At 44.9% G+C, this 72,089-nt stretch overlaps 4 protein-coding genes and 2 pseudogenes across 4 annotated transcripts in view; 2 read left to right on the top strand and 4 right to left on the bottom strand.

Moving 5' to 3' along the window:
• LOC136472677 (2-oxoglutarate-dependent dioxygenase 19-like) overlaps positions 1–5 on the bottom strand; it is a 1,527-nt gene extending 1,522 nt beyond the window's left edge. Inside the window, 1 exon segment of the mRNA XM_066470382.1 lies at positions 1–5. This exon segment is cut by the window's left edge and continues 374 nt beyond it. The gene's annotated coding sequence lies outside the window, so the exon portion shown is untranslated.
• Positions 6–17,434: 17,429 nt separating this feature from the next.
• LOC136469425 (uncharacterized) lies at positions 17,435–18,736 on the bottom strand. Its single transcript, XM_066467625.1, has 3 exons — positions 18,562–18,736; positions 17,859–18,444; positions 17,435–17,744 (listed from the first exon to the last, which is right to left on the bottom strand). The coding sequence occupies exons 1-3, from the start codon at positions 18,734–18,736 to the stop codon at positions 17,435–17,437; spliced, it is 1,071 nt and encodes a 356-aa protein (XP_066323722.1).
• A 4,292-nt stretch (positions 18,737–23,028) lies between these two features.
• Positions 23,029–26,990, top strand: LOC136476764 (heat shock protein 81-1). Its single transcript, XM_066474711.1, has 3 exons — positions 23,029–23,299; positions 24,021–24,443; positions 25,237–26,990. Exons 1-3 carry the CDS (start codon positions 23,174–23,176, stop codon positions 26,782–26,784), a joined length of 2,097 nt encoding a protein of 698 aa, XP_066330808.1. The 5' UTR covers positions 23,029–23,173; the 3' UTR covers positions 26,785–26,990.
• A 1,989-nt stretch (positions 26,991–28,979) lies between these two features.
• LOC136469424 (pentatricopeptide repeat-containing protein At2g44880-like) lies at positions 28,980–47,432 on the bottom strand (annotated as a pseudogene).
• On the top strand, positions 44,909–46,331 carry LOC136475411 (cyanidin 3-O-rutinoside 5-O-glucosyltransferase-like; annotated as a pseudogene).
• Positions 47,433–47,442: 10 nt separating the features above from the next.
• On the bottom strand, positions 47,443–50,830 carry LOC136472676 (uncharacterized). The gene is made up of 2 exons (XM_066470381.1): positions 50,483–50,830; positions 47,443–49,503 (listed from the first exon to the last, which is right to left on the bottom strand). The coding sequence occupies exon 2, from the start codon at positions 49,394–49,396 to the stop codon at positions 47,744–47,746; it is 1,653 nt and encodes a 550-aa protein (XP_066326478.1). The 5' UTR covers positions 49,397–49,503; positions 50,483–50,830; the 3' UTR covers positions 47,443–47,743.
• Positions 50,831–72,089: the final 21,259 nt, after the last annotated feature.

Raw genomic sequence — 72,089 nt, 5'->3', positions numbered from 1 at the left:
GATTAGCCACGCAATGAGTACTTTTCTCAAGATATTTTCGCGGTGTATGTATGTCTTGATGAGTCGTCACAGAAGAAGGGTTTTTTGTCGTTCTGTGCCTTCGTTCAGCTAAAAAACAAGAAAGAAGAAACCGTCCCATGGGCCATGGGGGTGCATCTCCGAGAAGAAAAAAAAAAAGAAGGAAAAGAAGAAGAATATGCTACGATATGTTTGAGAGACCCGCAAATAGATAGTAGAAAGCATAGGAATGTCAATATATTTATTATGAGTTTTAAAAAAAGGTGAAATCCATACCTACATTTTACACTTAATCCATTAATCATAGTTAAGTACTATCTAATATAAGACGTTTTGGTTTTTTCTAGATATTTTTTTACTGTATCTAGACATAGAATATATCTCTCGATAAAAAACTATATATTGAAAAAACCAAAGCATTTTATCAGGGCCAGCCCATAGTTTTCAAGGACGCCGGCGAAACCAAAATCTGGGGTCCTTATATACACATGAACGACGTAATCTCCTACAACTAAAAAGAACAAAAGTAAGACTATTTTTTCGTGCGACTTTTTTTAGGGTCGCTCCTCCCTTCCGGCCGTACGATACCCCACGCGATAGAAAAAGAAACTGCCATCCATGTGATCCCCGTCTGCTTTGAAGGAAATAAATCGATTACCTGAGACCACATGTATGGAAGGAAACAATAATCATGCATGGAAGGAAACAATAATCATGCATGTAAGGAAACAATAATCATGCATGAAACAATAATCATGCATGGAAGGAAACATCAGTGGTGCCAAATAAAAGATGTGCATGTTTTACATGGTGAGACTGGTGAACCTTCTGCAATTTCTTAAACGAATATTCTCACCATTAGTATATAGGTCCATTCCCCTGCATTTCTTCGTACTCCCATTAGCATATAATATGAAAGTATTGTTGTGTTCATCACCACTTCCAGTTGACTACTCCCATTAACATATACTTCCTCTACTCCAAAATATAAGTTGTTATGGGATACGTGCAGGTCAAACTTTCTCAACTTTGAATAGATTTGTAAAAAATACGTGCAATATTTATATCTCCAAATAAGTTTATTATAAAAATATATTCAATGTTCTATGTAATGATACTAATTATGTATTATAAATATTAATATTCTTTTATATATAATTGTTCGAAGTTAAAAAAAGTTAATTTTTCGGGAAGCGAAAATGAATTCTATTTTGGGACAGAGGGAGTATATGAAAGCAGTGTTGAAAATATTTTAACAATCAAGTTCGTCTTTGTCTGATTGGTAAGCTTAGACATCATAATGGCATAAAAAATTTTGACTCTCATTAGCACCCTCATGGATCAGTGCAAAGCATCCCAATCCTACAGCATACACAAATGACAACCTTAAAGTTATGATATTTTCAAATGGTGGATAATAAATATCATCTTAGACGTTCTGGCATTAGAGTATATACGTGTAGACACATAGACATGACGGTGCAAGTGAGCAGCCAGCAGGAGTTGAGAGTTAGGGGTGTTTGATCCCAGGACTAAACTTTAGTCCCTGTCACTGTCGATACGGGACCCACAGGATACCCCACAAAGGAGAGAGAAGATCTAGTTCAACTAGGATTCTTCCCATGTAAATCTTAGTAGTAGAACTATCAAGTAATTCTACTAGGAAATCTCATTGTAAACCGACTAGGACTCATGGCCTCCTGACTATATAAAGGAGGGCAATGCTCCTGTCAAGAGAACAGAATAATTATACAATACAACGCTTCATAATCAATCCAACGCAAAGGCCAAGGCCGACTGGACGTAAGGTTATTACTCGATCTACGATCGAGGGCCTGAACCAGGATAAATCGGCTGTCTCTTGCGTAAACCATCGAGTTCGGCATACGCCAAAGCCCGAACATACTGCCCCGGGTACCCCCGTGGCAGGCTATCAGTGGTAAAACATCGACAGCTGGCGCGCCAGGTAGGGGCTTTCGGCGACTTTGCTTCCGAGAGCTCGATGGACCTCGACAACATGATTTTCCCGACGGGATCAACTTTCATCTTCGGCTCATGGATCTGCGAGGCAGACAACAACGGCAAGCTACAAAGCCATCTCCTCGAAGATCCAGATCATCTAAAAGAAGTTCCTATTTCAACAACTGCAACAGATCAGCTCACCAGAAGATTCGCACAGCTCATAGTATCCGAGTCAAATTGGATTTCACGACCACTCGTATCCGATTCGAATTCAAGCTCCAAGGCGAAGTTTTATCCGAGTACTTTCAAGAAACCGAGTTCTTTTCTGGCAAGATTCCAGAGCACAACCCAAAACAACTCAGATTACCCCCAGAATTCTCTCAAGAAGTCGAGTTCTTTTTCATTTGGGCTCAACAACATGACAAAATCCTATCAGGGACAGGTCGAAAGATTTTTCAATCCAAGATTCGGGATACCACTGACAGGAGCTCAGGAGGGTCTCGTGCTAACGATAACATCGCAGGACTGTATCATCCACTGGCCGGATTCCGTTCCTGAGGGTAGCGGAACCCAACTAGTCGGCACAACAACAACAGCTATTTTACCTTACTAAGAAGGAGACTCGATCTACGACACCGAGACATCCACTAAAGTTATCAGCGACTCCGACAGCATGAAAACTAACGCCAATAACAGAACGACTCATGCACGAGAAGTGCTCATGGTTCGACGACCGCGGTCACCATTAAATCCCCCGGAAGCACCCGATGTCAGATCATCAGATGAATCAGAATCCAACATATCACCCTTTGCCCAGGGCTACGACGGAGAAACAGATAGTCAGAAACAAGCTAGAGAAAGAAAAAACAAGTTGAAGCAAGGGCGCCAACACCGTGCTAGGCAGCGCAGGGAAGCTTGGATCAGATACGAGTTAGAATTGGCTGAGTACGACAAAAGAAAATCGCAACGAGAAGTCGAAGGAAGACGCACGGCGAATACGCCTTACGATAAGATTCGAGAAGCATTAGAAGAACTCGGAGCAACTTCGCATCCTGGTGAGAAGTATGAACAGCTTCAGGACTTGCTCCGATCGACAATCCCGAGAACGCATGAAGAGAAAGCTCGATCAAAACTACCCGCCAGATCAACAACCCACCAGCAAGAAGATAAAAATCAAAGAAAATCCGCTTTCGAAAGACTTGGGTCGGGTGGAAGCCATGACGGAGGAAGTAGGAAGGAACATAATCAAGGCCACCGATTTGAACAACTAAGGAAGACTAGGAGCAGGGTACCTACCCAGACAACCTCGCAAGATTGTTCCCATCAGAACAACAGTTGGCCAGAGGAAGGCGCCAAATCTGAATTCAAAGAAACCAAGGCACACGACAGGTTTCCCTGCTTCGCGAACAGGCTCGCATTGGTGCGATTACCTCACAAATTCAAACCGTCTAATCACTCCAAGTATGATGGCAAAACTGAACCAAAGCAATGGCTCAGAATATATTCACAATCAATTGAACTAGCCGGAGGAGACGACGATACCAAAACCCTTTTCTTCCCCATGGCACTGGAGGCCATGCCCCTCCAATGGTTCGATAAACTAAATCCAGGATCTATCAGAAATTGGGAGGATTTGCAAAGAGCTTTTTGTGAGAATTTTGCAGGAATCATTACACACCCAATCACTCATGCAGAACTAAAAGGACTCAAGCAAAAGGGAGGTGAAAGTCTTAGAAACTACTATCGACAATTCGGCGAACTACGAGCTCAAGTGCATGACATAACCGAACGAGAAGTAATTGAAGCTTTCTCTCACAGAATCATGGCTAGATGGCAATTTCAAGACTTCTGCAAAGAAAATCTGAGAAACAATGAAGAATTTAGACGTACAGTAGAAAAGATGATTACTGCAGAAGAAAAAACACGAGAGAGGTTCCCGGACAGAAGCAACCAAGACAACCCGGACAAGCAAAATCACCAAAATAGCAGACATCAAGAAAGAAAACGTAGACCAGACAATACTGTGGCAATGGCCGACAAATCAAAGAAGTTTCCCAAACCCAAAAGATATGATGACATTGAAAACATACATTGCCCATTGCACCCTAGTGGGAGGCACACCATCGGAAATTACTACACTTTCAATGATCGATACACAAGAAAAGATAGTAAGGAAAACACCAAAGAGGACAATCAGAAAAGAGAAGAAGACAACCACGAGGACAAAGGATTCCAAAAACCCAGGGAAACGGTAGCAGTGATTTTCTCAGGGGCTCCGGATTGCAGAAGCAAACATCAAGAAAAACTAGCACTGTGGACCATTATGACAGTCGAACCGGCTACACCAAGATACCTCAATTGGTCACAGTATCCTATCCAATTTACCAGAGAAGACCAATGGACTAGCGTGGGAAACGTAGGCCATTATCCACTGGTTCTAGATCCGACTATTGCTGGTATGACCATCACCAAAGTACTAATCGATGGAGGAGCTGGACTTAACATCATCTTTTCAGAAACTCTAAGGAAAATGGGACTACAACTCACCGGGATGATTACGCCAACAAGCACACCTTTTTACAGAATAGTACCCGGCAAAGCAGCCATGCCACTCGGACAAATTACTTTACCTATTACCTTTGGAACTCCTTCAAACTACCGAACAGAGTTTATCAAATTTGAAGTCGCCGACTTCGATTCATCATATCATGCAATCCTCGGACGTCCAACACTGGCCAAATTCATGGCAATACCACATTATCCGTACTTACTGCTTAAGATGCCAGGACCCAACGGTATCCTTTCTCTTCGAAGCGATTTAAAGCGCGCTTTTGACTGCGACGTTCAGGCGATCCAAATTGCGGCTAAAGCGCAAGCCGACAAGGGAAGAAAAGAAATAGCCGCAATCGCTGCAGAAACAAGCCAAGAAGAATTAGAAATACCGGCTAAAAAGCCCAGCATCATCACACCACCAAAAGAAGCCGACATCAAGCAAATCGACTTAGGCACAGGCGATACCTCCAAGACAGCAACTATCAGTGCTCACCTCTCGGCAAAATAGGAACTTGCGCTCACCAACTTTCTTCGGGACAACAAAGATATCTTCGCTTGGAAGCCAGCCGACATGCCAGAAGTCCTAAGGGAGTTGGCTGAGCACAGAATTGATGTTAACAAAAGCTCCAAACCTGTAAAACAACGGCTATGATGATTCTCACCCGACAAGAAGGCAGCAATTAAAAAGGAAATAACAAAACTGATGGCAGCCAGATTCATCAAGGAGATCCTTCATCCAGATTGGCTAGCAAACCCGGTCCTTGTACAGAAGAAAAACACGGACGAGTGGCATATGTGCGTCGATTACACAGATCTCAACAAACATTGCCCAAAAGATCCGTTCGGGTTACCACGCATTGACCAGATAGTTGACTCGACAGCAGGATCTGCACTATTATCTTTTCTCAATTGCTATTCAGGATATCACCATATCGCACTAAAAGAAGAAGACCAGAGCAAGACATCTTTCATCACCCCGTTTGGTGCCTACTGCTACAAGACCATGTCGTTTGGACTAAAGAACGTTGGCGCCACGTACCAAAGAGCTATCCAGACTTGCCTTGGGAATCAAATCGGTGAAAATGTGGAGGCATACGTGGACGATGTGGTGGTGAAAACAAAGAACCCAAACACTCTAATTGAAGATTTAAAGCAAACCTTCGAAAACTTGAAGAAATGGAGATGGAAATTGAACCCAAATAAATGTGTATTTGGAGTTCCCTTAGGACAACTACTTAGATTTTTGGTCAGTCAGCGCGGGATCGAAGCCAGCACCAAGCAAATTTGAGCTATAATAGAAATGGGCCCACCTAGAAGTGTCAAAGATGTGCAGAAACTAACAGGATGCATGGCGGCCCTCAACCGTTTCATATCAAGACTCGGCAAAAAGGGGTTACCTTTCTTTAAACTACTAAAGAAGACAGACAAGTTCGAGTGGACAATAGAGGCCGACGAAGCTTTCAAAAAACTTAAAGAATACCTCACTTCATCGCCTATCCTGACACCTCCAAAGAAAGATGAAGATATGATGCTATATATTGCGGCAACTCCTATCGTAATCAGCACAGCAATAGTCATAGAAAGAGAAGAACAAGGGCGCGTGTATAAAGTGCAACGTCCCGTATACTACATCAACGAAGTACTATCAGAATCCAAAATCCGGTACCCGCATGTACAAAAACTACTCTACGCTCTACTCATTACCTCACGGAAGCTTCGCCACTATTTCGAAAGCCACAAGATTACCATGGTGATAGATTTTCCACTCGGAGACATCCTACACAATAAAGATGCCACGGGGCGCATATCCAAGTGGGCAGTTGAAATTGGAGCTCTTGACATCAATTTCACCCCATAGAAAGCAATCAAATCTCAAGCCCTCGCCGATTTCGTGGCCGAATGGACAGAGATTCAACAGCCTTTATCAGATACAATCCTTGACCACTGGAAGATGTACTTTGATGGATCACTCAAACTAGGCGGGGCCGGTGCAGGCGTTCTCCTCATTTCTCCAGAAGGAAAACAACTCAAGTACGTCCTTCAGATATTATGGCAAGCTACAAATAACGAAGCAGAATATGAAGCCCTCATCCACGGGCTACGAGTGGCGATTACCCTCGGAATAAAAAGATTACTCGTATACGGCGATTCAGCAGTGGTCATCAACCAAGTCAACAAAGATTGGGATTGCACCAAAGAAAACATGGGTGCTTATTGTGCTGAAATACGGAAACTTGAAAAACATTTCCAAGGATTAGAAATTTTACACGTCCTACGCGATTCCAACATTGCAGCAGATGTCCTTGCCAAGCTCGGATCAGACAGAGCAAAAGTTCCACCCGGCGTATTCATAGAAGAGCTATCAATTCCCTCTATCAAACAACCCGGTGAAACAACACATGAAATTCAGGCTAAAGGCGTTCAGATCTTGATAATCAACACTTCATGGACCCAAGTTTTCATTGACTATATCAAAGAAAATAAACTGCCAGCAGATAAAGCAGAGGCCACACAAGTTGTTCGCAGAAGCAAAAACTACGTTCTAGTAGGGGATAAACTCTACAGAAGAGCAGCATCATCAGGAGTACTACTAAAATGTGTCTCATTTGAAGAAGGCAAAGAAATCCTAGATGAAATACACTCAGGTTGCTGTGGAAATCATGCCGCTTCAAGGACACTAGTTGGCAAAGCATTTTGCACCGGATTCTACTGGCCAACTGCTTTGAAAGACACAGAAGAGCTTGTTAAAAAATGCAAAGGTTGCCAAATGTTTGCAAGACAAGCCCACGTAGCAGCTCACAATCTTATCTGCATCCCACCCGCTTGGCCTTTTTCCTGCTGGGGGCTAGATCAAGTAGGACCCCTGAAAAAAACAAAAGGCGGCTTCGAGTACATCTTCGTAGCAATCGACAAATTCACCAAGTGGATTGAATACAAACCACTCGCGAAGTACAGCGCAACCAAAGTAGTCGAGTTCATCCAAGACATTATGCACCGCTTCGGCATGCCCAATCGAATCATCACAGATCTAGGCTCCCCTTTCACAGCTACAGAATTCAAGGGCTGGGCACAAGACTGTGGTTTTAGTATAGACTATGCGTCTGTTGCACATCTAGAGGCCAACGGACAAGTAGAAAGGGCTAATGGACTCATACTAGCCAAATTAAAGCCAAGATTATACGAAGAACTAGTGGACTATGGGTCCAAATGGATTGAAGAATTACCGAAAGTAGTATGGGGACTACGAACTCAAATAAGCAGAGCAACAGGCCACTCACCTTTCTTCCTAGTTTACGGATCAGAGGCCATACTACCCGCCGACTTGATCTGGACATCCCCAAAGATAGAGCAATACGATGAAGGAGAAGCGGAATACACAAGAAGATTAGAACTCGACAGCTCAGAAGAAATCAGAGTAAACGCTACCCTCCAATCAGCCAGATACCTACAAGGTTTAAGACGGCATTACAACAAGAGTACCCAACCTCGATCACTACAAGTCGGAGACTTAGTACTAAGAAGGATATAGAAGACTGATGGATGACATAAGCTACTCAGTCCATGGGAAGGTCCCTTCATTGTCACAAAAGTCACCGGACCAGGCACATACAAGTTAATAACCAAAGATGGAAAAGAAGTCAGCAATACATGGCACATCAGCCAGCTAAGAAGATTCTACGCATAGAAACCACTCAAGAAAAAATAGATATGCAAGCCACAAGGGACCAACGTTCACAATCGACGAAAGGCAATACTCTTCAACAACATATGTAGTAGTTTATACTCATGATCAATAAAGATGGCATTCATCCACAGCATGTCTTGTCATGACCTTCAACGAGTTGTTTTCACGAAACAAAAAGCAAAATGGCTGAAAACATGCCTGAGCATCCCGGCCGAGAGCAAAATAGCTGAAAAAACGCTTGAGCCCGCCGATGAGGGTAGCTAAAAGCTAACACCCGAAACAAAAAAAGCAAAATGGCTGAAAACATGCCTAAGCATCCCGGCCGAGAGCAAAATAGATGAAAAAACGCTTGAGCCCGCCGATGAGGGTAGCTAAAAGCTAACACCCGAAACAAAAAAGCAAAATGGCTGAAAACATGCCTGAGCATCCCGGCTGAGAGCAAAATAGCTGAAAAAACGCTTGAGCCCGCCGATGAGGGTAGCTAAAAGCTAACACCTGAAACAAAAAAGCAAAATGGCTGAAAACATGCCTGAGCATCCCGGCCGAGAGCAAAATAGCTGAAAAAAATGCTTGAGCCCGCCGATGAGGGTAGCTAAAAGCTAACACCCGAAACAAAAAAGCAAAATGGCTGAAAACATGCCTGAGCATCCCGGCCGAGAGCAAAATAGCTGAAAAAAACGCTTCAGCCCGCCGATGAGGGTAGCTAAAAGCTAACACCCGAAACAAAAAAGCAAAATGGCTGAAAACATGCCTGAGCATCCCGGCCGAGAGCAAAATAGCTGAAAAAACGCTTGAGCTCGCCGATGAGGGTAGCTAAAAGCTAACACCCGAAACAAAAAGCAAAATGGCTGAGTCGACCGAAATTTAACTTCAAAAAGACCCTCCAGCACTTCGTTCTGAAAAGCAAGAGGCTCAGGGGCTACATCCAGATAGGAATACTTTTTCCTCAGAAAAGCACAAGCGCCATTCAAGAAAGCACTCGGATGCCGAAGTTTGTCAAGGCAACATTCTATACCGAGTCGTTTTACATAGCGCAGGCGAAAGGTTGTTAACGCAAAGATCTACATCTAACAAGTCATAGCACAGACAAAGCACTCGACGGATCACAAAGGAGGAAGAAAAGAAAAGTACTCGACAAATCGAGGGGTCTCGTCAGAATAACGCACAGAGTTGTTTTGCGGAGCAGAGACAGGAACAGGACAAAGTACTCAGCAAGTCAAGTAACTTCAACCGCACCCAGGCAAAGAATACATCAACAAAAATAAAGAATCTTCATTTAAAAAGGAGTGTAATATTACAAGGGGATGCTCAATTGAGTCAGGCGTTGTCATCAGAAAGGGAAATGTCAATATTTAGACTGTCTACAACCCTACTGGCTAGACCTTCGACCTCAGACTCCATCCTCTCAACGGCGTCAAGATATTCTTGGCTTTCAGCTTCTTCTGCTATCTTGGAGAGAGGCGCCTCTGGAGCAAGGACCCGGACCTGGGCCAGCACATTCTTGGTACATACTTGGGCACACCTCTTCGCGAACTCTTGGAAACGAGTCAGAATCCGGAGAATGAACTGCGCCCAAGATTGCCCGTCATCCGCTAGAGTCCGGAGGACATCGGCTACTGAACGAAAAGATTTCCACAAAACATTCCAATTCTCAGTAGCCGTCGCCAGCTTCCCGGACAAGCCTTCAATAGTTTTTTGGGCCTGCACAAGATCTCTGTTAGCTCCACGCCTAATCAGCTTAGCAAGGGCGAGTTCTTCCTTAGCATGAGTAATTACCTCCTCAGCTCTATTATGACTAGAACGGACAAGGGCCCTCATTTCATCAATACTCTCCGAGAGCTTCTGCTTCTCAACTCAGAGAGCTAGACAGGACACCCAAGAACAAGTCAGCGGAAAAAGAAGTCAAAATACAAGAAGAACCTTTGCATTCATTCTTCGTAGACTCCACCACAGCATCTCTCTGTTTCTCCGTCTCCACTACCCGGGCGCGAAGGGCTTTCTCCTCCTTTTGGTGCATTTGACGCCCCGTCTCCAACTCAGCCCGGAGGAGGTCAAGATCGGCTTTCAGAGCATCCACCTCCGAAGACAACTTCCTCTCATTTTCAGATGAGAAAAAGAAGCCAGAATAATCACGAGAGAAAGACTGAGCAAAAAGAGGCAAAGAGAAACAAGGCGTAAGGATAGAAGAAAAACAAGCATGCAAAAGAGGAGTGGCAGTAAAACCTACCTGGAGCTTTTCACCAAAAGAAGTCGCGAGGGTCGACAAGCTCCCCCAGGCTGTGGTCAGCTCCGATAACCGATGGGTGGTATCGAACTGTTGCACCACGTCACCGGAAAAGGAGGGGCCGCCAGGAGCAAGAGAAGGGGAAGGAGAGGCCGGCTGGGGCGAAGAAGGAACAACCAAAGCAACCTCCAGGGAAGCCGGAGCCAAACCCTCAGAAGGACCCGGTGCGACGGCCACAGTTACCTCCGGAGCGACCAAGTCCGCAACTCCGCCAGGTAGCTCTGAAGCCCCCGCGGCGACTTCATCAACAAAATGTTGTGAGTCTCGAGGCTCGGAACTCATTGGCACGGCGAGAGGCAGAGAAGAAGTCGATGAAGGAATTAGAGAAGATGAAACACTGAAAAGTGATAAAAGGAAGCACCAATAAAAACCAGAGGAAGAAAGATAAAAGCCAAAAAGATAAAGCTAGAATCTACTCACCCGACTACTTTTTTCTTCGCGAAGCCAAGAGAAAGCCTCGCAGGGGGAACCACGACGGCGAAGACGTCCCCGCCACCCGGCGATGGGAGCGGGATAGTCGACAACGGAGCCGCGGAAGAAGTCGGGGCTGGAGCCGTGGAAGAACTCCGCACCAGAGGAGCAGTACAGCTCGGGACAGAGGCAACCAAAGAACTCGACACCAGAGCTTCAGAAGAAGTCGGCGCGGGAGCCTCGGAAGAACTCACACTCGACCTCCGATTACTTCAAAAAGTTCAAGACTAAAATTCAAAACAAAGAGGAGAAATTCAATGCAACAAGAATATGAAAAACAACTCACCGCCGCATGATGAGGGGGACTTCATCATCCTTTTCTTCCTCAGCCAACGAAACCAGAGCACCTGCTGAAAAGGAGATGAGAAGTACTCGGTTCAAGAGAGAAACATGAAAATAAAAGAACAAAGAGTATTAAATGTGCTCACCTAAGAGCATGCTAGCAACAACTGGAGTACCTGAGGGAGTACTTGGTTTGCGAGGCTTCTTGGAGACAGGCAAGCCAGATGAAGACCCGTCCATTCGCCCCCTCTTCGGGACACTGCGAGGACCGCGAGGGACTAGACGAGGAACATATTCTTCATATACATCAATAAATCTGAAAGAAACCCCAGGAAGGGCTGTAAAGGTTTGAGACTTACTAATTGTAGAAGTACCAGCTAGACGATCCCCAGTCTCCGCCACGACAGGGAGAACATCAAGGGGGATCAGATCGACAAAGTTCTGCCCAAGCTCCTGCGAAAAAAGATAAAACACCGAGACAAGGAAAAGCTAAGCAAGAACGGATGCAGCAAGAGTACATAAAGAACTCAAACAAAAAGATAGACAACTCACAGCTGGGGGCGGGTTGATGGCCGAGAACTCAGAGACGGCAGGAGGAATGATGCTCACTCCTTTCAGCATCTTCTGGAGGTGCTCGAGTACCTCCTCACCGGTTAGCTCAAGAGCTGGGACCATGCGTGAAGAATCCTCGGCCCCAGAATACTCAAAGCCGAAATGCTCCCGCTCTTTCAAAGGCTGAACCCGGCGACGAAGGAAGCTTGAAACAATACCAAAGCCGGTCAAACCCTGCTGTTTCAACATGCTAATCCTATCAAGGAGTGGCTAGATCGCTTGAATCTCAGCAGGTGACTCAAGCTTCTTGTCCCATCGGTCATTCACCACAGGACCGGATCCGGAGTGAACGACAAGAGAAGGGATCAAATTGGCAGCGTAGAACCACTCGGCACGCCAATCTTTGACAGAATCAACCAGGTCATAATCAAAAAACTTAATTTTGAGACCCTAGCGAAACTGAATCCTGCAACCGCCGAGGGCGCTGGTTTCTTCACGGCGGGGTTGAGGTTTCAGACGAAAGAAAAAGCGAAAAAGAGATAGAGAAGGAGGGATCCCAAGGAAGGCTTCACAAAGGTGAACAAAAACAGAAAGATGGAGAACGGCATTGGGGGTTAGATGGTTCAGACTAACCCCAAAATAACCAAGAAACTGATGAAGGAAGGCGGAAGTAGGAAGACAAAGTCCAGCGTGGACAAAGGAAACAAAAAGGACAATCTCACCAGGACCCGGGGCCGGAACCCAATGCTCGCCTGGAACTCTCCATTCAGTGATGACTTTGCTTTGGATCAAGCCGTCGCTAATGAGCTCACGCAGCTGGTCTTCGCTTGTTGTTGGTGCCGGCCAAACCTTCTGAGCTGCCCTCATGGCCACAAACTCCTGGTTTTCAATCAAAGATAGGGATGACTCCTCGTCCACGAAGGTCGCCTGAGACTTGCTTGCGGTTTTCTTCTTTCCCATGAACTGGCGGAAGCAAAAAAGGCACTAAGGAAGATGAAGCTAGAATGATGGTGCTCGGGTGATGGCGACAATGACGGCGGCAGATTTCTTAGAGCTAGGGTTTAAAGGCAAGAGCTGGGCGACAAGGGAAAGGAAGATAAAAGGTCTTTAAATAGATTTTCCAGTGATACAAACGGCCCACAAAGCTCGTTAAAACACAATGTGGGAACGCAACGGTCCATTTACCGACGCAGCTAAAATGACGGAGGGCACAAATCCTTACAACGGTACAAACCAACGGGCAGATTTCAGACTTATCCGTCCAACGCCACGGCAGGGTTATCAGATTGATACAAAAACAACCCGTCAAACCAAGAAGAAAGAAAGAAGAAAGAATGGGCTACCTCACGAGGAACAAAAGAACCTGGTTATGTAAGAAAGAACTCGGTAGTCTCACGAACAATAGGGATCACAACAGAAAAGTCAAAGACAACTCAGAAGACAAGATTCGTTACATTACAAGCGACTTCAAAAAGAGAAGATTACAAATCTTACAAGACCCAACGAACTCGGCACCACGAAAAGCAAAGTAGCAAAGAGGAACACGGACATGACTAGGCTCTGGAACGACTACGTGTCCCAAATTGCTACTCGGAAGGACAAACCGCCATCAGTTACACTATTTTCTTCAAAGGACGGACGCAGTGCATCCAAGGCGGAAATCGACAGCACGGCAGGGCAACATGGAGCATAGAAGGCCGGTAGGCATCTGTCTACCCAAGACCGATGTGATGCTGGATATGGTGTTGATCTGCACCGAACGGTCTCAAGACAGGCGACGAGGATCAACCTAGAACTGCCGGATGAAGGAACGAAGCCCACATCACAAGACTTCCTCCAACTACCACCACATACATCCTGACACAATGCTGTCGCAGGATTAGCCTACCCCTAATCCCTATCACAAGACTTCCTTCAGCTACGACAAGACACACAGGACCTACAAAACATGCCCGGGGGCTGCTCTACTTCACAAACTACCATGTTCATGACCACCAAGGTTTCAACAGAATATCCAATGAATGAAAACAAGCACTCCGGGACAGTATTTATAGACCAAAGGATCGGCGCACATGGACTAGGAGTACCAACGAAATAAGCCTAACAAAGGACATAGTGAAAAGACAGGACTCAATAATAGATGACTCAGGCGAGAGGAAACAGTACTCGAAGACGGGCATATTCGGAAGAATATACCAGCACAGTACAACCCGTGAACAAAAGGCATTTACACTCAACCACCACCATACAACTACATCTGACAACAGCAGACCATCAAAGAATACGCCAGGACCTCGCATTCGATTTCTTCCTGAACAAAACAACACGGATATACGCTTGGAGGCTCGACCAGCACCATAGCCTAATCAACACTAAGCTAGGGAACCCGGTTTTCATTTCAACTACTTCCGGAGGCTCGGAACCAAAGACAAAGGACCAAGAACACAAGAAACTCAAGACTACAACGACGACGATACATCAAGATTCTTCATCCGACTTCTTTCCTAAAGAGAAGAACTCAGAGAAAGCGCGGAGCTGCGGGATAAACCCAAAAGCACGAGGCTCGTACACTCAGTGAGTACAATTTCACCAAAAAGGAACCCGGACATAAGCTCGGAGGCTGCATGCCGCAAAACTACTCGAATGATGGTTTAATCCAAGACTAAAAGGCCACTTCGGAAGGATGCCGCGAGACTACTCGGATGATGGTTTAATCCAAGTCTTGGGGACTACTTCAGAACACAAATCTTCAAACAACATAAAGGATCAAGACCCTCCAACTTTTTGTTCCAAATAGCAAGAGGCTCGGGGGCTACACTCAGTGAGTGCACTTTTTCTTCGAAAAAGCGCACATCACCAAAAGACTTCCTCAACACAGACCATTTCAAGACATTATGACAAAAAGAACCCGGAACGAGCCATATTCGAGTTCTTTTTGATAAAACTTCAACGACTTATCGGAACAACTTCAAGACAAGATCCTCTAGCTCCTTGTTCCAAATAGCAAGAGGCTCGGGGGCTACAACCAAATGGATATATTTTTTTCTTCAGAAAAGCACTCACCACTCAAAGATCCTAAGAAGCGCTACAAGGTTTCACTCCAGAAAGCACTCGGATGACATCTTATTCCTACTCAACAAGACTTGAAGGGGCAGAGCGAGACTTTCAGAGCTCAACCATGAAGTGCTCAGGGGCTTGTCGATACGGGACCCATAGGATACCCCGCAAGGGAGAGAGAAGATCTAGTTCAACTAGGATTCTTCCCATGTAAATCTTAGTAGTAGAACTATCAAGTAATTCTACTAAGAAATCTCATTATAAACTGACTAGGACTCTGGCCTCCTAACTATATAAAGGAGGGCAATGCTCCTGTCAAGAGAACAGAACAATTGTACGATACAATGCTTCATAATCAATCCAACGCAAAGGCTAAGGCTGACTGGACGTAAGGTTATTACTCGATCTACGATCGAGGGCCTGAACCAGGATAAATCGGCTGTCTCTTGCGTAAACCATCAAGTTCGGTATACGCCGAAGCCTGAATATACTGCCCCGGGTACCCCCATGGCAGGCTATCGGTGGTAAAACATCGACAGTCACATTGATTTTTTAGATATCAATTAGGAGGACTAAACATGAGCTAATTATAAAACTAATTACATAAGTTGTGGCTAATTCACTTGCCAGTGCCGTGTACAGGATGGTATGGAGATGTGGTGGAACTTATTCGTGGATTTGTTGGCGCACGAAAGAAATGGATATTAGAAATCTCTTCCTGTCGGTATAAAAAAGGGAAATTTTGCTCTCGAACACTAGAAAAACTCTATATATGCTGCTGGACACCGCCAACCGCGTAATCGGCCAAGTACCATTATAAAATTTGCGTTCTTTGCCGATGGACACCGCATCCATTATTTTAATCGTTTCTGTGTTTGGGGTGAGAGAAAGCCACCTAAGCGGACGATCTTGCCCTTGGCACTATAGCTACATATATGATTGGGTCGAACCAATTCACTTTGGACTGACCCAAGCCCATAAACACCTACATCGGTCGTCTTCATCCTCCTGTCTCCACCATTCCCGTCCGCACTGCTCCTCCTCGTTGAACGTAACCTTAGATCTTGTAGTCCTATCCACGGGAGGTCCACCGGAGATGGCTTCGAGCTCGCAATCCACAGCGCGCGTGTCCTCTGTGGCCGCATTAGAGCCATTTAGGGATGTTGGAGGGACGCTGCCCTTGGTTCCATGCCACAAGTGCGACACCCAGTTCATCAGTCGTGTGTCACAGAAGACAGGTAGCAAGGGGAAGAGGTTCTACAAGTGCCCTTTGCTGGAGCATGTAAGTGATTTCATTAGTTGATCTGAGTTTGTTGTTCGTCATCTTGGTTTGTGATTTGTTTCCTGCGGCTCTACATGTTCTTGTGTAGACTGATTTTGCTTGCGCCATCTACATGTTTGAAGATGAATATGTTGAGTACTTGGTCTGCAGAGGCATTCTTCCACCATCTTGCAGTCGGATTAGATCCCCAGACCTTTTGAGATATGAAGTTGTGAAGAACGAACCAGCTGACATGATGAAGGTAGCTGTTGAAGAAGTAGAGAAGTGTACTCGCATGTTGCGGGCTTCAGTGAAAGATGCAGAGGCAAACTTGAAGGATGCAGCTGATTGCAAGGCCGTGATGTGCAACAAAATTGATAAAATTGGAGAGCGCCTCCTCTTTATTGGCCTTGCAAACCTGGTAGTTGTAGTGCTTGTTCTGCTAGTGTTGTCATTCAAGTGATATTGTAAGTAGCTTAGTAGCTAGCATGTATGGCTGGATGTCAGCACTATCTAATTGTATCTGTGAACAAATTCTAGCAGTCAATGTAATGCCGGTATGGTAATATGTGAAGCAAATGTGCACCTTCTGAATTTATGCAAATATGTCACAGATGCATCTTAGCCAACAATAATTCTGGCATTACATAAGAACTAGCCGATACATTAAGTCTGGCATTACATAACAGGTCCAGCACCACAGCATATATTGCTGTTCACATCACAGCAAATAGAAGCCACAATAAATGTGCCAGTTGCACAATAGGAGGTCACTGTCATCACACTACATAACAGGTTTCACCACAAAATAGATCCTTTACATAAGACATGCATCACAGGTCACTTTTGAGCTTCTTGCTGATCCTCTTGCCGGCCTTGCTTGCCTCCTTTTCCCTGGCCTGCATTTCTTCTCCAGTAGCTTTGGTGGTCACCACCTTTTTCTTCTTCTTCTTTTGATGCTGCACTTCTACTATTGGGGAGGAAGTTTCACCACCTAGCTCCAATGCCCTCTTGCGGCTGCAGTCATACCCAACATTAGAAAGATAAATAACAGTATGTTGTCATAGATAACAGGCATCAAATCTTTACACTTGCCTCCTAGTGTTTGTTGCGGGGCTGTTTGTTTGAGCTGGTGGTGCAATGTTTGGTGGGCTGTTTGTCAGAGCAGGACAGACAGTTGTTTCTTGAGCACCTTCAATCTGTGATTGCTGGGTAGAGACAATTGTTGTGGCAGTGCTTTTCTTTTTCTTTGCTCTCTTGGGCTTTGGTGGTGCATCAGAGTCATAAACAGTTTCATTACAGGTCTTTATCATGTGACCAAACCCTCCACACCTCTTGCATTGGCGCTGGCTTTTTGCTTGCCACCTTCTTCAGAACCTTTTATCCTTCTTGATCTGGCCTGACCTGCAGCTCTCTTGAACCTTGGAGGCCAAAGTTTGAAACCCAAGTCCACATTAGGCCACTGGTTCCTATCTGTCATGGAACTTATCACATGTTCATATGCTTTCTTGAACTTATCAACCGAATAATAGTCATCTATGTAGTCTTCCACACTTCTGTTGTGCATGGAATGGATGAAGCAGAGAGCATGAGTACATGGCAATCCAGTAATCTGCCACCTTTGATAGATGCATGATCTATTATCAAGGTCGACAGTATGCCTCTAGGTTTTTAGTTCCTTTGTAGTGCCTTGAATTTCAGCAGCGTTGTTGGGCCCCCTATGTATGGCATACTGTAAATTCCTACTCATGGCATGCAGCTCTTTGGTGACATGAGGCAAGATCTTGTCTCTCAGCTTAAGTGACAGTGACCTCCTAAGGTCTTGTTTCTCCATGATCATTTTCCTGATCCTATCCAACAGAGGAATTAAAGCCAAGGACTTCTCATTCCTAATCCAACTGTTGAAGGTCTCTGCTATGTTGTTAGTAACATAGTCACATTTGCTTGCATGAGAGAACTTCCATCTACTCCATATGTGCTTGTGGTTGTCCTCTATCCAGTTCATTGCCCTTGGTGAAGCTTGCTTCATGATGTTGTAATGGTGATCAAAGTGCCTCTGGTTGTAAGCTCTGCTTGCTGGCCACAAATGTTTCTTGAATACTACTCCTCTATACCTCTTATTAAAATTCTTCACTAGATGCCTCATGCACTCTCTATGCTCTACTCCATTTGGGAAAACATATGTAACTCCCTTATCTATTCCTTTGCCTGCATCTATGCATATAACCAGGCCTGGAGGAGTCCCAAATGCCAATTTAAGTTTCTCAAAAAACCATTTCCAATTTTCAGCAGTTTTAGACTCAAAGACACCATATGCCACTGGAAAAAGCTAGTTGTGTCCATCCACAGCTGAAGCAGAAGCTAACTGCCCTCTCCACCTCCTAGTCAAAACTGTTGAGTCAACACCTAAGAAGGGTCTGCATCCATTCAAAAAACCTTGAACACAGCTCTTAAATGCAACAAACATCCTTGTGAACCTCCTCTTATTACCAGCCAGTATCCACTCAATGTCCACAATGCTACCAGGATTTGTCCTATCCACCTCAGCCTTGAATCTAAAAACATCTTCAAAGCTATCATCCCATTTTCCTTGAATTTGCTCTAGAGCCATTTGCAGTCCATCCCAGACAACATAGTATGAAAGTTGGATGTTGTACTTGTTCTACAAATCCTTCCTCAGTTTACTAGCTTGAATTGTTGGTTCATCCTTCAGGATGGTAATGGCCCTGTTCCTCACCCAGGCATTGGTAGCCATGCAGTTCTTCTCCAGTTGGGATGTGCTGGCACAAGTATGTTTTCCCAACTTCTTTATCTGACAAATAAAAGGAAGGCAAAGCATCAAACACATGTTGGAAAAAATAAGAACCAAAATGTAAGGAAATTTGAAAAAGAAATAAACTGACCTGCCAAGTCTTGCCATCTTGCAATTGAGAAGCATGTATCCTCCACTTGCACCTCTTCTTCTTGCTCTTGAATCCTTTGCAGTGCCCTCTATACCTTTTGGATTCACTGTAAGGAGCTGCAATTTCAAACTCTTTTAGCACAGCATATTGTCTAATAGCCCTCTTAAAGGTGTCCCCATCCTCAAATGTGACACCACATTCTATAGTTGGGTTTTCTAAGTTAGTAACATGCTCATTGATCTCACAACCAGCATCATCATCAACATACAAATCATCATGAAAAAGAGAGTTGGAGTCAGTATTCCCCTCTGATGCTTGTTGATCTTGTTGTTTTGGCATATAATGGCCCTCATCATTGACCCCAACATACTTCTCAACATCTTCTTCCCATGAAACATCATCATCAGCATGCTTCTTCTTGCTTCTTCCTTGAGCAGGTGTGGATTTCTCAGCTGAGTCATCAGAGTTAGAAGAGTGAACACTGTCATCATCACTTTCTCCCCCACTAAGTGACTCCACATCGGCCTCACCTTCACCAGGCCCAACAGTTTCAACAATCTGATTGTTCTGCCCATCATCATGACCAAGCAGAGGGGGCACCAATGGGAGAGCAATAGATGCACTGGCCTCATTATCCAAAGACACACTCTGACTATATGCAATAGGAATCATGTCATAAAAATTCACAAACAAAGGTAGCCACCTTAGGTGCCAATAATTGTTAGTAGCATCCATCAAAGCTATATCTGAGGTCAGATTGGTATAGCATTGGGTGTTCTTGTCGAAATATGTCAAATTGAAGCCCTGATTCTTCCCAATAGACACTTTGGCAGCTACATCCTTACTTAAATCAATCAGATTCAGAGTGTCCCTATCAATAATGAGCTGAAAATCTGCTGCATTGTGAGCCACATTTCTACCGTCATCGCAAGCCTCATAGTAACATGGGACATGCACTGCTATGCGTAATGCAGAACTACTGTCCATCCTAAAACATGGACAAGAACAAGAAATCATGAAAACCCTAGCTTCGGATGCGCAAATCGACCCCCAAGTTCAAACCAACCCCAGATCGAAAAGTGGAAGAGGATAAGAGTGCATACCCCTCAGGAACCCATGACAGATTCACTCCCTTGGACGGTGAATCTATGCTCGGGCGGAGCCGCTTCGATTTCGCCGGCGAAGCCATCTTCATGCATCCATGACACGCCGACTGTGGGGAAGAGACGGCGGTGTGGGCGGCAGGAGACGGCGGCGTGGTTGGCTGGAGACGGCGGCGTTGCGGGAGACTGCAGACGGCGGCGTGGGTGGCTGGAGACGGCGGCGCTGCGGGAGACTGGAGACGCCGGCGCTGCGGGAGACTGGAGACGCCGCCGGCTAGGGTTGGATAGAGCACGGGGGAAGGAAGAAGACGATCGAGGCCGAGCCGAGCTGGTCCAACCGAACCACCTAAATGATAGGACTCAGACCGGCAGGGGTAAAAACGTATCTTTACTGTGCTTTCTCTCTACCGATTGCTGTTTTTCTTTATTTTAATGGAGGCGGTGTCCACTAGCAAACATTCGCGATTTCATAATGGTACTCAGCAAAAGCAAGTGTTGGCGGTGTGTTGCAGCCAATTTGTTGTTTTCGCGATGTCCCACAGCAAAAATTCCCTATAAAAAATGATCTTAGTCGCATCACGAAAAGATCTACACAGTAGAGTTTGTGAGCCGCGACGCTATGTTCTCTGTGACTTTGTAAATTTCACGAATTTAGCTTTTTGGATTAAATGTCACTTTAACGCCGGTCATATACTTTTACAGTATTGTTATCTTATCGTGCAATCCGTGTGTTTTTAGTATAAAAGTTTAGATGTCCCGTAGCAACGTACGGACACGAACCTATTTGCATATATACTCGAACATGTGTGTACATGATTATATGGAGATGCAGCGGAACTTATTCATGGATTTATTGACGCATAAAAGAAATGGATATCGTAGATTTTTTTTTGCCGATATAAAATATTATCTTAGTCGTATCACGAAAAAGTCTATACAGTAGAGTTTGTGAGCCTGCGAAGTCGCGCTCTTCGTGACTGTGTTAATTTAACGAACTTTACTTTTTGAATTAAATGTCACTTTGACGTCGGTATTTAATTTAACAGTATTGTTATCTTATCGTGTGATCCGTATGTTTTTAGTATAAAAGATTTAGTTGTTCCGTAGCAACACAAGAACATGCTACCTAGTATTACTAATACACACTTAAGTACATACACAAAAGCAATATTTATGAAAAACAACTCATACATATTAAATTACTTTAAAATTTTCTTTCGATGGGCGGAGCTAGGCTTGCCGCCCCTCATTGCTAAAAATAGTTGCAAATTTCTTCCGATCAGGGATGAACCGTTTAACCTTTCTAGACACATAGATATCAAATAGTTCTTTTCTCAATGCCGGAAGCATATATTTCCTGATGACATGATACCGTTAAAATTTAAAGAAACAACTAGTTCAAAAAATTAACATGGATCCAATCTAACCAAGTTCAATTTCAAGCACGCCAGCATGGGATTATTATTCGCAGATACGGATACACACCAATGTAAAATCTAATAAAACACAGTACAGAAATAAATTTTACATACGGGGGATAATAATAATGGGGTCGTTTCCCGTTGGGTGTTGGCTGTTCAGCTTTAAGCTGGCCTTCCAAAGGAGAAGGGACACCAGGGTATTGATTCGCTTCCCATACCAAGCAAAGGATCGTCCCCCCATACCAAGCAAACGAGAAGTTCAGCTATCTGATTCTGATTCTGATCTGAAAATCATGAAGCCTCAAGTCTGAAGACTCGCCGTTCTGTTTCTTCGTTGCCGGCCCGGTTTTGTATAGAAAAGCCTCGCTGCAGCACATGCCTGGACGCTGGACAGGACAGTTCCAGAAGGTTCCTTGCAAATTGCACAGGCGGAGGGAGGACCGGGTCTACCGCTGCCAATGTATTTGCGGCCTCGTTCGGCTTGCTGAATTTTAACTGCTAAAAAATACTATTCTAGCTGAATTGTTGTGAAAAAAAAAATACTATTTCGGTTGAAAAAACAAGCCGAACAAGCCAGTTTCTAGGTAAGACGAACGAGGCCTAAAAGAAGAGTACAATTTCCTTATTGGTAACAACACTGCAAAATTTTGATGGTTTTAGTATTTATGAAAAAACACTACAAATTCCTCCAAGATTTCTACTGGGCTCCTTCCCAAATCTAATCAAATCCAAAACAAAAAGAAAGGTACTCGTAGCCAACACAAGAGCTCGTAGATGGACGTGCCACCTCCTGCCCGTTATTTTATATATATATATATATATATATATATATATATATATATATATATATATATATATATATATATATATTCTTCGGTTTATGACACAAATTTGGTTCTCTACAAATAGGAACCGATCGGTTCTTCACAAATCTTAGAACAGAGCAAAATCGGTTTCGGTTAGTTCGGTTCGGTTCGGTTCCGGTTCCGACCGAACTAACCGAGGATTTACACAAGCAGCAAAAAAAAAAGAATAGAAAAAATAGGAAAAAAGATTTTTAAAAAAGCACAATGCCGAGATTTTAAAAAATGTGAGAGTGTGAGACTGTGAGGGGGTGTCATCCACCTTTTATATCTAGAATTAAGTTGGTATTAGGCGTTGTAAGGTATATTAGGCTTGTTTGTGAATTTCGGTTTCTTCGGTTATTTCGGTTAACCGAGTCCAGGAACCGAAATTTGATCAGTTAATTTGATTCCTAAGAACTGAGAACCAAATAGCTAACCAAAATTTTCAGTTTCGGTTCTTTTGGTTTCGATTTCGATTTCGGTTCTTTTGGTTCGATCGTCGGTTCTCGGTTATTTTTGTCCACCCTTGCCCAACGGCAAGTCAGTCAACCCCACCCCCGCTCCCCCGCCTCCCGTCCCTGGTAGAACATTCGAGAACCCCTCGTCTCCCAAATAAATCCCCACCGCTCCGCACCCTCCCAAGTCCCATCTCGTCCCACGCTTGCCTGCCTCCCACAAACCCTCGTCTCGTGCACTTCTCCTCCTCCCTGTAGCCGCCGCCGCCGCCTACTAGTCGCGCTCTCCTCGCGTCCGGGGGAAAGGTCGTCTCGCCAGCCATGGCCTCGGAGACGGAGACGTTCGCCTTCCAGGCGGAGATCAACCAGCTGCTCTCGCTCATCATCAACACCTTCTACTCCAACAAGGAGATCTTCCTCAGGGAGCTCATCTCCAACTCCTCCGATGTGAGTTTGAGCCCCCACCCCGACGACCCGCTCGTCCTCCTCCTACCTTTGCGGTTTGCGGTTTTAGGGTCGAACTAGATCTATGAGCTAAACCCTCGCGCCGTCCGATAGGTAGATCGGAGCCTTTACGGCCTTACGCCGCGTGTTGACTTGATTTGAATCTGGTGGTGATGGGTTATGTAGGGTTTTGCACTGTTGCTGGCGGCGCTTTTAAATCCTCCACTTTGTTGGAGCAGGCGTTGGCCATAAATCTAGTTGGATCTGTTTTGTATCTCGTATCTAGTTATTATCATCTACATGTTCTGTGACTACTTTCTGGGATCTGCTGTCGTTATGTTTTAGTAGTTGAGATCGTTATTATCCATGCTAAGTTTATTCTAAAAGAGGGATGATTTGATCAGTATGGCATCAGTAAATTGTCTGTATAATTGGTGTTTATAATTTGTTAATTCAATACTGTGCTAGTCTAGAATATGCGATGGGTTCTGGGTGGTGACAAAGCAGTATGAAATCATATACTTGCTGATGCTGTGCACGTTTCACTCAATTAATTATTAATTATTCTTAGTCCTAGTGCTACAGTCATACAGTCCTACTGCATGATTAATAAAGTTGTGTTGTGCGACCTTTACACAGCATTACTTTTTGAGTTCTTTCATCCCTCATGGCTTGATGTATGAATCAAGCCACTAAACTGTTGTTTTGATGTGTTTTTAAACAGGCCTTGGACAAGATCAGGTTTGAGAGCTTGACGGACAAGAGCAAGCTGGATGCCCAGCCGGAGCTCTTCATCCACATTGTACCCGACAAGGCCAACAACACGCTGACCATCATTGACAGTGGCATTGGTATGACCAAATCAGACCTCGTGAACAACCTTGGTACCATTGCGCGGTCTGGCACCAAGGAGTTCATGGAGGCGCTAGCTGCTGGTGCCGATGTGTCCATGATTGGCCAGTTTGGTGTCGGTTTCTACTCGGCATACCTTGTCGCTGAGAGGGTCGTTGTGACCACCAAGCACAACGATGATGAGCAGTACGTTTGGGAGTCTCAGGCTGGTGGCTCCTTCACTGTCACACGTGATACCTCTGGGGAGCAGCTTGGCAGGGGTACAAAGATGACCCTCTACCTCAAGGATGATCAGGTATAGCAGAAATTTACTCTGTTTTATGTTTTGGCATGTTGTGTTTTAATTTCTATTGTCATGCAGCAATGGTTGGTTATTTAATGTAATTTACTTGGTTAATGTTTTTGCATGTTAGTGTTAATTTCTATTGTCATGCATCCATGGTTGGTTATTTAATGTTTAACTTATGTAGCACTTTTGGATGACACTGCTAATGCACTTTGGCTATAGTAGTTTTATTGAAATCACATAACTATTATGTGGATAGTGGGTTTAGTTTTTAAGCTGCTATGGAAATTGTGCTGATGTTCTGTTGGGTTTACCAAATATAGAAATTTGTGAATCTAAAATGACTGAATGATCTGATAGTAAATGTGGATGCTAAAAGTGATAAGAGCATACCATTTTGTAGTTATTAAATTAATTCATTGCAGGTTTGATTGGTTCATCCTAGGAATATCAGGAACTAGCTTACAGTCTTTTGTTATTGTTGTTAAATGATATAGTCCCCTTGATTAATAGGGAAAATGTTTGTTTTTGTTTTAAATCTGTTGTGCATGTATTCAGCCATAGCATTGATATTGAATTAAGTTGAATGACTGTACAAAGATGATAATAACTGTTCTGTGTTGAGTTGTTTAACTGAACATTTGATAATTAGGTTCAGCCATTGGTGCACTGATATTAAAATATAGATGTACAGTTTTGCTGTTGCACTGAACATTCAAAGAGTTTGTGCTGCTACTATTTTGTCATTTGGCTAGTTATTAGTCTGTACCTCTTCCTTACGATTTGCTCTTATTATTTACAGTTGGAGTACCTTGAGGAGCGCCGCCTGAAGGATCTGATCAAGAAGCACTCAGAGTTCATCAGCTACCCAATCTCTCTTTGGATTGAGAAGACCACTGAGAAGGAAATTTCTGATGATGAAGATGAGGAAGATAAGAAGGATGAGGAGGGCAAGGTTGAGGATGTTGATGAGGAGAAGGAAGAAAAGGAGAAGAAAAAGAAGAAGATCAAGGAGGTTTCTCATGAGTGGCAGTTGGTCAACAAGCAGAAGCCAATCTGGATGAGGAAGCCTGAGGAGATCACCAAGGAAGAGTATGCTGCTTTCTACAAGAGCTTGACCAACGACTGGGAGGAGCATCTTGCTGTGAAGCACTTCTCTGTTGAGGGTCAGCTTGAGTTCAAGGCCGTCCTCTTTGTGCCAAAGAGGGCCCCCTTCGACCTCTTCGACACCAGGAAGAAGCTGAACAACATCAAGCTCTACGTCCGCCGTGTCTTCATCATGGATAACTGTGAGGAGCTGATCCCAGAGTGGCTGAGCTTTGTCAAGGGCATTGTTGACTCTGAGGATCTTCCCCTCAACATCTCCCGTGAGACCCTCCAGCAGAACAAGATCCTCAAGGTCATCCGCAAGAATCTTGTCAAGAAGTGCATTGAGCTGTTCTTTGAGATTGCTGAGAACAAGGAGGACTACAACAAGTTCTATGAGGCCTTCTCCAAGAACCTGAAGCTTGGCATCCATGAGGACTCCACCAACAGGACCAAGATTGCTGAGCTCCTGAGGTACCACTCCACCAAGAGCGGAGATGAGCTGACCAGCCTGAAGGACTATGTGACCAGGATGAAGGAGGGCCAGAATGACATCTACTACATCACTGGTGAGAGCAAGAAGGCTGTTGAGAACTCCCCCTTCCTTGAGAAGCTGAAGAAGAAGGGCTATGAAGTCCTGTACATGGTGGATGCCATAGATGAGTATGCTATTGGCCAGCTGAAGGAGTTCGAGGGCAAGAAGCTTGTCTCTGCCACCAAGGAGGGCCTGAAGCTTGATGAGAGCGAGGATGAGAAGAAGAAAAAGGAGGAGCTCAAGGAGAAGTTCGAGGGCCTCTGCAAGGTAATCAAGGAGGTGCTGGGTGACAAGGTGGAGAAGGTGGTGGTCTCTGACCGCGTGGTGGACTCCCCCTGCTGTCTTGTCACTGGTGAGTATGGCTGGACTGCTAACATGGAGAGGATCATGAAGGCCCAGGCGCTCAGGGACTCCAGCATGTCTGGGTACATGTCCAGCAAGAAGACGATGGAGATCAACCCCGAGAACGCCATCATGGAGGAGCTTCGCAAGCGTGCTGAGGCCGACAAGAATGACAAGTCTGTCAAGGACCTTGTCATGCTGCTGTTCGAGACGGCGCTGCTCACCTCCGGCTTCAGCCTCGACGACCCCAACACCTTTGGCAACCGCATCCATCGCATGCTCAAGCTGGGCCTGAGCATTGATGAGGACGAGGCCCCGGAGGCTGACACTGACATGCCCCCTCTGGAGGACGACGCCGGCGAGAGCAAGATGGAGGAGGTCGACTAAGCCTTACCCTGAGTCCTGGCGGAAGAGCGAGTTTTAGCTTAGCTATTCTGGTTATCGTGTCTGAACATCTTGAGTTATCGGTTTATTTTGTGTGGTTTACTTTTGCTAGCCTGCAATGTATGGGGCTGGATGCGCGTGTGTTATTGAACTAAGTACGTTAATGTTGGTATAATAGTGCTGCTATTATCCTGCTGTCTTCCAATTAATTTTTGTTGTTTTGCTTGCTCGGTTTTTTATCTGTTAGCTGCTGATCGCAGCAGTGGTAAAAGCTTTCGTAGTACACATTCACATGTGAACTGGAACGAATCGTCAAATTCCCCTGTTCCTGGATCAATGTGATACTTTCAGTTGGCCAAAGTATGTGCGGAGGAAATGCCCCTCAAAAGGATGCAGTAATTTTTAGCAACTTAAACAGAGAGAGCTTCTTAGTAACTGCTCTCAAATACATTAGACAACACACTCAAATATTAGTCAAACCAACCTGTATTTATCTAAATTGCAAGTGTAACGAGTAGTACTTACTATATGTAAAGATGATTTGCTTCGTGATTACCTGAACGAATGTTGCCTTTTGCAGTATCGATTTGTCATTAGACTGTCCATGATGATGGTTTTCAGACAGTTCTGAAACTAGTTAGAAGTGTTCGCCAAAAGGATCTAGTACCAACAGCTCTCCATATTTGCAGGTAAAGAATATGTAATCCAATCTACCATGCTAAAGCCTCTGTAAGAACTCAAAAAGTCAAACCTATCCTATTGCATTGAGCTGGATTCCCCACCTGATATTGTGAGGTAAAAACTTGTATACAGATACTTAGGCGATGTCCAAGGATGTCTAAAATGTAGCAATCTCACAGGAATTTTGTACAACTTTCATGAAATAGTTAAATCACTGGATCCCAGTTACAGACATGGCATAGTTGATGTTCGAGGCATAAAAAGATTGGCAAACTGCTTGCTCAAAATGAACGTTGCCAGAAATTTGGAGGAAAAGTTTGACTCGCAGCATTTAGCCCGCAGGAAAGATGCAGCATATTACTGTGAGGAAGACTGACGTTTTTTTAAAATAAATAAATAAATAAATTTAGCCGTCTTTTCCTCCCCAAATTGAAGGTAACCACAAGTCAACAAAGTCTAATGTTTAGAACAAACCCAGTGTTCTATTCAGAGAAAAGGGGGAGGAACCCAGTGTTCACCAAGATCATAATCTTAGTTAAGATTACGCAAACACATGTGGTCCAATTTCTTGAAACTTCTAAGCACCATCTTAAGAAACACATGATGCTTTAGAGAAGCATCCTGAGCAAGCCATATTTTTTTTTGACGGGTAGCAAGCCATATATTTTGGACTGGAAATGTGCCGGGCTCCTGATTAGACATAATAGATGGTAACATGTGGCCTGTTAGTCAAATCAGGAGAAACTTTGAAAACATCATATCATGACTTAACTGTAATGGACTGTCTTGAGAGATGAGACATTACTTGGAGAAGGTAGGAAGGCCTGAATGAAATGCTGAGATGAAAGCAATCATACTCCCTGAGGAAATCATAAGGACCCTTGCATATAAGGTAGGAAGGCCTGAATGAAATGCTGAGATGAAAGCAATCATATTCCCTGAGGAAATCATAAGGACCCTTGCATATGTACCCTTGCGCAGTGGTATTTGTTATTATTGCCTTATTGGTCCATGGTTTTGTAAGAACTGAAACAGACATTGTTGAGGACAATACAGAAAAATGAATAAAAAACAGTTCTGTGGTAGGAGAGACAAATCTTCTGCTTTTGTAGGATGTAGGATACGATGATTTCAGACAGCTCTGAAACTAGAACTGCTTCGTTAACAACAAATTCTAGTCCCAACAACTTATTGGGGTTTATACTCTTATGTGGTATGCACTACAATTGCTGGTAAAGAATGTGATCGAATAAGATGTCAAAGCCTCTCCAACTGCAAGAACTCAAACTAAATACATTGAGCTGGATGATCCACCTAATTTCCTGATATTATACTTATGCATAAAACCCCTTGCCCTTGGGGCATCAGCCCATTTGCCTGCAGCGGCGTAAATGTCAGATATCGGAACATGGCAGCCAGGCTGCTTTGTATTCTGTAATAGGCGCATATGAGAAATCTGGGCGTGAGGTGGTGTGTGTTTGAAAGAGCCCGCTCTTAACCCCCTTTCTTTATTCTTCTTAATCCAACGACACGCAGCTCTCCCACGTGTTTGAGGAATAAAAGGGTTGCTTTGTATTGAGGTAGAGGATCCTGCTCCGTACTCTTTCGGCTATATCAAGTCTCTTATGCACTCGACCAGCACCTAGTAGCGCAACCAGAATCTTGACATCTGGGGCCATCGGCATGCCAATCAGCTCCTCTGCCTCATCAAGTAACCCTGCTCGGCCAAGTAAGTCAACCATGCAACCATAGTGCTTGAGCTCCGGCTGCACACCACAAGCAGATGACATGCTCTGAAAGCACTGCCGACCCTCATCAACCAGCCCAGCATGGGCAAAGTGTTGGGAGTATGTCCTAGAGATAATCATAGAGATGATTATATTGCCTTATCCATGATATATTATGAGTTCATTAAATTTTCATTAAAGACAACCTATATCAATTAGCAATTATGTGAATTGTTTGTGAAACTCAGAAACTTGTATGGTTATTCTAATGTTGTCCCTGGTCAGAGTTCGTGTGAGGACACACATGAATAATGGATCAGCACATTATTAGTTGATGACTATGTTTCACAAGTCATAGACATGGAGATGTCAAACTAATAATGTGGGCACATGTATGACATGGGGCTGGACTGACCCAACGTGAGATGTTGTTATTATCTCTATTCACATCATGTACGTTATGTCCTTAGACCTAAGATTGTTGTATGTATTCAAGATGTGAAACGACCTACTCAGGGACTATCAAACGGTACTCCGTAACAGGGTAGTTATAAAGGTGGTTTTTGGGTTTGTCGGGAAACATGTTATGAGACATAGACAATCAAGAAAGAATTTGCCCCTCTCTATATGAGAGAGATATCACTGGATCACTCTAATGATTAGATCAAGAAATGCATGGCCGTGCTTGGGTTAAGTGTTAACCTATGAGTTGGACCAAATATCGTGAGGCAAGGGAATAACAAGTATGTGGTTTTGTGGTGGTTCATCTGATATGATCTTTGCGTACGCATAACAGTTGACATACCTTGCTAGAGGCCGCTATCAACTAATGGCCGAGTAGGAGTACTCAGGCCATGTCTATGTGTGCGTGAACCCATAGGGTCGCACGCTTAAGGGGCTGGAAGCCTAATTCGGATTGGATCTGAGTTAGACAAGGCTTAGGGTTACTAATGGGCCTCCAACTCGGGAGCTCATTAGGGACGCCTATAAGTAAGTGGGGTGGGCAACAGGGCTAGGTATCCATGTCATTTTGGCAGCCGCCGCCGCCCATCCTACACCCGCGCCTACTGCTCCTCGCGGACCTAGTAGGTCGGAGGCGCGACGCTTCCTCCCTATACGTATGGATACCTCGGAGTTGCTGCATCTGGAGCACAAGGATGAACCGCACGAAGGGGACGAACGTATGGACGACCTTACAACTGTACGGCACTGCTACGACACGTTCGACTACATCGAGTCGCTTCCGCTGCACCTGCGCGTCTAGTGGTAATCCCGTGATCTATAACTAGCAGTAGATCCTAGTTTATGAGGTCAAATTTTTGTTTTCTGGCTAGCCACTAGTAGAGAACAGACCTTTGATCCAAGGGCCAAACCAGGCTCTAGTCCCGGAAAATATTGCGCCCGGGACTAGAGAGACCTTTAGTCCCGGTTGGTGGCTCCAACCGGGACTAAAGGTCCCTGCCCAATGGCTCTTGCGCCAGGCCGTTGTGGCAGGGGACCTTTAGTCCCGGTTGGAGCCATCAACCGGGACTAAAGGTCGACATTTACTCCCGGTTGGTGGCTCCAACCGGGAGTAAATCTCTTGTCCCGGCTAGTGGCGTGGCCCGGGACTGGAAAGTGACCTTTAGTCCCGGTTGGATCTACCAACCAGGACTAAAGATCTCCCCTATAAATCCTGCTGGCCGTCTTCTTCCTCCCCGAGCCCGTCCGAGAGCTTCAGTTCAAATTTAAGCAGTGTTCTTGCTCTTTCTCCATCCATTCTTCGATTCCTCCATCGATTTCTTTGATTCCTCCGTCGATTCTTCGGTTCTAAAGGTTACCAACTTCATACTCTCATGTTTCACCATTGTTTTATCTTATTTTGTTCACTATATATATGGTTCTTTATTGTGGTTTTTTTCATTTATAAGCAATTTGAGCTCAAAATCACTTCAAGCTTGCATATTTACATGAAGGAAGGTTAAAGTAGCTATTAAAAACTAGTATTCACCGTTCATTTATAGCATGCATAGCACACTTCATTGTTTAGAGATATAGAGAATTTTAGAGTTTTTTTAATTTTATTTGTTTATAAAATGAGAAATTTATAGTGTATTAAAAAATGAGTATAGGGACTAGCGCCTCCGACTGGTATGACAGATGCAATGCAAGGCCGTGCAATATGAAGCAAATCTGTTCTCTTTTGACGATACGCCCGAACAGCCGGACCTAACAGATTTGGTGGTTGAACGGGTCCGTCGGCCATCGCCGTGTAACTGTATAACAAAGAACGGCATCGATCGACCATAGTATTTTATTGTTCGAGGTCCGGTCCGGGGTGCAATGCAATGCAATGACAATTGACAATGCGTTGCTAGGTCAAAATATGGTCATTTCTATGGACTCCACGACTAAACATTTTATTTTAACTTTTTATGAAATGAAAAACTTAGAAAATAGTTAGAAAATTATAGAAAATCCGTACTAGTTGAACTTGCGGACCGTGTTCATTTCAGCGAGCATGTTCTCTGGCGAGCGGTAACGGACATCAAGGAGGAGCTTTGATTCTACGAGGGAGAGCGGCAACGGTCGTGAAAGACCGTGTTCCCTTCCTCGTAGAATCGGAGCTCTTCCTTAACCAAGTACGGTGCCGTCCGGTGGAGAAATACTCGCCGAGATGATCACGTAAGCAAGGTCAACTAGTACGGATGGTTATTTATTGAAACATGTTTTTGAGCTATAAATCTTGCTGGCCGTCTTCTTTCTCTCCGAGCCCGCCCGAGAGCTTAAGTTTAAATTTAAGCAGTGTTCTTGCTCTTTCTCCATCCATTCTTCGATTCATCCATCGATTTCTTTGATTCCTCCGTCGATTCTTCGGTTCTAAAGGTTACCAACTTCATACTCTCATGTTTCACCATTGTCTTATCTCATTTTGTTCACTATATATATATGGTTCTTTATTGTGGTTTTTTTATTTGTAAGCAATTTGAGCTCAAAATCACTTCAAGCTTTCATATTTACATGAAGGAAGGTTAAAGTAGCTATTAAAAACTAGTATTCACCGTTCATTTGTAGCATGCATAGCACACTTCATTGTTTAGAGATATAGAGAATTTTAGAGTTTTTTTAATTTTATTTGTTTATAAAATGAGAAATTTATAGTGTATTAAAAATGAGTATAGAGAGTAGATGGCAACTGCTTCCAGGTCCTCAGCCTCTCATGGGTTTCCAAAGCGATTTAGGCCGGGCCTCCCACTCATTGCATGCGGCAAGTGTTGTGATGAGACGAAGATTGTGATAGAGTACCGAGTGAAAAAGGAGGGTCCCAACAAGGGTCGCATTTTCTACAGGTGTCCGGATCGCAATGTGAGTTATTTTATCGTATTTAATGACTATGGTTAGTTTATACCTATTTTCATGATGGTTCTGATTAAAGTTATAATTTTCTATTTTAATTTCAATGGGATGGCACTGGATGTTCAGGCTTCTACTGGGAGGAAGAGTATGTTGAACTCATGCAAAAATATCTTGCACAACAGGCAGATATGGTGGCTAATGAGGCAGTGATCCAGCCGAAGAAGCCCAAAGATATTGAACAAACGGGGGATCTATCTGTTTTGGTTGGGATTGGTCGTGAAATCCTTATACTGCTAAAGTGCATTTTAGCTTTAGTGTTTTTAGTGGTAGTTGGGATTGTCTACATTGTAGCGAGGCTTTCTTAAATTTATAGCTTTTGTGGTGGTATGCATGTTGTATAATTAACTAATTATGTTCTAGGTTTTAATACGGTATTTATGTTATGTAATGCAGATGAGTCGGTATTGGATGTACAATGCTGATCGTCGCTCCCAAGAGTTCATGGACGGCGTGCATTCTTTGTTACGTGCGGCCGAGGCAAACAAACACGATGGTTTCATGTGCTGCCCATGTGCCGTATGTAAGAATACGACGGAATATGCTAACTCAAAGACTCTTCATTCACACTTGTTCAAGTCGAGTTTCATGCCAAACTATATTTGTTAGACGAAGCACGGAGAAACCGGAGTTATAATGGAAGAAGGTGAAGAAGAACAATGGGGCGATGATGACATTTTTGCTGAATATGGTGTCTTCAATGATACTGCAATGGGGGAAGCTAAAGAAGAGGTGGGGGCAAAGGAGAAACCCACTGAAGAAGAGGTGGGGGCAGAGGAGAAGCCCGCTGAAGAAGAGGTAGGGGCAGAGGAGGAGCCCGCTGATGATCTTGGTCAGGCCATTCGTGACGCACAAAGAGAATGCGAAAGTGAAAAGGAGAAGATCAAGTTCGACCGCATGCTAGAGGATCACAAGAAATTGCTATACCCAACTTGTGATGCGGGGTAGAAAAAGTTAGGTACCACATTGGAATTGCTGCAATGGAAGACAAAGAATGGTGTATCTGACAAGGGATTCGTGGAGTTACTAAAAATCCAAAAGAAGATGCTTCCGAAGGATAACGAATTGCCCAGCACTACGTACGAAGCAAAATAGGTAGTCTACCATTTGGGATTAGAAATCCAGAAGATACATGCATATCCTAATGACTGCATCCTCTATCGTGGCATGGAGTACGAGAAGTTGGATGCATGCCCTGTATGTCATCGCGGTATAAGATCAGGCGAGATGACCCTAGTGATGTTGAGGGCGAACGTCCCAAGAAGAAAATCCCTACCAAGGTTATGTGGTATGATCCTATAATACCACACTTGAAATGTCTTTTTAGAAACAGAGACCATGCAAAGTTGTTGCGATGGCACAAAGAAGATCGTAAGGTAGATAATATGTTGAGACACCCTGCTGATGGGTCCCAGTGGAGAGCAATCGATAGAGAATTCTCCGAGTTTGCAAGTGACGCAAGAAACTTAACGTTTGCTTTAAGTACGGATGGTATGAATCCTTTTGGGGAGCAGAGCAGTAGTCACAGCACTTAGCCTGTTACTCTATGTATCTACAACCTTCCTCCCTGGTTATGCATGAAGCGTAAGTTTATTATGATGCCGGTGCTCATCCAAGGCCCAAAGCAACCTGACAACAACATCGATGTGTACCTGAGGCCACTAGTTGAAGAACTTCTACTTTTGTGGAACAAGCCAGGTGTACGCGTGTGGGATGAGCACAAACAGGAGAACTTTGACCTGCAAGCATTGTTGTTCGTAACAATCAATAATTGGCCAGCTCTAAGTAATCTTTCAGGACAATCAAACAAGGGATATAATGCATGCACGTACTATTTCGGTGACATGAAAGGTATATTCTTGAAAAAGTGTCGCAAGGTCGTGTACCTTGGGCATCAATGATTTCTTCCTGCAAATCACCCCGTAAGAAAGAAAGGCAAGCATTTTAAAGGTAAGGCAGACCACTAGACCAAGCCTCGCAACCAAACTGGTGAGGACATCCTCGATATGGTCAATGATGTAAAAGTAATATTTGGAAAGGGACCTGGCAGCCAACCTATTTCGAAGGACGCCAACGGTCACGCACCCATGTGGAAGAAGTCCATATTTTGAGAGCTACCCTATTGGCAAGTCCTTAAGGTCCGCAGCGCGATCGATGTGATGCACCTAACGAAGAATCTTTGTGTGAACCTGCTAGGCTTCATGGGCATGTATGGGAAGCCTAAGGATACAATTGAAGCACAACAGGACCTACGGTGTTTGAAAGAACGAGACAACCTGTATCCAGAGAAGACAGATGATGGACACCAGTACTTAAGTCCTGCCAGCTACACTCTTAGCAAAGAAGATAAGGACAGCTTGTTTGAATGCGTAGATAGCATTAAGGTATCGTCTGGATTCTCCTCGAATATAAAGGGTATAATAAACGTGCCAGAGAAGAAATTTAGACACTTAAAGTCCCATGACTGCACATGCTCATGACTCAATTGCTTCTAGTTGCATTAAGAGGAATTCTACCGCCAAATGTACGTCTAGCCACCGTGAAGCTATGTGCATTCCTTAATGCAATTTCTCAGAAGGCAATCGATCCAACGGATCTAGCGAAACTATAGAATGATGTGGTTCAATGTCTTGTCAGCTTTGAGTTGGTGTTCCCTCCTTCCTTCTTTGATATCATGACACACCTCCTAGTTCATCTGGTCAAGGAGATTACTATTCTCAGTCTTGTGTTCCTACACAACATGTTCCCCTTTGAGAGGTTTATGAGAATCCTGAAGGAATATGTTCACAACCGTGCTTGGCTAGAAGGAAGCATCGCCAAGGGCTACGGAACAGAGGAGGTCATTAAGTTCTGTGTTGACTCCATTCCCGATATTAATCCGATTGGTGTTCCTGAATCACGACACGAGGGGAGACTAAGTGGAAAGGGGACACTAGGGAAGAAAACATATATTGGTAAGGGTGATGATTATTTCAATAAAGCACACTACACAGTTCTACAGAACTCCTCCTTGGTAGATCTGTATATCGAGACACACAAGAACCTCCTTCGATCTGAGTTCTCAGGGAAGTCTGAAGCATGGATTACGTGTCAGCACATGGAAACTTTCAGCGACTGGTTGCGAAAAGAATGTCAGGGTGATGAGAGTATTGATGAGGAGCTATATTTGTTGGCTAGGCAGCCATCGTGGCATATCCTCATATATAAAGGGTACGAGATAAATGGGAATATATTTTACACAGTAGCATAAGATAAAAGGAGCACCAACCAGAACAATGGTGTCCGCATAGATGCCACCTAGGAACAAGCAAACATACTATGGCCGCATAGAGGAGATATGGGAACTAGACTATGCATCTTATTTTAAGGTACCTTTGTTCAAGTGCTAGTGGGTAAAGACGACTAGAGGCGGCGTAGCAGTCGACAACCAGTATGGAATGACAACAGTGGACCTCAACAATATTGGGTACAAAGGTGAACCGTTTGTCCTTACAAAGGATGTAACTCAGGTGTTCTATGTCAAGGACATGTCTACAAAACTGAAGAGAGGGAAAAACGACAACCACCCAATCAATGATGAGCCAAAGCGTCACATAGTTCTTTCAAGAAAAAGAAACATCGTCGAAATCGAAGACAAGTCAGACATGTCAGAAGATTATGAAAAGGATGACCGAATTTCACCCTTCACAGTGAACAAAGACCCTAGCATCCAGCTAAACGATGAAGACACTCCATGTTTACGGCGCGATCATAACCAAGGGACATACGTCAAGAAGAAGTTCATTACTGTGCCCGCTTGATATATATATTGATGTTCAATAGTGTGTATTGGAGATATTATGTAATAATTGTGAATTTATGTTTGATGTTGAATTATGTCACGTTGAAATGATATGAAAACAAATTTATGTTTGATGTTGGGATTATGTCACGTTGAAATGATGTGAAAACAAATTTATGTCTGATGGTGGGATTATGTCACGTTCAAATGATGTGAAAACAAATTTCCAGTCGAAACATAAGAGTTTTTCTGAATTTAATTAAACACTATATTTTTGCATTATCGAAATAGTAATTTAAACACTATATTGTGTTTTAAAACTTGTTAAAAAAATTAAAACTTTAGGTCACATAATTTTCCTGTGTGCAATAAAGCAAAATAGAATCTATATTTTTTTAAAATATTTTTATGTCTTTTATTTAATTTTCTGTGCAATTAACTATCCTTTTATCATTTGTGTAAAAAGAAATATATTAAAATCCTAATGAATTGGCGGGTAGCGAAACTGCAGTTCGGCTGTCCGCTAAAAACCTTTAGTCCTGGGCGCCACCACCAGCCGGGACTAAAGGTAGTCCCGGGCGTTAACAGGGTCCGGGACTAAAGGGCCTTTAGTCCCGGCTAGTGGTGGCGCCCGGGACTAAAGGTCCTCTCCCTTATATAGCCTCTGCGCTCGCCCCGACCCCTCTTCTTCCTCCTCCCCACTGCCGCGCCAAGCCCTAACAGACCGCCGCCGCTCGTCCGATCCGTCGCCAACGTCGCACCTCGCGAGCGTCCGCACGCGCACCGGTGCCCCACCGCCCCGACGTCGCGCGCTTGCCGACGCGCCGCCCCCCGACCACCCCGGCCCGTCCCCGCTCCACCGCAGGCCATCCCCGCCCCGACCCCTCTCCACCATGGCCAGCCCCGCTCTGCCGTGGCTGTCCCTGCCCCGGCCCCGCTCTGGCCCAGTCGTCCCCGCCTCGGCCCTGCTCCGCCGCGGCCGTCGCCCGCCCTGGCCGTCCCGGCCCCGCTCCGCCATGGCCATCCCCGCCCTAGCCCCGCTCCACCGCAGGGCAGTAGAGGAGAGAATGGAGGTGGAGGAGAGAAGGGAGAAGGAAGAAGGAGAAGGGAGGAGAAGGAGAAGGAAGAAGGGAGAAGGAAGAAGGAGAAGGGAGGGGGAAGGAGAAGGGAGGAGGAGCCTCGACCGCCGGCCACGCCCCTCGTTGCCTCGTCATCACTGCCTCTGGACGCCCATCATCGCTGACCCCTACGTACGTCGGTCGTCACCGTCGACCCCTACGTACGTCGATATGTGTTTGTATGTGATATATGCAGAGGAACACCTCGTTGTGTTGTATGCAGAGCAACGCCGCCTCGTTGTGTTGTATGCGGAGCAACGTCGCCTCGTTGTGTTGTTTGCGGAGCAACGCTGCCTCATTGTGTTGTATGCGGAGCAACACCGCCCCGTTGTTGTATATGTGGAGCAACGCCGCCTTGTTGTGTTGTATGCGGAGCAACACCGTCGTTGTGTTGTATGCGGAGCAACGCCGCTTCATTGTGTTGTATGCGGAGCAATGCCGCCTCGTTGTGTTGTATGCGGAGCAACGCCACCTCATTGTGTTGTATGCGGAGCAACGCCGCCTCGTTGTGTTGTATGCGGAGCAACGCCGCCCCATTGTTGTATATGTGGAGCAACGCCGCCCCGTTGTTGTATACCCTAGCGAGAACAACGATTCACCCTAGCGAGAACGACGATTCGCCCTAGCGAGAATGACGAATTCGCCCTAGCAAGAACGACGATTCGCCCTAGCGAGAACGACGAATTCGCCCTAGCGAGAACGACGATTCGCCCTAGCGAGAACGACGAATTCGCCCTGTCGTTCTCGCTAGAGCGAATCGTCGTTCTCGCTAGGGCGAATTCATCATTCTCGCTAGGGCGAATTCGTCGTTTATATGACTTGTTTACATATATGACTTGTTTATATATATGACTTGTTTATATGACTTGTTTACATATATGACTTGTTGACATATATGATTGTTTACATATATGAATTGTTTATATATATGACTTAGATTTATTTTGTTTATGACTTATTGTACATATATGACTTGTTTACATATATGACTTGTTTATATATATGTGACTTAGATAAATTTGTATATGATTTATTGTATATATATGAGTTGTTTATATATGTGACTTAAATTTTGTTAAATTTGTTAGATATGGCTGCCCCAGGAGACAACATGGAGGAAGAAATGATGAATATTATTGCCAATGCTGGTGAGCAGGATGTTGATGACGGAAGTCAATACCTAGCTCTTGAAAATGAGCAAGAAAATATTTTGCAAGAAAATACAGGCGAGGTATATATACTAAATATATATTATATGTGGATATTGTATATATTTCTGTGTACAAAATATATTTATTTATTATTTTTTATATGTAGCCCTCTAGATCGGCGACCACAACGGCGAAGAGCAAAAATGTTCGAGGACCGAAGAAACCACTGGAGGGCCGGTACATAATATCGGAATTCAACATCGAGATAGGCGAACCACTTGGTCCACATAAAAGGAAATTCATGGAACACTGTGGGTACCTTGTAAGGGACAGAATTCCGATCAGTATCCGTGAATGGAAGAAAAAGATCAACGAGCTTGATGTTAGTTTTGTCTCTGATGTTGACAAGAATTTGCTCTAGAATGATATCCTTGCCCATTTCACGTTGCAAGCGGATGATTTGATGATATCAATGATGATAAATTGAAGGAGCTAGTTCAATCGTGGGCTATGAAGAAGATGGCCACACAATTCTAGACTTGGAAGAAACACCTATACAACACATACATCAAGAAGAACGAAACGCCAAATTTCAATACTGCTACGGGCCCAATCTCGAAACAGAGGCCCTATTGGAATGATTTCGTAGAGTACAAGATATCAGTAGAGGGTGAGGCACGGATGAGAAGGAACCAAGAGAATGCCCAAAAAAAGGTATACCACCATGACATGGGATCAGGTGGCTACGATACTGCCATTCCGAAGTGGCAAAAAATGGAAGCGGACATTATTGCCAAGGGGGTCGAACCAGAATCAGCCAAGTGGCCCCCATGCTCGAAGAATTGGTTTTCGGTCATGGGGGAAGACTCGACCCATAGACCGGTCTGGCAGTGTACGGGCAAAAACTCGAAATAGCAGCATGCCGATTGGCTTTTGCTATAGAAGCTAAAGAGATTGGTGTGTTCAAGCCCAATAGAGAGAAGGATGAGCTGACGTTTGCCATCGGGACTATTGAACACACTGGCCGAACCCAAGGCTTAGGATGCAACACTCCATGGGTTCATGGTTTCCCTAATGACAGGGAAACCTACCAAAGCTGCCAGAGGAGCAAGGAGGAGCAAGCAACGTGGGTGACAATGTTGGAGGAAATGGTGCTTGAAGCAAAGGAGCGAGAAAAAGCAATGAAAGCAAGAATGCAGGAAGAAATCAGAAAGCAAGTGCAGATAGCAATGAGTGCCCAGAGGCAGGCATTAGAGTCAGGAATGAATGTTAATATTAGCCCCCCTGGTCAGTTGAAAAGCAGCTGCGTTTCCACTGAGCTGCCAAAGCAAGATGACACAGCGCTACGCTTCCCCGTGGATGATGTCACTACTCCAATGACATCAATTGAGTTACATGTTCCAAGGGGGAATGACACAATCAAGGTCGCTGTCGGTGTTTTTACTCCTCTAGACCCTACCAAGACACCAAGAATCCATGGGGCACCAATACAACCTGGATATGCTAGGGTCACAGTGGATAAAGTGAGCAAAGGTTATGAGGATCTAGCTCTTGACATTCCTGGAGGTGATGGAGAGAAGACTCTAGGAGAAGTAGAGAAGACATATATACTATGGTGCAAGCGCTACATCATTATCCCTCGGGCGTCTGCTCCACCGCCAGCAGACATTAGGTGCGGACAAAAGTTAACAAAACAATTTTTTGATAATTTTTCTATGGGCATGACTAATAATAAGCATTTACTTATATCTCATTATTTTTTGTACTCACAAAGCAGGGCCTCCGCCAACCAAAGTCCAGTTGTTGCTTCTCTCGACCATCATAGTGCTTAGGGCAATGATGACGCCTTCAAAGGCACTGTTGCATCCCCACCATCTCCAACTCCTCCGCCGCCTCCAAGGAAGTCCACAACTCCTCCGCCAAGGTCTCCAACGCCTCCGCCGCCTCCAAAGTCTGCACTACCTCCAAGGCGGTCTCCAACGCCTCCTCGCCTCCAAGGAAGCCAACCCCTAAGAGGTCCGCCCCGCAAACGAAGCCGTTGCCCTACCCGTCGGCAAAGAAGTAGAAAGCAAATACTCATCCAGTTATTCCCCAAAAACTATGTTATGAGAAAAGTGAACAGGAATGAAAGGATGCAGTACAAAAAGAAGTGACAGATTTCTTTGAAGGTGCAAAACAGGCACGACGAGCGAGGGAGAACCCGGAGCCATCATACTTCTTCCTACCTCCAGATCAGCTAAGAAAGAAGTTGGAACAAAAAAACAGAATTCTCTTAAGAGCGCCGCGAAACAACCGATATCAGACTATGACCGCTCTCTCACCAAGTCATATGAGGCGGCGCAAAACAGAAGAAAGTAGGGAAAGGTGCTGCACAACTCGGACAACAATCGCAACAATCAATCCCCCCCTTGTCGTTCCTAACGAATATGGTTCAAACTTAAATTTAGTGGAGGAGGTAGGCGGCTATGAGTCGTTTCTTCGGTTTTATGAGGACACTGGTTTAAACCTTGCCGAAGTGCTCGCTGAAGGACCATCTGCTCCGGAAGTGGATCCTTACAAGAAATTTGTATCAGGCCAGAGTCTATACAACCCAGAGAAATTGAGACTTTTCCTTGTGTGCTATTATAAAAGATCGTAATCTTCTGTGTGCCCCTGAAAAAATTCAGCGGTCTTCAGCGCCACTACTCCAACTTTTTCATGTCATACATGCCACTTCCGTCAATTTGGGCTCTAACGCCGTCAAACTGCAGGTGTAAAAAGACGAAAATGCCCTTAAGTTCAAATATGTTATTAATTTTTTTGAGCATCTTAACGACTTCAAATGAAAAAACTCAAAACTAGAAAGTTGTAGATCTCGTCAAGATCTATAATTTTTATATAATTTTTTTTCATTTAATTTCCCAAAAAAAATAATATATTTTTTCTAAGATATATTAATCATATCAAATCATATTTTTTTACGAAATTAAATGAAAAAAAAATTATATGAAAATTATAGATCTCGACGAGATCTACAACTTTCTAGTTTTGAGTTTTTTCATTTGAAGTCGTTAAGATGCTCAAAAAAATTAATAACATATTTGAACTTAAGGGCATTTTCGTCTTTTCACACCTGCAGTTTGACGGCGTTAGCGTCCAAACTGACGGAAGTGGCATGGATGACACGAAAAAGTTAGAGTAGTGGCGCTGAAGACCGCTGAATTTTTTCAGAGGCACACAGGGAATTATGATCTTTTATAATGACACACAGGGAAAAGTCTCAGAAAAATTAGGTGAACTGGATACGTAAATGTACCTGCTAAACGGGTGGTATATGTCGGTGTCTGATGTGGGACAAATCTATCTTTCTGTCGGAATTAGAAACCACCATTACTTCCGTGGCAATGACATTATCTATGTCGAGCTTCCAGAATTACACCAACTATGCCACCTGGACTCTCTCGACAAAAGTCTTATTAGCTGCTATTGTCTATAAGTGTGATTATTTTCTACTATATTCACAATTTCTTTATTATATATTCATAATATATATTCATAATTTTTATGTATGCAGATATGAGATGACAGAACTTAGAAAGAGAAAGGATAATGATGTTGGGTTCATTGATCCGTATGTCGTATACAAACACCCTAACCCCCCGAAGAATTATAAGCCTCAACCTGAGAGAAATCTCATGAATTTCTTAGTGAACCAACGCGACAAGAAGGAGATACTCTTCCCCAAGTAATTAATGTCGATCATATATATGGGACATCAATATTTTCTTACTAGCTAGTTACCCCTCTCTCTCTCACACACACACACATATATATATGTTTATGCAGCAATCACTGGATATTGATGGTCATCGATATGGCCAATAGTAGATTGAAAATCTTAGACTCGTTGAGAAAACCGCAAATGGAGTATCAAGACATGATAGATATTATACAGGGTAATTAATTTAGTTTCTCTATAACAACATATATATATATATAATGGCGCCGATCTCTCAACAATTATTAAAGGTTAAATTATTTTTTTTATTTTATTGGGAGCAGGGTTTGGAAAAGGTTCATTGAGGAACAAAAAATGAAACATTACAAAGCACCACTGGTGTAATCGCACACGAAGTAAGTACTATAACTACACATTTATATTCAATTAACACCATATAATGATTTCAATTCACCCTAATTGATTTTTTTGTCGTAAAAGTGGGTTCTAAGGCAGGAGCAGGGTAACAACTACTGCGGATACTATGTTTGCGAGTTCATCATGGCGTACTCAAAGAGAACTCCTGAAGAGCAACTCAAAGTACGTATATAAATACTTTTTCCTTTATATTATTTCGATCGTATATTTACAATTTCTTTATTGCTCTCATTTGTATAAGTAATTACATGAGCAATAATACACATATATATATATATATATTAATACTTTTTCTTTTAACTTTTATTGAAGACTAAATGGTTGAGGAAAAGAGTCATACGACTTGACCAACTAAAAGCAATTCGAGAGACTATAGCAGGATTTCTAAATGACCAGGTCATCAACCCAACGGCGAGTTCTACAATGACCCGAACGAAACGTGGATGCCAAATCTGGAGGAGTGAATTGCTAAGGACATAAACAATTTATATATCAAACCTTTGTATAATATATATATATATATATATATATATATATATATATATATATATATATATATATATATATGTGTGTGTGTGTGTGTGTATGCACATATTATATGTACATAAAATAACGTGTGTATATATATGATCATTCATATATATTTGCATGTACGTGTATATTCGTTTGTTATTTATGTACAAAGTTCGAACGAAAACTTACGCATGCGAAGTACACATATATATTACTATTAGCAGCATATTCGAAAATGTATTTTAATATCAAAACTAATTATTAAATGAAAAAAGAAACCAAAAATAGAAACCAGAAAAAAAAGAGGGACATTTAGTCCCGGTTGGTGTTTTCAACCAGAACTAAAGGTCCTGCCCTGTGGCGGTCCCTGACTAGGCCTAGAGGCCCCCTTTACTCCTGGTTGGTGTTTCCAATCGGGACTAAATGTCCTCTCCTTTAGTTCCGGGCGTCAAGCCAGGACTAAAGAAGGGTACCTTTAGTCCCGGATTGGTGCTCCTGGTTGGGAAACCGGGACTAAAGGGGTTTCCCAACCAGAAGCAAAAAGTCTTGGTGCACCAGTGAGCATAGCATCCTCGTAACCCTACAACAAGCTGTCAGCACACTGACGAATGTTATGTCATCCGGCTTTTCTTCTGACATTCTCATCTGCTCAAACACATCAATGCATCGCCGAGCATCACCGTTTACGGCCAGCCCAGTGATGAGTGCATTCCAGGCGGAGACATTCTTCTGGTCCAAGGAATGGAAAATTTTGGTAGCCATGTCTGTTCTCCCACACTTGGCATACATGTCTATGAGAGCAGCACCAAGATTGAACTCATTGTCAAGCACCATCTTGTGCTTATCAATGAAGATGTGAGCCCATCTCCCTTCCTCAAGAGCAGTCAAATGTGCGCATGCTGAGAGCACGCTCACCATGGTCACCTCATTAGGCCGGATATCGCCATCGCTCTGCATTGTCCTGAATAGCTCAAGGGTTTGCGCGTATCGCCCAGCCTGTGCATACCCAGAAATCATGCACGTCCAAGAAACGACATCCTTCTCCGGCATCACATCAAACAACTCCCTCGCACCATCCATCTCTCCATTCATCGCGTAACCCCGGATCATTGCATTCCATGACACAAGATTTTTGACCGGCATCTCGTCGAACATCTTCCTCGCCAACGGCAACAGCCCATGTCTTGCAAACCCCGTCACCATCAAGTTCCATGTGACGACGTTCCTCCCAATGGCTGGCATCCGATCAAACATCTCCCTCGCTACATCCAGCTCCCCAGCAGCCGCATAAGCTCCCACCATCGCGCTCCAAGATACGCCATTCCTATGAGGCATTTCGTCAAACACGCGCCTGGCGTTCCCAATCTCCCCGCACTTCGCGTAGCCAAAAACCACCGTGTTCCAAGACACCACGTCGGCGACCTCCGCGCACGATTCGAGCACGCCCCCGCATCGACGCCTCGTCGCGAAACGCGGGGGCTTTTACATTTTTACCATTATAAAGATTGTTACTCATCCGAATATCACTTTTAGAATGACACTTACAACTTTACCAGATGAGAGAAGTTTTAGTTTCAGATTTACCACATTTGCGCATGTGGCATGCCATGCCACCTCGACACGCTGGCATGAGCACGTGAAATGTCGTTGCTACCCCTGCCTGGCTCCTCTCTCTCCATTCCCGACAGCTAGGTCCCGCGGCACCTGTCACTTCCAGGTGGACCCCACTCGTCAGCTTCGTCTTCCAGCTCCAGCACCTAGATGGGAGACAGTCAATCGGCCAATCTATCCAGCCACTCCATGCAAGGCACTTCCTCGTGGTGGCCTACAGCATGTAAGGCCACTAGCCATGTCAACCCTGCACGCACGCTCGCGCATCGCCTGGCTCAGACCAGCGGCTGCACGGCCACCCTCTCGATCTCGCTCTCCGGCCACCGCCGCATGTTCCCCTCCTCTCCTACCTCCCGTTCTCCGACTGCATAGACGACGGGACCTGGCCCACCGACTCAGAAGACAGGGCGCGGCGCCATGAAGCCAACTTCAGAACCCTCTTCGCCATCGTCAGCCACCTCGCAGCCACAGCCAGTAGCGGCCGGGCCGCCGGTGACCTACGTGGTATGCACCCTGAGCATGCCGGTGGTCGGCGAGGTCGCCCGCGCGCATGGGCTCCCGCTGGCCATCTACTGGATCTAGCCAGCGACCGTTCTCTCCATGTACTACCACTACTTCCACGGCCACGATGAGCTCCTCTGCCTCCTCGCCGCCACCGGCCAGCATGAGACAAGCGGAAACCTGAGGTCCGACGATGAGGTCACTCTTCCAGGCATGCTACGCCCTCTTAGAACCCGCGACATGCCGAGCTTCTTCTTCACCGGGAAGACGAAGGACGGCCTGTCCAAGATGGTGCTCCAATCAATGGACGAGCTGTTTCAGCAGATCGACGAGGAGAAGCCGGCGGTTCTGATGAACACATTCGGCGTGCTGGAAGACGTTGCACTACAAGCACTCTAGCCATACATGGACGTCTTCGCCGTCGGTCCGACAGTTCCACTTCCATTGAAGAACGATGAAGCAAGCGAATTAGCATAGAACCATCTCTTCCAGCACGACGAGACGGCAGCGTAGAAGTCCGTCGTCTACCTCTCATTCGGGAGCCTGCTGGGATACACGAGACGGCAGGCCGAGGAGGTCCTCCACGGGCTGCAAGCCGGCGGGCAACCCTACCTGTGGGTGGTGCGCAGGGAGGGCCGCGCCGAGGAGGTGGACGACCTCTGCCTGATGGCGGCAACGGCGGCGGGGATGGTGGTGGAGTGGTGCGACCAGCAGCGGGTGCTGGCGCACCCGTCGATGGGGTGCTTCGTGTCTCCCATCCAGGTGCTGGAGCTGGAAGACGAAGCTGACGAGTGGGGTCCACCTGGAAGTGATAGGTGCCGCGGGACCCAGTTGTCGGGAATGGAGAGAGAGGAGCAAGGTAAGGGTAGCAACGACATTTCACGTGCTCATGCCAACGTGCCGAGCTGGCGTGGCATGCCACATGCGCAAATGTGGTAAATCTGAAACTAAAACTTCTCTCATCTGGTAAAGTTGTAAGTGTAATTCTAAGAGTGATATTCGGATGAGTGACAATCTTTATAATGGTAAAAATGTAAAGCCCTCGGAACGCGGCGTACATCGCAAGCAGCGAGTTGACGACGAAGGTGTCGGCCAAGAACCCGCGCCGAGCAGCTTGGGCGTGCACCTGCGCTCCCGTGCGCGGGAAAGAGGGGTGCCTGGAGGCAGACTTGACCAGCGGAGGGAACGTGAAGTGGTCGGGGAGGTATCCGGACCGAAGTAGGGAGGAGAATGCGGCGAAGGAGAGGCGCGGGGAGGGGGACGCGGCGGAGGCGCGGATGAGGAGGTTGTGGAGGAAGGTGGCGGAAGAGGGGAAAAGCGGGAAGTAGAGGCAGGAGAGGGCGGCGGCGAGGTTTGGGTGTGAAGGAAGGTAGGATATGATGAAGCGGAGGTGATCTAGGCTCCGGCAAATCTCGGTGGTGGCCGACGAGCGGTAGGAGGCGAGGTGGCGCCGGCGTTACCCTTTTCGCGGAGGACGGGGAGTGTTCGTTCGAATATTTGCAAGCTTATTACCTCGATCGGCATTGGATGGCTGAGATCACGGTACAAATTACAGATTATAAAGAATTCATAGTACATTTTAAAATGAAGTGGCCAGACGAGTTCACAGATTTTTAAAGAAGGTTTTTGAATGGACCTCAGAATCATCCAAAATCAATTTTTAACTGATCGGTGAGGCAGCGACCAATCAAGGAAAATTAAAATTTGATCAATCAAATTCAAAATTAAATTTGAATTTTCAGATGAAAGCGACAGAAATACAATAGAGGGCTTTGCTTCTTCCTCTCATTTCTTTATTCTTCTTCCCTCCTCCCTCCTCCATAAAATGGAGTTCTTCCCCTCATTTCTTCTCCATTCTTCTTCCTTCCTCCCTCCCTCCGCCCTCCGCCCTCCTCCCTAAACAAGGAGGGGTTCAGTTCAAGGGGGACTCAATTGCACGGGACTACGGGAGACGGCAGGGGAGCTCAGTTCCGTCCGCCCAACCGCTAGATCCGCCCAGCTAAAAAGGCACAATATGATTGTAGGAACAGAAGAAAACATCGCAGCTCAGCATGGAATGGTACTCCTGGATATCTATAATAGCAGGGCAAAAATGCTCCTGAAAATAGGAGCAAGATACAACTGATTTACATACTTCAGAATTTCAATTATAAAAGTGTAAGCTACTTATCCCGTTTGACAATGACAACAGACATATATTCTGCTGGGAGGGTTTGGTACTTTAGTGTATCGATATTGCAGGAGAAAGGTAAAATAATTCATACTTATTTACTATGTTAGATGGATGCTAAATTCTGTCCCCAACCCCAATTATGTTCAGTTCTCAATGTTTGCAACTGACAAGCTTCAGTTCAGAGTTTGATTGCCTTCGCTTTCATGTTGGCCATGCCGTCTAGCACACTTGGCGACACTGTATCTTCCGCCATAGTTGATCTCTTGTGTGGCTTCCTCCTTGCATAGGTGTAAGCGAATTGACGAGACTCTTCAGCTTCAGCAACAGCCCTGGCAGGAGGTGACTCCAGCTTCATCCCATCATGGTGCTTGCGCATGGTTTCCCGCTGCTCTGAGACATTGTTATAAGGTGGGTATATCCTTGTGCCAAGGCTCAACATCTCTGAGACACTTTCAGCATTTCTTAAACTGTGCATTGTGGAGTATCCATTCATTTGATGACCATCACTGACTCTTGCATATGGATCAGGAGAACTTTGATGGACTATGATGTTTTGACCACCAAAGTTCTTCAAAAGGTCTTTCATGTGGGCACATTCTCTGGTGTCATATGCTTCACTGGAATATGCTAGACTATGGTTAGCTGCTGGTTGATAGAAGCCTCTCAGCATCATGGAAGGGTAAACTGCACTGTGCTCCTCTGGAACTGTCATTTGGACTCCAAGTGGGATTTTGCCCATCAGTGCATAAGGTTCTAGTGTACCCTCCCATTGTAAGGGAGTACGTTGTGAACTAGCAGACGTGCAATTGATTCTGTTGATGTGAGAAGAATTCTCAGGAAAACCATGAACATCATGTGCAAAAACACGAGGTGGAGTGCAAAATCTGGAGCTCTGTGTTCCTGGCTGACCAGCTCGAACCAGTCCAGGTCTATGATGTGTCCCTTCACTGCCATCAATAACAGAAGCACAACCAGTCCTTATTTTCAGCACACCTTTCGGTAGTTTACTACAATTTTGCCTGGGGTCACTGAGATGATGGAAGGTTTGACTTTCCAATGAGTTCATTTCTGCTGATTTGGCTACATAGGCTGTTTCACTATGTCTGGTTGAACAATGAGTGCTTAATGGCCCATCCGTAAGTTTGGCTCGTTTCATTGGTGATGAAACAGTGGCAATTTCATCCTTGATAGTAACTGGAGTGGTACTGCTAAGACTAACACATGGGAAACGCTTCTCATATACCCGCCTGTGCGAAATGGGAACCTTCTCTCCAAGACTAGCACTCGTACCAGAACTCCTTAACAGATTGCTCATGGATGCAAACTTGCCAACCATACCATCGTGGTACCACTTGAGGAAATGATAATGTCTCCGTGTTTGAAGCATCATCAGCAACTCCCTTGCCTGGGAAACTTGCGGAGAATAAAGCCCACCATTCAATCCATGAAAAAAGCTTCTAAGTGGACTTCCAAAGAACATAGCATCGCCACTGAACAGCTCTTTCATGGTTGTGACGAAGTCTTGTTGGTCCATATCCGGGAGGTAGGCTGCTAGATGGAGTCTATCATCTTCCGTCAGGCATGAATTCCATGTATCCAAAGAAAGAACCTCTGTCAAGCCATGCAGATCATAAAGCCCATAGGGGATATTGCACATCTGACCTCTGGACGCTGCAAGCTCACAGTCCACTTCTGCCTGTTCAGAGCCAAGAGATTCAGGATAAGGGAAGCTCTGAAGCAGCATTCTGTCCTCTCGTGTAAGGTCCTCATCTCCACAACTGTAACCACTCTTCGCTGCAGGCTCACGACTTGCTATCTTGACAATCCCCATTGGCTGAAAAGAGGTGGTCCAGTACTCTAATTAGATCAGATTTAGTCAAAGTTGAGGATAGTGAGCAGACTTTTGAGCATAGCACCACATTATCCAATAGAAGATTCCTGAGAGAGAACACATGAAAAACAAGGTCTTTGAGCACAGATATAGTCCAGCAACATATTTCACAGGATGACATGTAACATGTTATGGTCAGTGCCTACCAACAAGTAATGCATTTCAGAACCAAAATTGAAAGCTTTTTAATACTGATCACATGGCAGCATTGCGATTTTAATTAGGAACATATATGTAACCCATGGCAGTATTTCGTTTGTGAGCAAAATTTCCCATTTTATTTAGTAACTAAGCTAAAATTATGCACAAACGGTTCCACTAGAGAGTGCCAATGTAGCGTCACTACATCAACGCAGTGTAAGAGTAATAAGGTCAGGTTTAAGTGTAACAGAAGGCACTCTGATCTCCTAGCACATGAGGAAGGAACCAACCAAGTGAAACGGCACAACTTTGTATCCATTGTATATTTCTATGAAACAAGAGTCGCCGAATTTATGCAAGGCTAAAATTATGCAGAAACGGTTCCACTAGGGAGCGCCAATGTAGCATCACAACTACATCAATGCATTGGGTTTTAAATTTTACCAAAATCTAGTCTGATCTCCTAAGCAGCCAACCAACTGAAGCGGCACAACTTTGCACCCAATCTATGCGATTTTTTCACACCGAAACGAAACTCGCTGAATTTCTACTGCAGGCGTCCATACTCCATAAACCACGGGAATCAGAATCACCACAATCAGGCATGCCAATTCCGCAACGAGCAAAACCTAACAATCATCACGCGACGGAACCAGCAATCCGCCGCCGCCGAGGTGACGCCAATCGAAACCGCCCGCAGCCGCAGGCAGGCAGTTCCGGGGCCGGAAAAGCAAAGGCCCAGCGCGGCCGCCGGCTACCTCCCCGAACTGAAGCCTACCACGAGGCACCACTACCACTACCAGCAGCCGGATGAACGATCGATCGATCGGTTACTCCACGGCGCGGGAGATCGAGGGCGGGGTGGGGGTGGGGGAGGGTGCTCACCGTGCCGTGCGTGTACGCGCCGGGGATCGGATCGGGCCGGCGTCGAGGAGAGGCGGTCGGCGAGGATGGATTGGGGAATGGAATGGGGGGCGGAGTGGCGAGGCGACGGGTGCGCTACTGCTACTGCTACTGCTACTGTGCCGTGCAGTGCAGTGCGTCTCTTTGGCAAATGAGCAAATTGCTTGCTTGCCCCTGCTGCCATTCTGTCCGACTCCCGCGGCTTCTGCGCGAAACCCACGCGGGCGGGCGGGCGCAGCGCACGGCCGAAAGCGCGAGGATAGTGGTGCCACCTGCCTGCCTCCAAGCTCCAGCTCCGCGCAGCAGCTAGCTACGTAGCGCCTGGGCAGCCGCAGCTTTGCCGGCAAGTGCAGCAGCGGCTGGCGCCTGCTGCTTTTCGTCGCTCTTCGGTTGCCTTTTCTCTTTCGTTGTCGTTGCCATTCCTTGCTCGCGCAGGATTTTTTGCGTCTACTAGTTGAGGAGAACATCATCTGCGGTTTAGAGCTTTGATGAGCTAGGAATCGCACTACTAGTAGCATATTTTCTTTCTTTTTCTTGGTGAGTTCCTTTCGAGTTTATCCTTTTTTATATATAATCAAGCCGGCATTTTTTTTTTGGGTCTGCTAGTAATTAAGCTAGCATTTGTTTTGTGAGTGGCTAACCGAGCAACTAGCATTGTTCTCTCCGGTGTCCTAGTCAGTAGTCACTGACACACAATGTTCATCGGGTTAGAAAAACTTCGGCGCAGAAGTTGTGACATCATAATATATCTTCCTTCGTTCATGACAAATCTAACATGACAACATTTGACAATTTCAACCGAATCATGTATGTGTGAATTGTGATCAAATCAAATTCCGCATGTTGGCGGTGTGCATTTTAAGATGGTATTTTCTTTGGTAAATGAAGTTTATTTAAAAAAATAATAGAATTGCAATGTATAATATAAATCAACTATTTGACCAAATCTAGCTAATACCATAATCTTCATAACAAAAACTTGGGTTCAAATCATAACAAAGTTGTGAAACCGTAAATCTATATGTTCTTCGTTCATGAAAAATCTAACAGCACAAAATTTTATAAGCACAACCAAACAATGATCAAATTCTGCTTATATAGGTTGTGTGCATCTTAAAATAGCACTTATCGTTTACGAAAAAAAATAGAATTGCAATGTATACTATAAAGCAACTACTTGACGCAAATCTAGGTACTACCATAATTAGAATTTTACCTAACATAATTAGAAAAATGATAAGAGGCAGCCAAACTTGACAAGGACACTTTATTAAAGCTGCAGTCAGCGATTACTAGTAGATCTACTATGTACTCCCTCCATTCAGTCTGGGCGCTCGGTTAACTGAAACCTTTCGGTTCGGTTATTCGGTTCTTCAGCTAATTCGGTTACCTGAGAAGAAGGGATCGATCGGTTACTTTGAAAATACGGAACCGAGGAATTTCGGTTTCGGTTAATTCGGTTCGGTTTCGGTTCTAACCAATAGAACCGAATTTTTTAGGAACCAGGAAACAACACATTCAATTGCAAAATTCGGCAGCATTTTGCCTGATTTTCATACAGTAAAAAAGGACAATTTAAACATCAATGTAGTATAAAACAACAGTACAACACATATATGTTATTGTTCTCTTAAATATTCAAGCATAGAGCAATATTCAAGCCTGCAGTAAAAAAAACAAGAGGTCCAACAACTTAGTTCGGTTATTTCAGGTCAATTCAGTTAACCGAGTGCTGGAACCGAATTAACCGTAATAATTTCGGTTCCTGGAAACTTGGAACCGAACCTGGGACCGAATATTTCGGTTTCGGTTACTTCGGTTTCGGTTCCAATTAGTTCGGTTCGGTTCTCGGTTTTTCATGCCCAGGCTTACCCTCCATACTAAAAAATGAAGTCGTTTTGGATAGCGACACGGTCTCCAAAGCATAACTTTGACTACTTATTTTTATAAATATATTTATCACAAAGTGATATATGTAAATTTTTGTGAAAGTATTTTTCAAGATAAATCTATACATATGTTTTTTATATTTCCAAACTCAACAATTTAAAAGTTATTCATGATTTATATTCTCAATGTTTAACCCAAGCCTGTCTAAAACGACTTCATTTTTTGAATATGGTTGGAGTACCAACTTTGTCACGTTGATAGAGCATGGAAGATAGATGCAGGGTTGGTACTTGGTACAATGGCACTGGCGAATTTTCTTTCACTGCTCTAGATGATATATCTCTGTCCTCTTTATCTGGTTTACTCTTTCTCGCGCCTTTCTGACTATTTTTACTTTTCCTTTGCTTATTTGGCTGGCTTTTGACAACGATATGAGCTTTTGGGCTTTGTTTAGTTCGCGGTTAGGAATCAGTATTTGACACTGTAGCACTTTCGTTTGTATTTAACAATTATTGTTCAATCATGGCCTAACTAAGCTCAAAAGATTCGTCTCGTAATTTACAATCAAACTGTGTAATTAGTTATTTTTTATCTATATTTAATATTCCATACATGTGTTCAAAGATTTGATGTGATGAAGAGAGAGTGAAAAAACTTGCGATCTAAACAAGGTCTTAGACTTGGAAATGTCAATGGAGTTGTACTGTACATTCAGTTAGGACGAACGCTCCTTGGAGCGGCTAGCAAGTCAAGTCAGTAGGTCATTCCTCCAAATGTCTTTTCTTTATGTAAAATGTGCCGGAAAAGTAAACTCAATTGAAAAAGCGTGCAGAGGGACCCATATCCTTGATTCCTGCGCGGTATGGCGACCTCCAACCGGCGGCATAGAAAATGTGAGGGTTTTAATCTGATAGTCGTTGTGTCACCGACGACAGAAAGAATCATCAATTCTCGCAAGGTGTTTGGCAAAATTTTCTTATTCTCGTGGTGAGACGGCTGCAAATCCTATTATAAGCAGTTCCAAACATGTTTATCTAGACATATCTATACGTAGTAAAAACTATAGGGATCTTTTTAAAACTAACTATAGGGAGTTTGGTGTTCTTGCCCCCCTATTCTAGATTGCAATGGTGATTTTACCACTGCTTTTTAAAGTTTGTGATTTTGTTCTCACAATTTTAAAACGATGCTTCTGTTTACCTCTGTTTTTGGACACCATTAGGTCTGAGCTGATTAAATGGCCAAGAAAAAAGAAAACAAAAGATACCTACACAAAAAGACCATAATGCCCTCGTCTTATCCTTTTCCCTGGTTTTCTCACCCGTTCGTCTTCTCGGTTCTCAAACACGGGGAGGCTAGAGTTTCATTCATCCATGAGCGCCAGCCTCCTGCGGCGGATAGCAGACACGGCACTCCGTCGACGCTCCGTCGGCGCTAGGGATGCGTAGCCTGATCCAGCGGTGCGCGGGAGGGCGCGAGGCCAGCACCCGGTGGCGTGCGGGGGTGGCGTGCGGAGGTGCACGGCCAGCCTCCGGTGGCGTGCGGGAGGAGCATGGCCAGCCCCTGCAGGCGCGCGGTTTCATTTAGAATTTGGTTGCACTTCCATTTATGTAATGGGTAAAAGCAGGATTAATCACCTTGTCAAAATTATAAGTCCACTTGTCCATTTTGTGATCTTTGTTTCTTTCAACAGGATCAGGAAGCTTTGGGAAATCCAGGTTGTGTTAGCACTACGCCATCATCAATTCCTTCGAGGCCTTCCAGAACAGTATTTTTCTCTCACAACAATCAGCCGGAACAATATTTTTCAGTGCTGCCGAACAGGCCCGACAACTGAAGCAGCTTCTTTCGGTGGCACTAGGCCAGGGAGGCGCTCGGAAAGCCCAGGTGTGTTCCTACTTTTATTTGAGATGTCAAAACTCACTGCTAGTTAATGTGACTTGGACCTGTAAGCCTTTGTGTTCCTACTTTTGTTTGACATGTCATATAGATATGTTGGTATGCCATCTAGACATAGTAATGTGACCTGGTATGTTGCCATTAATGATATATGTCTGATATTAATTTGTGTGATGTGAATTTGTTGTGTGATATTAATTTTTAGTTGAAATGTTGATGAAATTGTTCTGAAATTTACCGAGTTTGGCATTGATTGAATTGTCTAATCCATATCAAATTTGGCTAACTATTGAACTGAAAAAGCAAAATAAAATAGGAGCAAAATTACATGGGCAAACTTGTCCATTTGTCTAAAAGTTAACACCGTGAAGGGTACTTCACGGAATAGGGGTAAATTCTCACTTCGTTTTGAAAATGCAGGAGTAAAATCACAAAGTTAAAAAAAAGAGCAAAATCACCATTTGACATGAAAGTAGAGGTAGAAACGCTTAAGCCTCAAAACTATATACCTGGAAAAGTCAGAACGATTTACAATTTGTAATGATGAAAATATATATACGTAGCAAAATCACGGCAAGTGAGGCCAAAGCCCATTATGGCCCTATATAGCTCTGCCAATGGGTCAGGAGTAGAAAAGACCAACAAAGTTTACAAGCAGCCTCCGGCTGGTAATCGCTAGATTACCTACAAGAGGGGGGGGGGGGGGGGGGGGGGGGGGGTGCGGAAGTCAATGAGTCTACTTATCCTCATGTCACGAACTCTCATCTAGCCTATCCATGAAAAATTTCCAAAATATATATTGTAACAAAATATTACAACGAAATCCATATGTCAACTGAGATGAACAAGTGACAAATAATGAGTCCAAGTTAAGCCATGCTTTACTATATGGTTCACTTGGCATAGCCGAGCTTTGAGATCCACGCAAGATTTAGAGTCTGCAAGGATAAAATAAAGTGATTTTTTTGAAGTAAAAGGCCACCCAATTAAGTAAGAGAAAAGAGGTTTATGTACACATCACATTGGCACCCGCTGTGCCAAACAAATTGGTCCTAGGACCAAAGAATTACAAGCCAGTCACTGCTAGTTCACCTCTCCAGCCACAGACATTCCTCTATGTCTTTGCATTATGTCCTCCTTGGTCATGGAGGCCACCTGTTGCGCCGTCTTGTGTACATTTTTTAAGATTATCTTATTTCTCTCCTTCCACAAGTTCCGTAAAGTGTAAATAAAAACTCCATGAAGAAAACTAAAGTGATTTGAATTTGAACATATGTATTTCGTCCACAAAATTGCTCAACAAAATGCTTTCAACGTGCCCAAAGTTGTAGCTCTAAGAATTTTTAGAGCTAGTGTTGACATAGAAATTCTTGGAGTTACAGACGCTTTGGGATCCACACGCGATTTCGAATTTTTAAGATAAATGAATGAAATGGTTTGAACCTGCGTCTCATCAAGCAGATGACAAACTCTCCAAGGGTGGAGCTGCCGGTCCGGGGTTCGAACCTTTGCTCCCCACGTTGGTCTCCAGGAAGGCCGCGCCCAAGGAGGCACTTATTAAAAAAACTAATAACAAAATTTCTCAACTAATTATAGATCAATAAATTCTGATGGTAGAGATAACCAGCACCATTTTTTTTTTGGAATAATCCTAATTGACCCCTAAACTATTAAGGTTTGTCCACTTAACGTCCCCTTGAACTATAAAACTATGTACTCTATTCTCAATTCCATCAAAATCACTAGTGTATATCAGATACAAAGAGAGGAAAAATGAAGAACATGAATGGCATTTAAGGTCAGACCCGCATCACTAAAACCACCTTAATAGTTAGGGGGGCTTAACTAGACTTATTGTAAACAAATCAAAGAACTTGTCACTGTGTCAAACAAGTCTTAAGTGTTTGTTTCCTCTTTCGATGAGAAGGACACACAATATTGCATTCAATAATGCTACAAACAGGACGTCCGACGCCAGCGACTCCCTCTAGATAGACGCGTGGCGTGACGTGCACCACAACTTTGACTCCCTCCGTCTCTTATTCTCATCCGAACACCGCTCGCTCACTCCACTCGGCCTTCTCCCACCGCTCCCTGATGACCCTGCACCGCTCGCTCGCTCCTCGCTCCCGCGCCGACGCGCGCCCACCTACGCTACTCACTGCTCGCTCCTTGCTCCTCCCTCCTCTCCCCCGCCCGTCGCACGCCCCACCCGTACCTCGATTCTCGCTTTGGCCATGCGTCGTGCCGCCCGCTCCCTCTCGTAGCACGCGCCTCCCACCAGGTTGAGCCAAGGCCGGTGCTGCTGGTGGTGCTCGCGCGCGTCGCTGGTGCTGGGTGCTGGTGGTGCTCGTGCGTCGCCGCTCGCCGCGGCTCCCTGACAACTGGAATCGACCGGCCCAGGCTTTCCCTCCCCAATGTTGTAAATGTATGTTTTAGGTGTTTTAGTAGTTTCGAAGCTATGTTGGGTTGTTTCTTATGGATGTTGCAAAAGTAGATCGGGATGTTGCATATGTTGCAAGTATTTCAGGGGCATATTGCATGCGTTGGTTCAAAATGTTTATATGTTCCAGACGTATGTTACAAGTGTTTTGATCTGGATGTTTGTATATGTTTCACATATATGTTGCAACAACATGTTCTATATGTTTCATCTGTTTCAGACGTATGTTGCAAGTGTTCTATCTGGATGTTACATATGTTACAATAACTATATTGCAAGTGTATGTTCCAAATGTTTGATCTATTTCAGTCATATGTTGCAATTGCTTTATCTGAGTGTTGCAAAAGTAGATCTCAATGTAGGGCTATTTAGCGAGGAAGAGAGAGCTAGTGCGGGAGCCATGGCGGCGTCAACTGTAAGCTGGCGGCAGCGCTCCACCAGAGGACGTGCAGGCGTCTGCGCTGGCGCACACGGCCCGTTCCTGTACGACATGCTGCCTCCGCTGGCCCCGCCAGAGGTCCTAGAGCCGAAGCTTGTGGCATCTCCCCGCACGATGGAGATGCAAACCCTGGCTATGGAGGTGACGCGGGCGCAACGAGGTTGGGACCCCCTGCGGGCACGGCGAGCGGGTAGGCTCCCTTGTTACGCAGGGAACGGGACAGGGTGCGGCGGAGCTGCGTCCGGACATAGGCCTAGGGCCGGACGTCGGGGCGTATTACATTGGCAAAAAAAAAAAAAAAGGAACCGAAAAAGACACACTGTGCTGCCACTGCCCAGCGGAATCCTTGCCACAACATATCCTGGTATCCGTGCACAAGCAAGTCAACACAAAAAAGATCTGAAAAAAGGCCCTCTGCCCCTCACCACTTGTCATCAATTCTCATCACTTTTCCACAAAATATATGATCACCCCCAATTTTAGCAGCTCACACTTTCTTTTCATCCACAATGACGCCAGATGACTCCAAAAATATGTTTAAAAATTGAAACGTGAAGAAAAGCCACAAAGCTATCAGAAGCATGGCGACAGGTTAGTGACCTACTAGTGTCGTCCATTGTGTGAAAGTGAAGGAAAGGAAATGCAGAAAAGATGCATGGAACCATGGAATGTATTCATGCGTGGTACCCACCATATATAGCAGATATGCAGTGTGACCTAACCAAGACAGCCAAATGGGCTTGCATGCTAATGCAATTTGGCTATCCTAAACGCCATCGTTAAATCACCAGAGGGAGTAATTATCTGAACTTTTCATCTTTTATATATCATGGTTAATATTTGTCCGTTGGCTCAGTATAACATTAGAGATCAGGTACAGAATGATAGGCATCCTTTTGGCACTGAATCATGGTGTTTCCTTCATGCAGACCCGACACTATTGATCAGTGCTTGAATCTTGATCCTACTGTGCGTAGTAATGTACTATCATGATTGCAACAGTACACATGGATGGCCCGGGCCAGCATACATGATGATAATGGAGGATCTGCTCATTCTCCAAACTGCTAATCCCTCCTATACTACGCGCTAAGTCGCTACCTTAACAGGATAGGACTATAAAGTAGAAATCATAGCCAAATAAAAAATAAAAAAATCTTACTAGCACTATATACTACTACCCAAAAAGTAGTGCAATATATCTTAAAATTGAAACTCTGGCATTTACATAAAACGACGAGAGTGTCTAAGAGGCTGATCGGTTGATGGTCAAAATCTGGTTGTCAAAACATGGACAAACCAAGATTTTAGCTTCCGTTTGGTTTCCTACCAAAATTTATCAATTTCTCATTTTTGTCATGCTAAATCTATGGTAAATATTTTTGTCTAAGTTTTAGCAACTTTTGCTTGCCAAGCCTTTTCATAAATTTTGGTAGTCAACCAAGCAGTTCTTAAATTCAAATCGTCAACGCTACTCTACAACCTCTAACAATAGAGTTAGCTAGCTACGGATCCTTCCATGGTTCCGCCCGCCCTAATCGTCGTACCGCGGTCCTCGGAAACCACCCATGCATCTTTGATAATAATTCAAAGGTTAGACACGTCTAACCAATTTTTCGACTCGACGGGAGTGCATGACCCACGTGTTAGCAAGAATAGGATAAGAGCGTGATCCTGGTGCGAACTGAATATGAGCCACATATATACTTCATTTCGTCCCAAAAAGATCAACTTCTAAACTTATCCTAAGTCAGACATGTTTATGTTTGGCCTTTTTTCTAAAAAGATCAAGCACCAATGTTTATGACACCAAATTCCTATTATTAATTAATTAATTAATACATCATAAGATATATTTTTCACAATATGTTTGTTTGATGTTATACATGTTGTTATGCTTTTATAAAGTCAATCAAACTTGAAATAGTTTGACTAAAAGATAGCCCTAGAAGTTAATTTATTTTGAGATCTATGGAGTAAAAATTTCTTTGGACTTGAAATAGTTTGACGAAAAGATAGCCCTAGAAGTTAATTTATTTTGAGATCTATGGAGTAAAAATTCCTTTGGACTTGAAATAGTTTGACGAAAAGATAGCTCTAGAAGTTAATTTATTTTGGGATCTATGGAGTAAAAAAATAGAATTGCACTTTTGCCCACACAAACCCTATATAGGATCTGTTTGATACAAGAGCTAATACTAGCTAGCAATAAATTAGCTCTAGAGCATCCAAATAGAGAGCTAATAGGTGGACTAATTTATTAGCCGAGTCTTCAATTAGTTGTTAACCAACTAGCTAGCTAACCATAATTATTTTGAAGTAATTTTTAGACTCAACTAGTAACTAGTGTTAAGTAATATTTGCTCTTGAAGATTGCCCGGCGTGTGGGGGTGCTTGAGTTACTCTTGTCACCATCCGAGAAATAAATTCAGAGAGAGGGCTGGAAGAGGGAGAACGACCTCCCGCCATCGGCGCCGGTGACGTACACGTAGTCACGTACGGGCCGGGGTGGTGGTGGGCCGCCGTCGCCGTGGGCGGCGAGTTCGCCGCCGCATTTACTGCATGGACCGCTTCGGTGCGTTAACTTCTGGTGGCCTGCGCGGTGCGCGCGATGCATGAGCTCGCTCCTTGCTGTTGGTTCTTGGACGGCGACGGCGAGCACGAGATCGATGGACCCGCGACAGTATCGATCGATCTCAGTGAGATTTGGCTTGGAAATGCAGCAAGCGATGCGGTTCTTCCTTCCCCTGCTGACAAGGCACAGGTAGGCAGGCAGCTAGCTTGCATTGCATGGTGTATTGGTGTTAGTTGTTGGCCCGACGTGCCCACGTCTCATATGCAGGCGAGAGCGAGTTTAATTGGGTTGCTCACCTGTGCAATGGAAACACGTGTGCTAATTCAGTCCCCGGGTTAGGATGATATTAGCTAATGATGAAAATGAGAGCAGGTGAGAAGATTATCCGGCCATTTATGAAATTATAACTTGCAGCGTACTGGAACTCTGGAAGGAGTCACGCCGAAGCTGGCGGTTGTACTGACAAAGAATGCGACTTGCATTAAGCTGGAATATATACTTGTTCGTTTCGTCGTAAACGATCGTGGATTATTTACTGCTGGCTGGTTTGGTGTGAGAGAAAAATACTGTTTCAGTTTATAATCTACGATCTTATACGAGGCTGATAGTCTGCTATTGCTTGCAGTTGCAGCAGTACTCAGGGAGGGCTAGCTATATGCATCGGCCAGATTTGACATGCACGAGTGACTTGAAGCAAAAGCCAGCTCCATCATCTCGCAGGCGCGGCGGCGATGACCACTCTTGCACGCACGCCAACAGCACACCAACGCACTGCCGGCTGCTGGCTGCCGGCATTACTGCATGCCGGAGGGAGGTGAGCGACTGGCTGATCGGCCGATCGGCCGACCGGCCGGCCATCCGCACAGGCTTTCGTCTTATCCCTATTCGTTTGGAGGAATTTTGGAGGAATCCGAATGAATCTGAACGAATTTATGAGAGGAAAATATTGTTCCGGATAAAAAAAAAAGAAGCATGTACGTGGTGGTGGACACGTGAACGGGCCTTAATGAAACACAGGCTGTAAACCCGTTCACGAAAAAAACTAAGGCCCCGTTTAGATGCAAGCCAAAAACCAAAAATTTTCAAGATTTCCTGTCACATCAAATCTTGCGGCACATGCATGAAGTACTAAATGTAGACGAAAAAAAAACTAATTACACAGTTAGCCGAGAAATCGTGAGACGAATCTTTTAAGCCTAAATAATCCATAATTGGACAATTTTTACCAAATAAAAACGAAAGTGCTACGATAGCCAAAAGCCAAAATTTTTTGAAACTAACCGGAGCCTAATTGTACATGTGTGTGGTGGTGGTAGCTAGCCAACATTCATGTACACAGCGAGGCAGCAGGGACAACGCCGATCGAGACGGCAGTGGCGTGCAAACGCGTGCATGCGGCGGATCCATCTCCATCCGGTGGTCGAGAAGCCAGCCAGCCAGCCAGCCAGCCAGCCAGCCGGCACGGACAGTCCGGGCCGGCCGGGACGACAGCGTGGCATGCATTATTATCTGCGGCGGCGTCCGTCCGTGCCGCCTTGGATCGGAGCCGCGGCTTCAGATGAGAACGAGCGAGACGACATGCGTGTACAGCCTCTCCGATCCTGCACGTTGCTCCCACGTGCAGCTCGATCCATCAGGCTGTGCGTTGCCGGCGCCGGCCTTGCTTGTCCGCGACAGCAAGATCGCTCAGGTTGATCTCCAAAAGGATGGAACGTTCCGTGAACGCGTATACCATTTATATATATATAGCGCCATGTTTACTCTCCTCATCTCAAATAAGTGCACATCTCACATGCATTTCGTGAAGTTAGCTAATTTTAAATTAAACTAAATTCATAGACAATAGTATCAACATTTAATTTATATATCCAAATAGGTTTGTTATGAAAAACATATGACATGATTAATCTTTTTTCCCTCTCGACAGATGTGATTAATCTATCTAATGATGCTTATTCGATATCATAAGTATATACCTTTTTAATATATATTTGGTCAAACTTGATATTTTCTCGAAATACAAGATGTTTATTTATCATTGAACAAAGCATTGCTCTGGTTCAGATCGTTGATCTAGGTGTGGGTTGCAAAGTCTCACTGGTTTTGGATGACAAAGGCCCACCACCAAAAGCGTGTCATTGTTCCTCTTGGCTCGGCTATTCGGCCTAGATATAGATAGATGAGTCTTTCTCATGTGTGCCATTAAAAAAGTTGAACGCTCAAAGAGGAAATTGAAAAAAGATTATCATTTCATATATGACCAGTGACGCCTGTGACTGCTCAACTTTTTTAATAGCACATATGGAATTGCAAACTTTTTTAATAGAACACAAGGAAAAGACTATTTCAAAATTTGAACTTGATAATCTTTGACCAACGATTACTCCAATCATATGAAAAATTTGGTGCTACAAAAAATAGTTGCATTGTATTTGTATTACAAATACTATGAATTGCTAAAAGTTGCCACAAACGATATGTTATAAGAGGGATTAGTGGTTGAAGTGTGCCTTTAGAGACCGCGCCGAGAGGAACAATGACACGCTTTTGACGTTGGACCTTTGTCATCCAAAACCAGTGAGACTTTGCAACCTACACCTGGATCAACGACCTAAACCAGAGCAATGCTTCATTCAATGATTGTGCCCAAGCTAACCTGGCCATCGGACCAAACATTTGAACCAGAGTAAGGACCCTCAGTACCGGGCCTATTTTCAGAATCAGAGAGACTTTGCAACCTATAACCGGGAGCCACTAGACCAACCATCTGAACTAGAGTAAGGACCCTCGACCTGTTATCAGAACCAGAGATACTTTGCAACTAAGACCGGACCAACGCTTTGAACCAGACCAATGATGTTCACGCCCAAGGTAACCTGGTCACCGAACTAAACATCAAGTGTAAGGACCCTCGGTGCTAGACCAATTTTTGAAACCAAAGAGACTTTGCAGCCTACAACCGAACCAATGCTCTGAACCAGGGCAATGATGTTCGGGGCCAAGGTAACCTGGCCATCGAACCAACCATCTGAACCAAAATAAGAATCCTCAGTGCAGATGAGAAGGCGGTGGAGGGATGCGATGAGAATCTCTAGACCTTGCCTTCCCCTTGAGGTTTGAATAGTTTTGGATCCTTCTAGCGAAGGTCCTATGCTACTGGTGGCGCGACCGCCCTGTCGTCGCTCTGCTTCCTACCCCTTTGTTGCGCCCCTTCCCCACCCTCTACTCCCCTGCTTCATCACCCACTAGCAGTCTGTTTCTCAGATTTAACAGTAGTTGCTAGTCTCATTCGTACGAGTAGAGCCGCCAGGTGCCAAGGTGGTGGTCAACCAGGATATCGGGAGTAGGAGGAGCGTCACCTTGTGCCCCCGGGAGCTTAGGTGCCGTTGGTAATGCTCCTCTGCATAGTATAGGATTTGTAAACCCATAATGCTTGGGAACAAATGTGTTCAATCTAGAGCATAATTGCACAACAGAGAAGCTAGAGGGATAAATTTCATAAATAGTCATAGCTAGTGCATAGGGATTGGCTGATAAGAGGCCAGCATCTCAGGTAACATGGTTTCTAAATAAAGCTCATAATATTTGTACGTCATCATAGGCATCACCATTTTAGGTAACATAGTTAAACAACTTAGCCTAAAGAGGGTGTCTCAAAGCAGAAAATCCATAATAAAAGTAAACACTACAACAACTAGAAATTAGAATGACAGACACAACATGCATTTAAATGTCATTTTTAGATTCTAGTAGTTTGTTCTTGTTCTTAAGTCCAGAAGATCTTCAAAGTTCCTAGATCTGCCTTCAAATTTGAAAGTTCATATAACAAAGCAAGATTAATACTCATGTCTACAGAGTCTACAAAATTGACTATGAAGAGATTTACTACATACGTATCAGCCAACTTGTCAGCACATTTACCACTTTTCATATTTCTTACGAGGCCTTCAAGGACATTAGTCAAGAGAAAAAAGAAAGAATGGTCCAGAGAATCAGGATTGGAATAAAACTAGGCTTAATGATAACATGCCATCACTAGACATCAAGACACCAAAGAGTAAACTAACCATTCCATGTAACCTTACGTGCAATATGACCATCACTGAGTACATATGCTAGTAAACCAAGTAGTAGACATTGTGATATATATCATATAAGAATGTTGCATAAGTGAAACCTTTTGTATTTATCTATGATTGAGAAATGTCGACATCACGATGTAGCTTGTTTATGATGACATCAAATCTTCATACATGAATGTGTGAATAGAATGACTAAAAAATAAACATAATCATCTTTAAAAACTTAATAGAGGGATATAGGTAAATAACTATATTAGCCAACTAAACTCTACCATCGTAACATTCTCAAACATGTCTATCAAGATTATTACATTTGGTAATGCCGCCAACAAAAATGAGAGAGCAAAGCAGAGAAAAAGGGAGAGACCCAAATGAGTGAGTGGCAAGTGAGTCCCCCTCTCCTCCTTTTATAGGGGAGGTGTGATGGGGAGGTTTTCATTATTTCACCCGATGGAGCTTGTTTTTATAAAAAACAACTAGAGGCTACAAATGGGCCCTAAATGTTATTTTGCAATCCCTAGGCTATATAATTGGGCCCTGAACATAATGGTGGGGCCCCAACATATACTACACCCGCATCAGATAAGACAAAGCATACAATTCTTGAAACAATATTTATTGTTTAGAGTAACAAAAACTTACACTTCTCTTAATCTTAGACAGACATGGATAATCTGTTTGTCCAATGATATTATATTGTTCATCATAATATTGCCATCCAACAACTTCTCATTCATCATCAAATAAAAATCCTTAGTTCTTATATTGTTTTCCAACAAGACCTATCGGTGTTTTGTAAACTAGACTAGTAAATTTATACGATTGCCGCGCTGCTCTAGGAACACAATGGTAGCATCCAAAAGACACGAGGAGTTATACTGGTTCAGGCCGGAGCCCTATGTCTAGTCTCAGAGATAATCGAGTGCGTGTTCCTCGCTTGAATGCTCTGAAGTTCTTACAATAGGGGTGCAAGAATGGTGGAAGAGGTTGGAGAACTAGATCTAGAAGATGGACTGCCTGAAGAGAAGCTCCAGGAGCCTTACTACGATGGAGAATGAGTAAAATGGTAGAGGATGAGAATGTCTAGAGAGGGTGCCCTGGCTGCCCTTATATAGAGTTTGGGGCCAGGGCACATACAAAGCAGTAGGTTCTCTTGACCGAAGGGTCGTGAGCCTAAGGGAGGGCCTAGCTTACTTGGCTTGCAAGCTATGTTGTCTTGAGGTACTCGTCCGGGCGTGGTTGTCATCATGGTCTTATGGCCACATCGTGGCATGGTATGGCATGGTGCTACTGTGCTTGCCATGGCAGCACTATAGGCACACTGGTGGTTCGCTAGCCGTCCTATGCGATGTGGTCCTTGTCATGGTCTTTGTCATTGCCTCCTGATTTCCTAGGGCGTCGTACGGGAGTTGGTAGCCGCCCCCAAATTGTTGGTTGTCCTGTTAGCTGGAGGAGTTGAGGGCCACGATCCTGATCATTGGGGTCATGGCTCCAATGATCTGGATGGCCTCTAAGTCAAAGCTCTCGTCGTGGATCCCATCCCATAGTGGGTGGAGTCATACCTTCATCTTGTCGAACCATATTTGGATGGTGGGCTCTGTACCAATCGTCATTGCCATGCGGTGTTGTCGTGTCTATGAAGTGTGGCATAGGGATGACGTCTAACCGGACCGAGGTGACCGCTGTCCCCTTGGTCCTTGCGAGGTCAGTGCGGCATGCTTGTTCTTGTCAGAGCAAGCACGCTTGGCTAGGCCCGACGTCTCCCCATTCCTTTGGGGGTCATGATGGGGGAGAGGTCGTGCGTCTTTCGAGTGTCCTACGGGTAAGGTAGGAGGAAGGGGTCGTGATGGACCCTAGCCTTAGCGTCTGGCCTAGTTTGTTGGCTTAGTTGGGCCTTGGTCGTTTGGGCCTTCGCTAGCTGGTGTGCTACGGGCCGTGTGGCCCACTAACTAATCAGGGCCTTGAGGCACCCTGGGGTTATAACCCCGATAGTAGCCCTCAAGCGTTTTTGTGATCATGAAGTGATCATGAAAGCGCTGATATGTTTGCGTGTTTGAGTGGGGGTTCATAGTTGTGGCTTGCTCGAGCTTCGTTGCTCGACCCCTTGTAGGCTGATATGTTTGATGCAGTAGGTGGCTACTATGCTCCGCCTAGTTAGGATGCCCTAGTGATGTGGTGCGTGACCTTCGAGCCCTACTATGTGTCATGTGAGTGTGCTGCATATCGGGGTTCATGACCCACGTGGGACCGAGCAATCTCGTCGATGCTGTACTGGTCCTGCCTTTCGGAGGGTCTTGATTTCCCCAACCTTATGTGGGCATCTGACATTGGCTATGACTTCCCATGGTTCACGACACGGCGCGGGAGTCTCAGGCTATTCGATCTGCCCTTGGACCTATAAATATGGGCCTTCCTTTTGTTCGAACCACTCATGGCTGTGTCTACAAATCATTCCCTACCTTCCTATTGAGAGAGGAAATGGGAGAGAAAAATTCAAGGAGAACCGTGTGGTTCTCATCATATGTCCCTCTGAGGGTCGTCTGTGGTGGCCGAAGCCGGTGTTGCCCTTTCAACAACTAGTGCTAGAAGAGAATTTGCAAGCAGAGGAGGGTATGCCCTTGGTGCGCGCGCACTATGGGGATCAGGCAATCCCATCTTGGGCGAGATGGGTCTTGCCTAGCTCCAATGCTCTCTGTCTGCACCCCGCTGGTGCTTGTGAAAGCCCATAGGTGCCCATTTAGGCATCCTTGAGCTGGTGCGGCCTCCGGGCCTCCTCTTATGCACTCATGCCCTGGGAGTCTCATTGCTACAGGAAGGTTGGTGCGACGCCTATTCTTTCATGGTAGTAGCAAGGCCTCCTAGGGCTTACTAGAGATGTCACTGGTGTGGTGATTTCTAGATTTGTATTTTAGGGTGCCGCTTGGCCGCACCTGTTTTTGAAGTTTGATGAGAGAGACCCTTTCTTCGTGTTGGCTTGCTTTTCTAGGGTCTCTCGGTGGTGGCTAAGTCGTGGTCGCTTACCCTAGTTGTAGCGTGATCCCAGATGTGTCGTCAGCCAAGGATTACTGTGTGGGTTTTAAAGCATCTCTTGTCGTGCGTGGGCAGGGCGCGATCCATGTAAGCATAGGCATTCTCCTTGTGGAGGCACCTTTGTGAGTCTTTCAGCCGCTGGTCTGGTTAGTCTTCCGCAATAGGGTTGTTAGCCTCCACTTCGTGAGACTTCGATACGGTAGTGGGTTATTGACCTAGGATGTGTGTAGGAGGTGGTCGTGGCTTGGCCATGGTCCCTATCAGGGTCGCATGGGCCCTGCTCCTTTTTTCTCGACGTCCCTCTTGACCTCGAGAGGTCGTGATGCCTGTTCTCAAGTGTTGATATTTCTTAACGTCTATTGGAGGATTCCACAAGCGCACAAAACTACCGCAAAGCACTTCGCTCGGTGAGTACAGAGTGTCGAATTTATAATTTATCCCACATGAAGGCAGAAGGCTAGAATCCATACAGGACTAGGATTTGCTAAATGTAGGTTCTAAGTTTATGCTAGGTAGGTGGACGATAGTGAAGGATAAGTGTAAACTACCGAAACTAACTACTATTAACAAGCTAACCAGAGATAGCTTGGTGGGAGAGTGAGCGATTTATCTTTCTAGTAACTAAGGGTAAACAAATAACTAGGAGAAATGCGATAGTACTTTGGGACACAACCCGCCTACCAACCAGGAGAGTTAAATAGACAAGGTCTGCCACGAGCCCTACGATTTAATAACTAGACCTATCATGGGAGAATATAGAGGATGGGCAAGGCTATCGCCACTTGCCACCTACCCCAATCTATCTGGAGGCCTAGCCGTATCCACAGGTAATCTATAGCCTAAGCACCACGCTTAATCTATAAACTTACTACTTCGATCCGAGCTCCGATGAAATGAGATCAAAGCACCCTAACTAGATGGTGGAACTGGTACTAACGAAAGACTACTAATAATAAGATAACCTATGCTACTAATGCTAAACAATAAGCACCTAAGCTCACTAATGATGAACACTAATGACTAAGTACTTAAAGTAAAGCAAGCAATACTAGAATAAAGTACTGAAATAAATATTGAATAAAGTAATGTAGAAATGAAAGAATTATAAAGGAGCTATACCCTATGCCCCGCTCTTGCTCTACTCCACTACTAGACTACTACTCTATAGCTAAAGCTAAGCTAGAGAAGCTTGGAGAGCTTGGAAATGACTAGAACTGAATGGGACGTCTTCCACCGAGCTCCACACCCCCTATTTAGAGTGTAGGAAGGCATGGGGGATATTTGTAGGTAGCAGGAAGGTCGGTGGCCACTAGGGGACGCCGGGTGGCGGCATAGGGGCACCGGCCGGCCCTTGGATGCACCGCCTTTGCATCCAAGGGTGCTGGTTGCTCCTCCAAGGCGGTTGTGAAGATAGCACGTGCGGAGATTTGGGCAGGAAGTCAGTTGGTAAGTCGGTGGAGGCTCCCAAGTGTATGACAATGGGCCCATCAATCCACCGTGAGTTAATCTTGGCCCTTGATCAAACCAACTTGAATGGAGGCTTCTCATTGGCTGAGGAGGTGCTCCCATGGATCATTGACATGGCAGGGCCATAGGTGGGGCTGGGTGGCTCCCTTGTGGGGCCGGACGGCGCCTGCCTATGGGCCCTCGGCGTCCTACCATGTCCACTTGGTCCATTTGTCCATATTTGTCACCTATTTGACCAACATTTACCATATTTCCTGCATACAAATAATTCTCCAAGTACAAGTGTAACTAGGTGAAATTTAAACATAAATCTTCACATGTGATGATGATTTTCCATATTTTTGGGTGGAATATTAACGGTAAAAACGGGTGTTAGTGACCGTCAACCGCAAGCAACTTCAATTTTGCCCCACATGGAGAGAGGCTTGTCCACCGTAACCATGTGGTCAGAGTGGTGCGCCTCATCGAGGTTATTGGGTAATTCGAGTGGGACCTAATATTCTCCCCAATCGATGTGGAGTTTGGTTGTGCCTCATCGAGAGACGTCCCATATATCATTGGCCATCAAGCCCGTTGGTCCCCAACCGCCTCCACAGTGGCTAGAGGGCAAGATGCCTCCGCTAGAGGGGGTCAACCCGGGTGACTTCAAAGCGAATGACTCGAACACAGAAGGAGATGGTCGTGAGGATCCACACCACCGATTAGAGCCATAGGGGCCCATCGTGTCTTGCCCCTACCTCTTTTGTGGCCTCGAGCTCGTCTAAAGGCCAGCCCAAGAGTGGGTTTCCTAAGCACGATGTGGGTCATGGTTGCGGTGGGCTGCTATACACGTGGACACAGGGGCTCACTGCCTCCTCGGTCGCGACACAACTTAATGGCGCTCGTCCGTGTGTGAACATGTGATGCGCCACGCTATGCGGTTGCTATGGTGCGGCGATTCACTTGATGAGGGTCTGTGGGACTCATTCTAGGGTGGATTTCGCAAGGGTGCGGTTCACACTCCTAGTCGCTGCCACATATATGACCCCTTCGGCTTGAGTTCCCTTACCTTGTTTTTACCTTCCACTATTGCGCACTGCAATCAAGAGCGGGGTGGAAGGGAACTAAACTCAAGGGATTTACCTGGGAGGTGCGCAGTCACCAGTGATCGCTCGACGCCATCTACCTCCACCGTTGCCTCTGCTTTTGCCCTTGCCTGCGTTAGGGATGAGTGAGTGGGTACCTTCGATGGTGATGGAGGTGCGGCTATTGCGGCTCATCAAAGATGGTCTTCTCCTGCCAAAGGAAGTCACCGGGTGGAGGGCCACCGCCAGCGAGGTGCTCCCCAACCCATGACCTAGGGAAATGGTGTCTTTCACCGATCTCCATGAGCACGGGTTTAAGATTCCAGCATCGGATTTCCTCCGGGGATTCCTTTAGGAGCATGGCGTCCAAATGCAAAATCTTCCTAACAACGGTGTGTTGCAGTTGGTGGGCTTTGTGGTCATCTGTGAGGCTTTCCTTGGGATAGAACCCAACAAAGACCTATTCTAGTGGCTCTTCAAAGTCAAGAGTCGGTGGGCGCTAGGGTCCGCTGGTGGAGCTTTGGCCCCTGTGGGTGGGATGAATATCCAGATGCACTCTGGGGTGTCTCATATCTACCTATGCCTGCCATTGAGGAGTTTGAACTCTAGCTAGCATGGAAGTTGGTTCTACATTTGTGACAATGCCTCTGCCACTTTGCTTCCCTTGTCGGACGCTCCCCTAGTGAGGTCATCCTCCTAGGGTCGGGGTGCGATGGGAGACGACAGGCAGAGGTGGTGGAGATCTTGGAGATCCTCAATGGCTAAGTGTCGGCCGGTTTGGATGGTGTTGCGGTCCTCTGGGTCATGGTTAAGCATCAGATTCTTCCGTTGAAGCGGCGGGCTCATTTGTTGTGCAACTATTTCAGGGCTGAAGACCCGACCCAAGAGGCTACGGAGGAGTTGGAGGATGACATGATCATGCAACAGATGGCCAAGCTGGCCAGCGAAGGAGTCATGGTCTCAACCAAGTGTGCTGTCATGGAATTCTCGACGAGTCGTCGTCCTGACCTGGTGAGTCGCCCTTTCTTGTGCTTTTCCCTTTGTCCATGGTCGGCATCAGGTGTGTGATTGCTGACGTAGCTTGTTTCTAGTAGCCTATCCTATCATTCCGCTCTCGCTTTCACATCCCCCGTATTAGGGGCGCCGATTGTGCCACGTAGGAGCAGGTAGCCGTCGGTGAGTGGAGGCGGCCTCAGGTAGAGAGATCACTCAAGAGGGTAGAGCGGTGAAGGCATGGGATTCTGCTGCTAGATGAAGGTGGCGCTAATGAAGGCAAGAATCCGAGGAGCAACTCCGACAAAGAGTTAGAGGTGCTCCAGCATGTCCTTGCCAATTCCCGGAGATCTAAAGATTGGGCTGGGTCGAGCAACGGCGGTAGTGTGGCATGTGCCGCGAATGAGGACGAGGCCACATGGAAGCATTTGGCTTCGTTGCCATTGAGGGAGCTGAGTTTGAAGCGCCCTTGCGCCACTGACGGTGGTGGTCAAGGCCTTTCATCCTTGACCCCGTCTGGCCCATCCTTGGTCAATTTGTAGTTATTCAACTACGGGACAGGAGTTGGCAGGCGGTCGGAGGCCGATGCCACAGTCATGGCCTGTGGTGCCTCGCTGGCTTTTGGTCCCACGATGTCTGGTGCCACAACCCCGGTTGTGGTTCTGCTCCTAGGGAGAGGCGTGATGAGTCTCATTGGCCCCCTATTAGTATATTTGAAATGCACAAGATAAATCCACAAGTGCACGGATACCGTTGTTGCTTTCACCTGGGAGTATTCCACAGTATCATATTTATCTACAGGGAAACAATGGTTAAAGAAGTTGATAATTCACCATCATGTATCTACTAACTAGTATACTAACTAAACTAAAGTGGGGGTAAGTGTTGTTTATGATAAGAGTTATGAATAATGACTCACACTTAAGAGAATTACATAATAAATGAGTAGTCTAGCTAAGTTGAGAGGACAACGGGTGAGTTCAAAGTTCCTAAATACTTCTCTATTACTTTGGTTCGATATGGTATAACTAATCATGGGTAAATATAGAGATCATACACAATAACACTTTGGAGCAATAGTACCTTTCCAACTCTCGAGGGGGATGAGAAAGCGTAGTTGGGGGAAGGCTGCCTAAAGCTCTATGAACATCAATCCTAACGTGGTGGATTACAATGGCCTGATAGAGCTATCACCTCTGAGGCTACCATAACTAATCATAGGATTGAGTGCAATCTCAAGTAACCTATAGTCTAGACACCATGTCTATACTATGGATTACTACTATAGTCACATATGATAACTAAATCACTCGATGTGAGTGGAGATCCCATGCTAAGGTATAATAACTATACTAACCATACACATGAAAGGCATAAAAGTAGATAGAAAAGATAAATATATTAAAGCATAAGTCTTGCAAAGGTAAGATACAAAAATATACCTGACCTCTGAAGATTTCTCCAGAACCTGAGCATGGCTCAACTCCCCCTAACTCTCAACTAGAGCTATTCTACTTCTACATCATGAGAGTTGGCTCTGATCCTAATAAGGAGGATATGTGTCGGATACCGTGAGAAAGGGTACCCTAAGCAAGATCCAAAAAACGACTGCTTAGACTTCGTAAAAATCGAAACCTGCTAAACACTGCTAGCCTCGGCCGATTCTCCAACTCACCCGAGGCCCCATCGCCGCGAGCCTCGGCCGAT

Source organism: Miscanthus floridulus, chromosome 8, assembly GCF_019320115.1.
Source record: "Miscanthus floridulus cultivar M001 chromosome 8, ASM1932011v1, whole genome shotgun sequence".
Lineage (NCBI taxonomy): Eukaryota > Viridiplantae > Streptophyta > Magnoliopsida > Poales > Poaceae > Miscanthus > Miscanthus floridulus.
This window is presented reverse-complemented; position numbering and strand designations above follow the sequence as displayed.

Bases quoted from the DNA above. Each gene is read 5' to 3' on its own strand.
- LOC136469425 (XM_066467625.1), bottom strand. From the start codon at position 18,736: ATGGCTCTAGAGCAAATTCAAGGAAAATGGGATGATAGCTTTGAAGAT. The intron at 18,445-18,561 runs GTTTTTTGAATG...AGCTTTTTCCAG, and splicing joins ATTTAAGAGCTGTGTTCAAG to TGGCATATGGTGTCTTTGAG. The intron at 17,745-17,858 runs GTATGCCATACA...CATCTATCAAAG, and splicing joins GCCATGAGTAGGAATTTACA to GTGGCAGATTACTGGATTGC.
- LOC136472676 (XM_066470381.1), bottom strand. From the start codon at position 49,396: ATGGGGATTGTCAAGATAGCAAGTCGTGAGCCTGCAGCGAAGAGTGGT.
- LOC136476764 (XM_066474711.1), top strand. From the start codon at position 23,174: ATGGCCTCGGAGACGGAGACGTTCGCCTTCCAGGCGGAGATCAACCAG. The intron at 23,300-24,020 runs GTGAGTTTGAGC...GTTTTTAAACAG, and splicing joins TCATCTCCAACTCCTCCGAT to GCCTTGGACAAGATCAGGTT. The intron at 24,444-25,236 runs GTATAGCAGAAA...TATTATTTACAG, and splicing joins TCTACCTCAAGGATGATCAG to TTGGAGTACCTTGAGGAGCG.